This window comes from Furipterus horrens, unplaced genomic scaffold (assembly GCF_987537825.1).
Source record: "Furipterus horrens unplaced genomic scaffold, mFurHor1.1.pri manual_scaffold_3, whole genome shotgun sequence".
NCBI lineage: Eukaryota > Metazoa > Chordata > Mammalia > Chiroptera > Furipteridae > Furipterus > Furipterus horrens.
Genome location: NW_028327173.1, coordinates 120,251,535 through 120,323,623, shown reverse-complemented (window position 1 = coordinate 120,323,623; position 72,089 = coordinate 120,251,535).

The window sequence follows — 72,089 nt, the reverse complement described above, 5'->3', positions numbered from 1 at the left end:
GAAAAATTTTGCCTGAATCAATTATTACGTTGGTGTTTGTGAATGGTGACTTTCTAAATCTATTATTCTTTCTGTACTTATGATTAAGCACCCTAAAGAGCCTCCTTCTCCCTGATCTGTCTATATACTTTTCAGTTTTATTAGTGGATTAGTCATTTATTCAATTGGTTATAATATATTACTGTCATATTTATTTTGGCATTCAAATCATGCTTGGTTGGCCAGTAGTTGCCCCTTATGCACTATTCCCATATTCCTCTTACATGATCCTATCATTTTCCAGCATTTCCTTCTTGTTTAAGGCTTTTCAGCCTCTTACTGAATATTTATTACTCCAGCACTGGCATCATCAGTTTCTCTTAAGATTCCAAGAAGACTCAGTTTCATTTTCTTGTTAAGCAATACTTTCAGACAGATATCTGGGTTGCAGGTTGTTGCCATCGCTACTTGAGTGTTACTTCTGTGCCCATTAGGTGGACAAAGAGAAGAAAAATTAAAGCATCATTGTTCAACCCAATGTGTGTGGATACTTCTAATTCCAATCTAATGTAAAAGCCATCTTTGTATTTCTAAATCCCATGTTGTACCTCATTTCTCAACAGGAGGAACTAGATGCTCAACAGCTTCTCAAAATTTATTCATTTGCAATCCTACAAAACAAAATAGTTCCCAAATAGCTACACCATTACTAATTGAAATGTCACATATACCAATTAGAGTTATAGATTGACTCACAATTATTTTCACTTTTGAATAAGAATATATGATGAAATATTATTTCCTATGGTTTCTTAGATTATCATTATTTTCTTTAGTGTGGTTATTTTAATCTTTTTAAATATAGCTGTTTTGTTTTATTTTTTTCCCTTTCTTGTAGATATAACTGATTTTTTGATATGTAAAATATTAGCATAATTCCCCAAATCAATACTACACAACATAGATGCTAAACATGATCTCACTCTCTTATCCTTTATACTCCAGTTTCACACAACCCATGTAAATAAGCACATTTATTAGTTTCTTATTTACCCTTCTTGTGTTTCCATTTGTAAAAACAAGTAAATTATGTATATTTTCTAATTTTTTTCTTCATAAAAACTCACCATATATAGCTGACCCCCATAGTGCATGGATAGAGTGTGTGAGGCCGCCAAAGGAGAAGCTATTCCCTCACTAGTTGTGACTTTCCCACCTAGACCTCTCAGGTCTCCTGGAATCAGCTACTGAGCCCCACTGGCTTTGTATCCATGTGCTTACCACCACACTTTTAATTTCTCCATCACTATCTGATCTCCAGTAGCCAAGCCCCATATATTCCCCTTGGGATCCCTGTGAGATGAGACCCATGCTGACTTTTCTGTAACGACCCTCCATACCTGAGGAGCTGCTTGTTCACTTTGGTCTCTTTTTGTTTCAGGAGAAACCAGCCCAGGGGTACTTCTCAGTGCATTGCCCTGTGAGTGCAGAGTGGGGCGATGCAGTCAAACTGTAGCTCTCCTCTTACCCTTCCAACATGGTTTTTTGATCTCTGTGTCCATTGCGTTGCTTTTACCTCACACCTCTGTTCTTGCATCTTCACAATAAAGCCTGATTTATGAACATGAGTTGGTCTTCTTCTGAGGAGGACTGAAGTCAAGAATGACCGTTGTCACCATTTTGATGATCCATGTGTTTTAAACACATACTGAAGGAAGTCAAACAACCCAGCATGTCTATAAGCACTCAGTTTTCAATGTCAGATGCAATAGGCACTTTGCTAGATAATTCACGTAGTTATGCAAATCCTCATCATCACAAAATATCTGCTAGAGTTTTATGGCTTATAAAGTAAGCACAGAATTTTAACACTGGTAATTTTGTAAAATAAATAATCCAAATATCTTCTCTTGCAAAATATCTGGAACTGCAGAATAAATTTAATTTTTTAAAAATCTGATCCCAGGATTCTCAAGAAAAATAAATCCCAACAGGCAGCAACAAACAGCAAAACTGAAACAAATGAGGGTAATTAAAAATTGAAACTGATTGTTTTGAGTTATTGTTGCTTACCATAATATCAAAAGGGCAATGATTTTCCATGGTCTCATAATAAGAGGAGAGAAAACCTTCAGTACAAGCTAGCCAGAGAATAGGAAATGAGACTTCTGAATTAATCCATTATCCTAGAAGGCCTGCATGTTTAGTAAAAGGGTCTAACAGAGACAAACAGGTATATTTCTTTGTGAAAAAGACAAATCAGACTGTCTGTCTTGATCTGGTTTTGATTAAAAACAACAACAAAAAAAGCTTCCTTTGAAAGTTTGTAACCACTGATATTCCCTAAGGTGTGTTTGGGGTTTGGATTGAAAATCAAAGATAATGAATTAACATGAAATATTACCCTGAATAATAATATCCCTGAGGTAATAGAAAGAAAGAAACACAAAGTTATTGGTGAGAGCCAAACTCTTAAATCTCAAGGAAATATTTGATTTCCATAGTAAAATAAATGTCAGCTCTAAAAATCACAAGTTACACAATTAAAATCAGTAACCATGAGATAGGATTAGCAGAAACAAAACATCAGAACTGGGTGTTTAAATATAATTTACTTATGGTAGAATTATTATATAGAGAATATAGGAAAGTGATAAGGATCATTTTTAATAAAATGTTCAATTCTTCAGGAAGATACAGCAATTCCAAAAATGTAAACAAAAGTGTGGCTTCGAAACATATTAAGGAATGATGACAACCAGAAAAATTATACAAATCTGTAAACATAGTGTGAGATTATAACAAACACTACTCTAGAACAGTGAGAAGAAAATAAGAGAAAGAAAACACACCTTCATACCACACTGCAGCAGTAACATGAGATATCACTAAAAAACTATAGTCATCAGAAAATTAAGAGGGTATTATTTAAAACTTTAGTCCAATATATTTGAAACTTAGATGCATTGGGATAATTCTTAAAAAGATAAGTCATCAAAAACTGATTTGAAGAAACATAAGAAACCAAATTATTCCTGCAACCATTGAAGGGATGACAGTAGTAGTTAGTATTTAATATTTTACCATGAAGGAACTCTAGGACTCCAGGCAAGGTTTTGCTCATAATTGTTTGACAACCATGAAGGAAAAAAGGTGTTACTCATATTCAAACTAATTCAGAAAATTGAAATGTGAAGTTTTTTTTTTCTATTTCACAAAGAAAACTATGTTTGACACCAAAATTCAAAGAGATGTTGATAATAACATTATAGATGTAATATTTGTAAACAACCTAACAAAAATTTCACAACTTAAATTAGTAAAAAGACAAAAAAAAAAAAAAAAAAAAAAAAAACAGAGCAGGCTTTTAATGCATAATACAGAAAAACAAAAAACAAACAAACAAAAAACCCAACCATCTAATGAAATAATATATTGCTTCATAATGAGCTATTTGTAAACTAAAAACAATTTGAAAGATAGTTTAAAGATAGTGATAATTGTAAAGTATGAAGAAATGCTTAACAAAATTGCTTGTAACCAATATATAAGTATAAAAATAAAGTTTTATTTTTGTTCTAGGTGTGGCTATAGCACTATGCTTCTTTAAAGAAGAGTTAGGTTTTTAGGAAAAAGGTGGTGGTGGAGTAGGTAGCAATGTTGTCTGCTTGCTCCCATAGTGGAAGGACTTGGAGTACAAACATGGAGTGGAGTGAGTGTGGATTTCAGATAGCATGAACAGGGACAGGAGAGTGGGAGCTGTGTGAAAGAGGGCAGAAAAGTTGGCCCACGCTCTCCAAACAGAGTTGCTTGGCTTCTCATCCCAGTGCCTCTGCCACACTGCACCTGAAAGGGGCAGATGCTGATAGGCTCATTAGCCAGGATCTGCTTGGAAACTTCCCCTTGCCATAGGCACCTGACCAGCAAAGTCCCAGAGGGAGTTAGCAAGAAGGTTTGGATGAAACAGCCGGAGGTGTGGGAACAAAGTGAACAGCCTGGACTGTGAGAAACTGTATGAACTGAGTCTAGATGGGGACTCCCTGGGCTGGGAACCCTGGGCTGGAAATCCTGTGCCCCGGGTGCTCGCACCAAGGCTCCACCAAACAAAAAAGCAGAACTGAGCTGTAGAGAAAGGCCCATACAGGGAAGCTACGGCAGAACCCCATACTCGGTAGGGACCTCAGGCAGGCAGGCAAACGGTACACACAGGCGCAGAACAAGGCTCTGCCAGACAGGGATGCAGGCTGGTGCTGCAGCTTGGAGGCAACACAGAGACTTTTTTGGAGAAGCAGAGATAGGACCTGAGGCTGGGCAGGAGCTATTGGCATGCGCACTGGCTCGCCAGCAAAACAGCATTGCTAGACAAGCCTAAGGAAGGCTGGAGGGTGCTGCAGCACTGGGGGTGAGATGGGGGGACTAAACTAAGTGTGGCTCACAGCAGAGAGCTACGGCAGGCCCACAAGTGAGAGAATAGCAGCCCCAGTATCCAGCTAGATCTCCTCACAGCCAGCCAGCCAGAAAAGAAGATTTGAAACCCATGGAATTTTGACCAGGGGCAGATCCAGAAAAAGAAGACAGATCTTTGAAGCAAAGAAACACCGAGGATATTGAGGCATTGAACAATACACTAGATCAAATGGACTTAATTGATATATATATAGAACTTTTCAGCCCAAAGAAGCAAAATATACATTCTTTTCAAATGCACATGGGACATTTTCAAATATAGACAACAAGATAGGGCACAAAAAAAGCCTCAACAAATTCAAGAAAATTGAAATTATATTAAACATCTTCTCAGATCACAATGCTTTGAAACTAGAAATTAACCTCAAGGAAAAAACTCAAAGACATTCAAACTCACAGAGAATGAATAACATGCTTTTAAATAATGAATGGGTTAACAATAACATCAAGGAAGATATCAAGAAGTTTCTGGAAACAAATGATAATGAACACAAAACAGCCCAAAACTTTTGGGACACAGCAAAAGCAGTCCTGAGAGGAAAGTTCATAGCAATACAGGCCTACCTGAAAAGGATAGAAGAACCTCAAATAAAAAAATATAACCCTACAGCTATAAAGCTAGAAGGACAAAAACAAACAAAGTACAGGGAGAATAGAAGGAAGGACAGCATCACTATCAGATCACAAATAAATGACATAGAGACTAAACAAACAATTCAAAAGATCAACAAAAGTAGGAGCTGGTTCTTTGAAAAGATAAATAAAATCAACAAGTCTTCAGCCAGGCTCATCAAGAAAAAAAGAGAGAACCCAAATAAACAAATCAGAAATGACAGAGGTGAAATCATGACAGATATCACAGAAATACAAAGGATTGTAAGAAATTACTACAAACAACTGTATGGCAAGAAGCTTAACAACCTAGATGAAATGGACAAATTTCTAGAAACATATAATCTTCCAAAACTGAATCAAGAAGTAGAAAGCCTGAACAGACTGATAACAAAGAGTGAAATTGAAACAGTAATCAAAAAACTCCCTGCACACGAAAGCTCTGGACCAGATGGCTTCACAGGTGAATGTTACAAAACATTTAGGGAAAAACTAATGCCTACCCTTCTCAAACTATTCCAAAAAATCTAAGAAGAGGGAAGACTCGCAAACTCTTTCTATGAAAGAAGTATTATACTAATTCCAAAACCAGGTCAAGACAAACAAAGAAAGAAAACTACAGGCCAATATTACTGATGAAAATAGATGCTAATTTCCTCAACAAAATATTGGCAAACTGGATCCAGCAACACATTAAAAAGATCATACACCACGATCAAGTGGGATTAATATTCGCAAGTCAATAAATGTAATATACCACATAATCAAAATGAAAGACAAAAATTATGTGATCATATTAATAGACGCTTTAAAAGCATTTGATAAAGTAAAACACTCATTTATGATGAAAACACTCAGCAAAATGGGATTACAGGGAGCATATATCAACATAATAAAGGCTCTACAAAGGAAATCTGAAGCCAACATTATACTCAATGGACAAAAACTGAAAGCATTCCTCCTGAGATCAGGAACAAGACAAGGATGTCCACTCTCTCCACTCCTATTCAACATAGTGTTGGAAGTTCTAGCCACAGCAATCAGAATAAAAAAAGAAATAAAAGGCAAGTAAATCTGTCATTATTTGCAGATGACATGATAGTGTACATAGAAAACCCTATAGATTCCACTAATAAAGTACTCAACATAATAAGTGAATTTGGCAAAATAGCAGAGTACAAAGTCAATATTCAGAAATTGAAGGCATTTCTGTACACCAAAAATAAAATCTCATAGATAGAAACTAAAAGAAAAATCCCATTTACCATAGTAACAAGAAAAATAAAGTACCTAGGAATAAACTTAACCAAGGAGGTAAAATAACTGTACTCAGAAAACTATATAACACTGAAGAAAGAAATTAAGGAAGATACAAATAAATGGAAGCATATACCATGCTCATGGATGGGAAGAATCATCATCATTAAAATGTCCATACTACCCAATGCAATCCCTATTAAAATACCAATTACATTTTTCACACACCTGGATTAAATACTTCAAAAATTAATATGGAACCAAAAAAGAGCCCAAATAGCCACAGCAATTTTGAGGAAGAAGAACACAGTAGGAGGAATCACAATACCTGATATCAAACTATACTACAAGGCCACAGTAATCAAAACAGTCTGGTACTGGCATAAGAACGGACATATAGATCAATGGAATAGAATAGAGATCCCAGAAATAAACCCAGGTCTATATGGTCAACTAATATTTGACAAAGGGGGAAGGAACATAAAATGGAGTGAGAAGAGCCTCTTCAACAAATCGTGTTGGGAGAACTGGACAGGGACATGTAAAAAAATGAAACTAGACCACCAACTTACACCTTATACCAGAATAAACTCAAAATGGATCAAAGACATAAATGTAAGCCGTGGCACCATAAAAGTCTTAGAGGAAAACGTAGTCAGGAAAATCTCAGATATACCACGTAGCAACATTTTCACTGATATATCTCCTAAGACAAGGGAAATAAAGGAAAGAATAAACAAATGGGACTACATCAAACTAAAAAGCTTCTGCACAGCTAAAGAAAACATCAGCAAGATGAAAAGGAAACCAACCATATGCGAAAATATATTTGCGAATGATAACTCAGACAAGGGTTTGATCTCCAAAATATGTAAAGAACTCATACGACTCAACACCAAGAAGACAGACAACCCAATTAAAAAATGGGCAAAAGACCTGAACAAACACTTCTCCAAAGAGGACATACAGAGGGTCCATAGACATATGGAAGAATGCTCAACATCACTAGCCATCAGAGAAATGCAAATAAAAAACACAATGAGATACCACCTCACACCAGTCAGAATGGCCATCATCAACAAATCAATAAACAACTTGTGCTGGAGAGGATGTGGAGGAATGGGAACCCTGGTGCATTGCTGGTGGGAATGCAAACTGGTGCAGCCACTATGGAAAACAGTTTGGAATTTCCTCAAAAAACTAAAAATGGAACTGCCTTTTGAACCAGCAATTCCATTGCCTGGATTATATCCGAAAAATCCTGAAACAATAATTCAAAAGAACCTATGCACCCTTATGTTCATAGCAGCTCTATTTACAAGAGCCAAGTGCTGGAAAAAACCTAAATGCCCATCTGTATACGAGTGGATCAAAAAACTGTGGTACATTTACACAATGGAGTACTATGTAGCAGAAAGAAAGAAGGAACTTCTACCATTTGCAACAACATGGATGGAACTAGAGATAATTATGCTTAGCGAAATAAGCCAGGCAATGATAGAAAAATATCTTATGCTGTCACTTATTACAGAAAACTAATGAACAACATGAACAAATGTGCAAAATTCAACCAGAGGTATGTAAACAGGGAGTAGACTAATAGTAACAAGGGGGGAGGCAGGAGGGAGAGAAGAGGGTAAGAAGGGGAAGGCTTTATTAAAAGAATATATATAAATGACCCACAGACATGGATAACTGAGTGGGGACTGACTGTGGGAGAAAGGGGGCAGGGTGCAGGGAAGCAAGAAGGGGAAAAAAAAGTGGAACAACTGTAATGGAAAAACAAACAGTTTTAGTGGGGGAAAAAATGAAAATATGAAGAATGGAAATGCCAGTTCAGTGAATATTAGAAGGACAAGGATTTTCTTTCACACTGTATATTTTTCTCCTTATCTGATCCCTCTAGAGTTTGGCATTCTAAAGAAGTAAGTAATGACATAAGTTTCTTTGCATAAAACTAATAAGACCAGTTGTTAATAGAGGGGTTTTTTTTGTTTGTTTTTTTTTTACCAAGATGTTGACTGGAATGTCATGCCTAACGAAGACATGCTTGGGCTCTGGTTGTTACCAAAATGCCCTGAGGAACTGGGAATGACTTTTGAAGGTAATAAAAGCCCACGAGATAAAAGGCCTGGTACTGTGGTTGGTTGTGCGGTCCACAGCAATATTTCCAGGGAAGGAATGAAGGTTGTTTTCCTGAAAGATGGCTAGAAGGGACCTTAAGGCACAATGGAAAACCAGAAGGACCTGGAAAAGACAGGTGTGTACAGGCAAGGCTGAATGCCAGGTATGTGGCCCAGCTTCTGTTTCCTGAAGGGCAGACTGAAGGTCACCTTAAATGTTCCTTGCATAAGTTCCAGCAAAGCAGAACTAAAGATTATAAGTGATCATTTATTAAAAGAAGAAGAATATATTAAAGGGTGAAGTGGGAGAGCTTGTATGTACGACCAATGGGCATGGACTTGTGGGGGGTGCTTGCTGGGGGAGGGGGGTGGGTGGGTGGAGGGGAGCAAAGGGGAAAAAATTGGAACTATTGTAACAATATAATCAATAAAATATATTTTTAAAAAATCATTACTTTTGAATGATTAAGTATGAAAATGATCTTTAATCATGCCATATTTTAATTCCTGTATTTATTTATTTAACCTCATTGCTATAGTCAGACTTGCTTTGAATTTTCACCTTATCATCATTTTAACATTTATATAAGAGCAAAATCTTCCTAGACCTAAAATGCTTTTGAATTATTGTGTAGGGAAAGAATGATGATTGGTGCACCTTACAATAAAAGACAACAAACAAAAGAAAAAAAATAAAAAAAATTATTTTACACTCTGAAATTAACTCCCCAAACAAAAGTTGTAACAAACAAAACATTAATTATCATGGTTGGAGATATGCTCACAATTTACATATGTTTTCACCCTTACTTGCTATTCAGTTTAGTCTTAGACAAATATTATAAATTGTAGCAATATTAAGAAGGTAGGAAATAGTAGTTCACTTTATGTCTAACAACTGTATCGATTGGTGTTCATACTAAATTAAGTAAAATTTCCTTGAAAGTATAGTATTTTTTCTAATTTTGTTCTTATGTCTTATACATAGAAGTAGTCAGTATTAATTAATATAAGTAAACAACTTTATAAATTTTTAAATTATATATAATCTTTGATGTTGTAATTTGTGACTATATAATATAATTTGAAGATGTTTCTAACTTTCTTAATCCTGCATAAAATATATTGCAGTAAGAAAAGCAAAATTAAATAAATAAATAAAAATAAAAAAGTGTTAGAAGTATGTAACTTTAATTTTTAAAATTTTTAAAATTTTTATTGTATTTTTAATTACAATTTAACTCCCTTACAATCTCCTTTCCTAGCAACCACCACACTGTTGTCCATGTCCGTGAGTCCTTTTTCCTTTTTGCTCCATCCCTCTACCCCTTAACCTCCCCCAACCAATAGTTGCCATCTGCTCTATATCTACGAGTCTGTTCCTATTTTGCTTGTTAGTTCAGTTTGTTCATTAAATTCCACATATAAGTGAACTTACATGAGAATGAAAACTATGTATTGTAAGTATATGTGTATGTTCAGGTTTAAGTTCTGTGCAGGCCAGATTTTACATCTTATAAAGCAAGAAGAGCTCAAGTTTACAATCATATTCTGGTAAACTTGGGAAAAAATAACCTAGGAAATAATTTTAGACTTTATTCCTACTCTTTCTCTTAGAACAAAAAGAGAAAAATATCTGATTTGCATTACTGTTTTTCTGAATAAATTGAAAGATATAATTCACAATGTTATTAACATAATATGAAAACATTCTGGACTTTATTACATTTATGGCTATACATATACTTTTGTTTTAAATTATTTAAATTTTTATTACAAAATGATGACTGGATTTTAATAATACATTATAATTTTGATTTTTAGTTGCAGAATTTGTCATAAGAATAAAATAATATAATGTTTCACATACTCTGAAATTGTAAGATAGTATATTTTATTGACATTTTAAATTATAGCTGTTTGATTTTTGTGCAAAGTTGCACCTGCCATTTGAAATACGATATCCTAAAAATTAGCAGTCATCAGAAAATACTTTAAAATAATATAAAAATTATGTATACTCTTTGTCAATCTTCTTGATTGGTAGCCACTATATATGTTTAAATGCAGCCAGTATACATAATAAAGAAAGGAAAGGGTCTAGTCAAGGAACTATTATAAATGACCCATGGACATGCACAGCAGGGTGGGGACTGACTGTAGGAGAGCGGGGGGAGGGTGGGGTAGGGGAGAGCAATGGAAATAAAAAGAGGAGCCAGGAATAGCTGTACCAGAAATACAATCCAAGTCCAATTCCTTTTATGTTTAATATAAAATGAAATAAAATAAAATAATAAAATAAAACAAAAAAAGAAAACAAAATGCAGCTCTATAAAAAACCTGCCAGGGGCCCTCTTCAGGTAGCTCAGTTAGTTAGAACATCCTCCTGATACACCAAGGTTGTGAGTTCACTTGCAGGTCAGGGCACTTACTGGAATCAACCAATGAGTGCATCAATAAGTGGAACAAAAAAATCAGTTTCTCTCTCTCTTTCTCTCTCTCATCTTTTTCTCTCTCCCTCTTCTTTATCAATAATTAAAAAAAAACTGCCGGATTTTGAACAAATATGTAGAAGTTTTGAAATTAGTCTTTAATTTGGTCAAAAAAATCTATATTTCTAATACTGGGTTCAGTCACAGTGACTCACTGTGAACAATACTGGGTGACTGTGCATGTGTGATCAATCAAAAATCAATGGCATCAATTATTTATAGTCAGTAAATATGTTTAATTTACACCTTTTAATTGATTGATTCTATTTTGCCATATAAGCAAAAGATATTTAAACTTGATCTTTAAAAATTTTTAATTAAGTATATTGTTTGCAATCTGGCCAAACAGCACAAAAGTATATATAATGAATATAAATTATTAAGTCTACCCGAAAGCACAAGTTTCCAGAGAAGTGCTTCCTTATATTCTTTCATGTACATGTAAACTATGTGACTATAAATTGAAATCTTTAAAATTCTTTGAAAAACATCTTAACTAATATTGACATAAGAGGAGACAGATCATAACAAAGAAACTAAATCTATGGTTAACACATATCACCCTACATCCCCCAAAAGTGGCTTCAGCTAGAAAAATCTTCCAAACATTTAAAAATAAATAAATACCAACCTGACACAATATAATTTGACAAGTTTTATAAGACTTTTTTGTGTCTTATAACAATTGCCTCACCCAATTTGTTAAAATTATAACACACGTAACTATATAAGATTATGCATTTTTATGTGAATAGCAGAAAAAAATAAGAATGCTTGGCAAAAATAACTTTGCTTTATTTTATCTTCCTTGTATAATATGCATGGTGTTTAATCAAGACATTTTTACCTTTAGCAATTTGTGAATACATGGTTGGATACTCATTATAAATATATGTTCTCTGAACATTTCAACACCTGGAGTGAATTATGATAATTAAATACTATATCTTCATGTTCTTCTTTTCCTTTCCATCCCCTGCTGTGAAAATTCAATTTCCAGATGCTTTTGATGTTACAGTTTAAAAGAGTAAAAGAAATCTAGCTTTTTAATCTCTCAGGTTCTTCATATTGGAAATTAATTTTACAGCACTATTTCAGTATTATCTAACCAAAATGGGACATGCATTTTTCAGGGGAAAGAATGATTCTGCATGTATAGGCTTGGTTTCATTGAGTTGATTTTAATATTTCAAATTATTATAATAGTATTTATTTAAGAAAAAAACAAGAAAATGAAGCATAATTAAAATAACATTGTATTTGTTGTCTGAAGACATATAAACAAATTCTAGATCAGCTATGTAATCTTGAGCGAGTCAGTTAATAATCTGGCCGTGTTTTTCTTATTTGATCTTATAATATAACCTCTTTTTATGTAAATGACAGAAAATTAAATAAGATAACATATATAATACATGATATAGAATATATAATATAAAATACAATGCCATACACCATTGTTTAAAAAACTGATAAACTAGAAATATTAAAAGAGAGATTTAAGAAGTGGGTAATTTGATGCAAGTATCATATTCAAATTTGTCTTAAGATACTGAAAATGTGATTCATTGCAAGGAATCATGACACTAATGTATTTCATTTTAATTTGTTATATGTAATTATGCCATTATTGTGTTACTTGGTTTCTATAATTTTAGAAATTATAAACATAAACAGAAAAATATTGTAAACATAAACCATAAAATTATATTAAAACATGGGTTGTCTATTCTTAATAATGCCCTTTTATCAATTATTTATAATTTGTTTTTAAGTTGAAGTGCTTGAGATAGCTGTTAATTTTTTTATAACTTTGGGAGATAATTTGGGAGTTCATGACAAAAGGGAATAGAGTGTTGAGTCATAGAAATGAAGATTTAGAATTATATTTAGTTTGGGAGCTAAGTAAAAGTCAGAGAATAAAAAAGAAAAGCGCTCTAAAAAAAGTATTAATAAGTCAGTCTTCCAGCTAATTGTTTATACTAGAAAGGTAGTACAACATAATGGTTATGACTCTGCAACTTCATTATTTCCTATTGTGTGGCCTAGGAGAATAACTCTGTGTACTAGCTATTAATTAGGAAATGGGTTAATTTAAACAAATTCAGATAGGCCCTGTACAAGATAAATTAGGTTTTCAATCTTTTAGATTCAAATCCATTTTAATTCAAGTGGAAATAAAGAGGATCTTAATCTTTGGTTTGGTATAGTAAAATGGCTTGCTCAGAGAAGTATCATCTGAAAACTCTTTCTGTGGACTACAGATAAACACTGGGGTGAAACTGATGTGTGGATTAAATCTCTAATATCAGAAATTTGGTTTTTGATAAGTCTTTAGAGGGTTGACATAGGAGAGAAGGTAGAAAAGACAAAGCCTGAACTTCAGAGAAATCCACACTTTAATGTAACTGGGGCATTTTAGGATGAAATAGAAACACCAATACTGTTACCACCACCACCACAACCACCACCACCATCACCAAAAACCTGAATTGTAGTTGCTGCATTCTCTCTAGTTCAACCTTAGGGCTAGTTTTGGTCCAGAATTTAGCATTACTGAGGGGGCAATGTTCCCAAGATTAAATTACATTTTAATGTTGTTTGTTTGACTCATTTAGTGATGCTAAGATTGACCAGTGAATTCAGGATGTAAAAATCTGATCCTTGTATTTTACAGTTTTGTTTTCCTTCATGATGAGGACATAATCAATGAGAAGAATTTAGCAGCCTATACCCATACAATTTCCCATTAACTTTAAGCTAAACTTTTTATTCTCTTTCAATGATTATTGCCTTATAAATTAGAATATATTGCAAAAACAGTAATACTGTCAAATCAATAGAATAAAATTTCAATTAATGTAAAGATATATTGAATTTAAACTGCATGCTGCTAATAATGTGGTCTCAAGACATACATTAAAAGAACTATAAGAAAATTGAAAAATGTGTATCATATTTATAGAATTTTGTATTCTTTCTTGGCAATTGATAGAGCATGAAAACAACAAACAAAAAACAACTTTTAAAGATCTACAGAGCAGAATCCCAAGCTCATACAAAGGCATTAAAGAACCATTCTATTAAATAACTGAAAAATGTCCATTTTTTTCCAAGCACATATGGCCTACTTACAGTCCCTTTGGACCTAGAAGGTGTAACAAATTCACCCAGTAGAGCTGATCTAGATCACATTGAAACAGAACCCATGGGCTGCCCCGATTGAAGTAGAACCCACGGGATCCTCAGATTGAATCAGAACCCACAGGCTGTTCAGTTATGAGGGGCCTGATTGCCTGCTGCTAAGAAGCATAACTCTTAATACCAGAGTTTAGTGAAAAGAAAAGAAATTGTTTATTTAAAGGTTATACAGATTTAGATTAATGGCAGAGATTCAGGAAGATGGCAGAGGAGTGAGGGGAGGCTGCGCTTTCACGCTCCTGAAACCTGTCTGTAGTTTGGACTAATTGCAGACAGAACATCTCAGTGAGCAGCTGGACACTGGGAACAACCTGTTCAGTGAGGATAGCGGAGGAAAAAGGGACGCGATGGGATTCCTGACTAGGGGGGCTGCTCGAGCTCCAGCTGGAAGTACACAAAGGCTTTTTGGCGACCACAGGCTACCCCAGAGAGGAGTCAGAAGGAGAGCGGATCTCTGTCCGCTGGCAGAGACAGGACTCAACCAGGTGGCATTGGCGCTGAAGGACAGGAGACAGCGTGCTGCTGTGCAATTGAGAACGTAATTCCTCTTCATACTTTTCTCTTGTGGGCTGCAAGAGGGGTGAAAAACCTGGGGGTGGTAGGACATTCTTGAGGAGCGCAGGCGCAGAGGCATACTTGTCCACTCCCCAACCCTCCCCTTGGGTTGCTAGGGTGTGCGTAGGGAAGTGCCCTCATTCACTGGCCCAGGTGTGCGGGCCGCAAGTCCAGGTGCCCCTTGGACACGCCCCAACAGACATAAGATCAGTGCCCCTACGGGCACAGAGAGGGCCCAATGGACATGCAAAAGACAGTGTGCAGACACACTTGTCCAGATCCAGTGGGCGCCAGGCCGGAACGCGGACCACTTGCTCCGGCTCTGCTCGTGCCCGCCCAGGCGGGTGCCAGAACACTGTGAGGCTGCGGCCTGAGAACAGTGGGCAGCAGCGACTCAAAGACATGCTCCCTTCCACTGCACACAAGTATCTGGGGTCCCGCCCTAAGAGGCGAGAGACCAGCTCCCGGAACGCGGCTCGGCAGGCCTGAGGCAAGCTCTCGGGCAGCCTTGTGCGTGCAGGGGAGCGCGTGTGCAAAGGCACCTCGGCCGGCTCCAACAGGTGCCAAAGGAACACGCCGTGCCAGCCACCGCGGGCTCACACCGCTGCTGCAAGGAACAGGAACCTCTGACCCACCTCATTAGACCAGCTGTGGACGCAGCAACACACAAAGGCTGAACTGAGTAAAAACATTCCTTTTTTTTTTTTTTTTCCTTAAAGGGAAAAGAGAGGAAGGGGAAAAAAACAAACAAAAAAACAACAACAAAAACTATATCTCTAATCTGTTTTATATAATCTCTCCCTATCATTCTTTCTCTTTAATTGTTGTTTATTTGTTTGTGTGTCTAGTTTAGCCTCTCTTTCACTCTAAGTAAATAGACTATAACTACTATATAAATCCAATACTATACAATCCCACTTTCTTACTATATTCTGCATTCTTCCCTCCTTTTCTTCTATTCTTATTAACATACAATGTAAATATTACCTACTGTCTTGCATAGTCTCAACTATTATTAATCTATCATTCCCTCTCTCAAAAATCATATTTTTCCTCCCTAAAAACAACTCTTATCTATTCTCCCTATAGTATAAAAGCTCTAATCTCTCTACATTTATATTAATATTGGCTCGTTGGCTGACGATAGCGGGATAGAGGGTGGGGGATATTTTTGAGGGTGTGGGTCTCCTGCCTGGGCTATGTGTTTATGTTTTTAACAGCATCTCCACAAAAGAACTCAAGACAAAGTGGATAGAGTGACTAACAATCAACTAGCCAGAAGGAAGATCCTACCAAAGAGCATCTGAAATATAACCAGACGACATAAACAAATGACATAAAGGGTAACTCAAGAACATCAGGCTCAGTAGATCAAAAAGACTGCAGCACTGAAACCTCCAGATCTTCTATAAAAAATCTCATACCACAAAGGTGGGAAGTCAAAGCAGACAAATCCAAAAAACAAAAACAAGAAGAATTCAACATGATAAGATGCAGAAACAAATTCTCAATGAAAAGAAAAGAGGAATCCTCAGAAAGAGAGATAGATGAAATAGACATAGCCCAAATGTCAGACACAGAATTCAAAACAATGGTGGTGAAGAAGCTCAATATACTCGACAACTTCAAAAAACTATGACAACCTCCAAGGAAGTTACCAACAGCTCCAAGAAAATTACAGGGAACTTGCAGAGAACTACACCAGCATAAAAAAAGACACAGAAACTATTAACAACAACCAGAAAGAAATGAAGAATTCAATCTCTGAACTGAAAAACACAGTAGAATCAGTCAAAAGCAGACTAAAAGAAGCAGAGGATCAGATTAGTGAGTTAGAAGATAATGTAGAGAAAAATTCCCAGACAATACAGCAAAATGAAAAAAGATTGAAAAAGTACGAAGAAGAAATAAGAAAATTACAGGATAGCATAAGGAAAAACAATATCAGAATCATTGGAACAAAAGAGGGATCAGAAGAACAAGGAATAGAAAAACTGATAGGAGAAATAGTGACAGAAAATTTTCCCAACCTGATGAGAGAAAAAGTTATACAAGTTCAGGAAGCACAGACAGTACCAATGAAGAGGAACCACCAAAAACCCACTCCAAGGCATAACATAATTAAAATGGCAACATTCCAAGACAAAGAGAGAATCCTAAAAGCAGCAAGAGAAAAACAGCAAATAACATAAAAGGGAGTTCCGATAAGGCTATCGACCGATTTCTCAACAGAAACACTACAAGCCAGAAAAGAATGGTCAAAAATATTTCAAGCAATGAAAAACAAAGGCCTACAACCAAGAATACTCTACCCAGCAAAGCTCTCATTCAAAATGGATGGTGAAATAAGGAGTTTCTCAGACAAAGGAAGACTAAAAGAATACATCTCTGCCAAACCAGCATTGCAAGAGATGCTAAAGGGAATGTTCTAAGAAAAAAAAAAGAAAAAAAGAAAAAGAAAAGAGGAGAGGAACAGAGGTCCAAAGGAAATGAATAAATACACGTCAATAATAACCTTAAATGTAAATGGATTACATGCTCCAATTAAAAGACATAGGGTAATGAAATGGATAAGAAAACAGGACCCACATATTTGCTGTCTACAAGAAACACACCTCAAAACAAAAGATTTACATAGACTGAGAGTAAAGGGATATAAAAAAATATTCCAAGCAAAAGGACCTGAAAAAATAGCTGGGGTAACAGTCCTCATATCAGACAAAATGGATTTCAAAGCAAGAGCAATAAAAAGAGACAAAGGAGGACATTTCATAATACTTAAAGGAACAATCCATCAAGAAGATATAACACTGATAAACATATATGTACCCAACATAGGAGCACCCAAATTCATAAAGCAAATACTAGAAGACCACAAGAAGGATATTAACAACAACACACCCATAGTAGGGGACTTCAACACTCCATTATCAACAATAGAGAGATCATCGAAGCAAAGAAACACCAAGGATACACAGGCATTGAACAACACATTAAATCACATGGACTTAACTGATATATATAGAACTTTCCACCTCAAAGAAGCAAAATATACATTCTTTTCAAATGTACATTGGACATTTTCAAAGATAGACCACATGATAGGACACAAAACTAGCCTCAACAAATTCAAGAAAATTGAAATTATGTCAAGCATCTTTTCAGACCACAATGCCTTGAAACTAAAAATCAACCTCAGAGGAAAAAATCAAAGACGCCCGAACTCATGGAGAGTGAATAACATGCTATTAAATAATTAATGGGTTAACAATGACATCAAAGAAGAAATCAAGAAATTTCTAGAAACTAATGATAATGAACACACAATAGCCCAAAACCTATGAGACACAGCAAAAGTAGTCCTAAGTGGGAGGTTCATAGCAATACAGGCATATCTGAAAAGGATAGAAGAATCTCAAATAAAAAATCTAACCCTAAAGCTACAAGAACTAGAACAACAACAACAAACAAAGCCTAGGGCAAGAAGAAGGAAGGAAATCATCAAGATCAGAGCAGAATTAAATGACATAGAGACTAAACAAACAATCCAAAAGATCAACAAAACTAGGAGTTGGTTCTTCGAAAAAATAAACAAAATTGACAAGCCTCTAACCAGGCTCATCAAGAAAGAAAGAGAGAAGACCCAAATAAACAAAATCAGAAATGAAAGAGGAGAAATCACGACTGATACCACAGTAATACAAACGATAGTAAGAAATTACTACAAACAACTGTATGGCAAGAAATTTGACAACCTAGAAGAAATGGACAAATTTCTAGAAACATATAACCTTCCAAAACTGAATCAAGGAGAAGTAGAAAGTCTCCACAGACCAATAACAAAGAAGGAAATTGAAACAGTAATCAAGGTCTCCCTGCACAGAAAAGCCCTGGACCAGATGGCTTCAAAGGCGAATTTTACAAAACATTTAGGGAAGAACTAACTCCTATCCTCCTCAAACTATTCCAAAAAATCAAAAAGAGGGAAAAATCCCAAACTTTTTCTATGAAGCCAGTATTACCCTAATCCCAAAACCAGGTCAAGACACAACAAAGAAAGAAAACTACAGGCCAATATCACCGATGAACATAGATGCTAAAATCCTCAATAAAATATTGGCAAACAGGATCCAGCAATACATCAAAAAGATCATACACCATGATCAAGTGGGACTCATCCCAGGGATGCAAGGATGGGTTAATATTCACAAATCAATAAATATAATACATCACCTAAACAAAATAAAAGACAAAAATCACATGATCATATCAATAGATGCAGAAAAAGCATTTGATAAAGTACGACACCCATTTATGATGAAAACACTCAGCAAAATGGGAATAGAGGGAGCATACTTTAACATAATTAAGGCTATATATGAGAAGCCTGAGGCCAACATCATACTCAATGGACAAAAACTGAAAGCATTCCCCCTGAAATCAGGAACAAGACAAGGATGTCCACTCTCTCCACTCCTATTCAACAGTGTTGGAAGTCCTAGCCACAGCAATCAGACAAGAAAAAGAAGTAAAAAGCATCCAAATTGGGAAGGAGGAAGTAAAACTTTCATTATATGCAGATGGCATGATAGTATACCTAGAAAATCCTATAAACTCCACTAAAAGACTACTCAATATAATAAGTGAATTTGGCAAAATAGCAGGGTACAAAATACACATACAGAAATCTAAGGCATTTCTGTGCACCGACAATAAAATATCAGAGACAGAGACAAAAAAGAAAATACCATTTACTATAGCAACAAGAAAAATAAAGTACCTAGGAGTAAACTTAACCAAAGAGATAAAAGACCTGTACTCTGAAAATTACATAACATTGAAGAAAGAAATTAAGGAAGATACAAATAAATGGAAGCTAATACCATTGTTCTTGGATGGAAAGAATCAACATCATCAAAATGGCCATACTACCCAAAGCAATTTACAGATTCAATGCAGTCCCTATTAAAATACCAATTACATTTTTCACAGACCTAGAACAAATACTCCAAAAATTCATATAGTACCAAAAAAGACCCTGAATAGCAAAAGCAATCTTGAAACAGAAGAACACAGCAGGAGGAATCACAACACCAGATATCAAACAATACTACAAAGCCACTGTGATCAAAACAGTCTGGTACTGGCATAAGAACAGACATATAGATCAGTGGAACAGAATAAAGAGTCCAGAAATAAACCCAGGCCTCTATTGTCAACTAATATTTGATAAAGGAGGAAGAAACATAAAATGGAGTGAGAAGAGCCTCTTTAACAAATGGTGTTGGGAGAACTGGACAGGGACTTGCAAAAAAATGAAACTAGAGCACCAACTTACACCACACACGAGAATAAACTCAAGATGGATCAAAGACTTAAATGTAAGCCATGACTCCATAAAAGTCCTAGAGGAAAACATAGGCAGAAAAATTTCAGATATCTCACATAACAATATCTTCATGGATACATCTCCTAAGGCAAGAGAAATAAAGGAAAAAATAAACAATGGGACTACATCAAACTAAAGAGTTTCTGCTCAGCAAAAGAAAACATCAGCATGATGAAAAGGAAACCAACCATATGGGAAAACATATTTGCCAATGACATCACAGACAGGGGACTGATCTCCAAAAGACATAAAGGGCTTATACGACTCAATATCAAGAAAACAAACAACCCAATTAAAAAATGGGCAAAGGATCTGAACAAAAACTTCTCTGAAAAGGACATACAGAAGGTCCATAGACACATGAAAAAATGCTCAAAATCATTAGCCATCAGGGAGGTGCAAATAAAAACCACAATGAGATACAGTTTTACACCAGTCAGAATGGCCATCATCAACAAATCAACAAACAAAAAGTGCTGGCGAGTATGTAGAGAAACGGGAACCCTACTGCACTGTTGGTGGAATGCAGACTGGTGCATCCACTATGGAAAACAGTATGGAATTACCTCAAAAAAACTAAAAATGGAACTGCCTTTTGAATCAGCAATTCCACTGCTAGGACTATACCCGAAAAATCCTAAAACACTAATTCAAAAGAACTTATGCACCCCTATGTTCATAGCAGCCCTGTTTACAATAGCTAAGTGCTGGAAACAGCTTGAATGCCAATCTGTAAATGAGTGGATCAAAAAACTGTGGTACATTTACACAATGGAATACTATGCAGCAGAAAGAAAGAAGAAACTCCTGCCATTTGTGACAACATGGATGGAACTAGAGAGAATTGTGCTTAGTGAAATAAGCCAGGCAAAGAAAGAAAAATACCATATGATATCACCTAATACAAAAAACTAAAGAACACAAACAAACGAACTAAATAGGACAAAGAACAGAATAGCAGTCAATAGGGGGAAGTGGGGAGGGAGAGAAGGGGGATAAGTAAGGGAAGGGTTTAGTCAAAGAACATGTATAAATGACTCATGGACATGGACAATGGGGAGGGATATGATTGTGGGAGAAGGGGTGGGCTGGGGGGAGAGAAATGGGGGAAAAATGGGACAACTGTAATTGAAAAACCAAAAAAGAAAAAAAAGAAAAAAAATAGATTAATGGCAGATTTCTGCTGTTAAGTCTTACTTTCCTTATAACACCCACAAACACATAATTCTGCCTTCCCCTGACAGACTAGGCTAGTTTTAGAATAGAAAAGTCAGAAATACCATTTTCCATACTTCCCAGGTGCAGTTCAGCTTTATGGGCAGCTTCCAATCATTCATGCTTGACTGGGGAGGTTTTGCCTGTGTTGTGGTCTATTCCAGCTTTTAATCTATAATCACGTGGTTCTTCTCTCCTACCTCCTTGCAAACCGAGTGGAGTTCCCAGCCTCCTTGCAAACTGAGCAGCCTTCCTCCCGTAAATGCCTGTCTGCAGCCTGTGATGCAGGCCCCATAGATTTTTGTCACCGTTCTATGGTCAAAGCCCTCCCAATCTCCTTGGGGATCCCACTCTGAAACAACATGAACTATCGTAAATGGAATTAGAGAACCTCTCTGGTGGCCTGAGAAAGGCAAAATAAATTAATGTGTATTTTTTTATGTCACTGAAATATTTTTTATATATATAGTATTATTTTACCAATAGTTCACCAATATAAAATTGATACCTACTTTTTAAAAAGCAGTGCATATAAAAATATCTGAGATCTGAAAAAATAGTACTAAGAAACAATTTTATAAGCATACATGATTGAACTAGACAGGAAAAAAAAAGTTCTACATAAATGAGCCAAGTATTCAGCATAAGAAATTAGAATTAGAAAAGCAGAACTGCATAAAGAAAAGATGCAATTAATAAAAAATACTTGCAGAAATTAAGAAATTAGAGACTAAATATAGAGTTGTGATGGCTAATTTGACTGGGCCATAAGGTGCACAGACATTTGCTCAAACATTCTGGGTGTGTCTGTGTGGATGTTTCAGGATGAGATTAGCATTTGAACCTGTGGACTGAGTAAAGTAGATTGCCCTCCTTAATGTGGTGACCCTCCTTAATGTGGTGACTCTCCTCCAACCCACTGAAGACCTGATGAGAATAAAAAAGCTGACCTTCCCAGGAGTCAGAGGGAAAGTCTCCTGTGTAAGTGCTTCTCAGCTGTGACTGGTTTTCTGGCTTTTCTATGGGAACTATACCACTGGCTCTCCTGCTTCTCAGGCTTTCAGACTTGGAAGGTCTGAAATTATACTATCAATTCTTCCGAGTCTCCAGCTTGCTTGTGGCTAATCTTGGGACTTGTTGGCTTCAATAACTGTATGAGAAAATTCCTTATAATAAATCTCTTTATATGTGCATATGTATATAACACACACCTATATACACACACATGCACATGTGTTATTGGTTCTGTTTCTCTAAAGCACCTTAATACAAGAGTATAGCAATACAAATAAAATGTTTTCTCTCTAAAATAAAATCAACAACAAAAAGACACATCTCTGGCAGAAATAATAAAAGAGAAAGAAGGTACACATAATTATAGTAATAAAAGATATGTAGGCTATATAAACATAGAGATATATAGTATTACATCAAATGCATCCAGGAGACACTAAAAATAGAGGGTGAATTTCAGAAAAATCTCTTGCAAATAATTTTAATTAGTTAAAGTTCGCAATTTCCTAGAAAAATAGGAATAATAAAACTAACAGGGTAAAGCAGAAAACTAAGCAGTACTATAATAATTACACTTTTCATGAGTAATTAAATATCTTCCAAACAGAAAAAAAAAAACAGTCCAGCATGGATAAACAAACTAATTCTACCAAATCTAGAAAAAAAGATAAATCTTATAGTAATTAATTCAGAGATAAGAAAAAGAAGCCTTACCTCTCAAATTATTTTATGAGTTTGATATTAGATATCAAAACAAAATAAGAACAAAATGTAAAACTAAAATGTGTCAAGTGTTTTTGTCAACTCGAGTAAAAAAAAAAAATATATATATATATATCACTATATTCTACATGTGGAAGTTAACAGATCTTTACTGTTAGGTTTGTGCCTGGAAGAAGGGAGGAGTCGGGTGGACCAGTTCAAAGCCTTGACTGGGGGATGTTCAAGCAGGTGGGCTGAGCCCAAATGGACTACAGCACCAAGGGAAGGGGTAGAGGGATTTTTAAGGGCATGGGGCAGACCCTCAGGGGGGTGAGTCACCCTGCTGGTTGGCTCCAGAGTCTAGGGTATAGCTATTTGTGAAAGAACAATGTCTCCTGATTAGGGAGGGCTGTCAGGAGACTTATGGTCCTTGTTTCCAGGAAATGATTAAGAGAGAGGAGAAGGAGCAATGGCGGCGTAAGAAGTCCTCATCAGGATGCTGGCAGCTGTGCTTTAGTCGCCTCTGTTAATGGGGAACCTCATGATCGGGTGCATGGCCGATGACACATACTCTTTTGTTTTAGCACAGGTGTTGGCTCAGGTCTTGCATGACGGCAGGTCACAGTCCCCAAGAACACAGTGACCACTGGCCATAGTCTGTTTTGCAAGGCCTGACACAGGTGGCAGGTTATGGGGCAGGCAACACAGGGTCTATGGCCCTAACATTTACCACATTCATTTTATTTCAAGAATTTGAAATAATTTTATATTATTTTCATGTTAGCTGATTTATCATATCAACTGATTAAAATAAATGCAAATGATCACCTTGATGGGTATAACAAAATATTATTTAGGAAATTCAAAACATTTATGAAAAAAAATTCAGTAAATTAAGGATTAAAGAAAACTTGCTTACTCTGAAGAAAATGGTATTAAGAGTGATTAACAAAAAACAAACATTTAGAGTATACTTTCAAAATAATAACAAATTATTAAGAATGTTCAAAATTACCATATTACATTTTTCTGAAGTCTGTCCAGGCTACAAAATATGAAGTACACAATTTTTTAAGTACTAGGGAGTAAGAATTAAACAGTAAGTGCATTTGCTAAAAAGGCTAACACACACATGCACGTGCACACACACAGAAACAAATTACAAACAAAACATACCTATCACTTCACTTACTACTAGGATTATCAACTGGTTGGCAAGGTGTTCAAATAAAAAAATCAATACTTGAAATTGTTCTTTTTTAACAAGTAATAGAAAATATAAGTTAAAAAAGATGTATTTAAATAGCAAGGGAAAACGCAAAGGATCTAGAAGTACATCATATGAAATACACATAAGTGCTACATCTCTGAAAAAAAAAACAAAGTTTTTAATTTTATAATAAAATGTAATATTTTAAAAATATTGACCAATAAGTCAAATGAAATTTGATTAAAATCTCTACCATTTTGTGTTTTCCAAGGAATTTAACAAAATTGTTAAAATATTTCCAATCCCAAATAACCAGGAATTTCCAAGTCATTACTTTCAGAAAGGTCCCCTTTCATTTAATACTCAAATTTATTATAAATATAGACCAATTTAAAGGAAATATTTGACAATAATGTTCTAAGTAGTTTAAAACAATGAAAATATTTTGCATTTTAATATTATTTTATGTCAAATGAAGTGTTATCTAATTATTATATTACAATTTAAGTTTCAAAATTTATTTATGTTGTATGTAGCTTTAAAAAGGGTTTCTTATGATTTGAGTCCCATTAAGCTTCACAGGTAAACATGATGATGGAAGCTGCTTGCACAGATATTAATTGTGAAGAAAATACCTAAATGCCTCAAGCTTATAAAATTACAATTTGTGTTGAAATACCATTAAATGTTTTTTGACAGTCTATCATTAACTTAAAGTAGAAAATGTATAAATATCTATGTTGACTAGCTTGACTTTAATACTATAACAGAATCCTTCAAAATGTGTTTTATATATTTCAGAGGCAAAACAGAAAGGATTGCTAATGGGTTCAACAAATTACCTGTAAGTTAACCACAAGCTTTATGGAATTGAGAAATATTACAGGATTAAAACTTTGATGAAAATTAATTTTCTTTTACTGTTTCCTCCACTAGTTACATTTAACTTCCATGAAGATTGAATTTATGTTTTAGTTTGAAAACATTCATTCTCATTTATTATAAGTAGCATGTTAATTCACATATACAATTACTATTCTGATAAATATCTTTTGTACATATACCTTTACAAAGGTTTTAATTGCAGCACAGTTTGATGAACATATTCATTTGCTGAAATTAGGACATTTTCATTCAAATATGCAAAAAATAATTGTAGAAGCATCTTTAAAACATGTGTCTTTATGAAGTGCCTTAAAAAAATAGCATGGCAATTACCAGAATGAAAAGGGGGTGGGGAGAGTTAACAGAGGCTTTAAGGGGATAAATGGTGACGGAAGGAGACTTGACTTGGGTTGTGAACATGCAATACTCATCTATTATAGAATTGTACACCTGAAATCTATATAATTTTATTTTATTTTTTAAAATATTTTATTTAGTTTGGAGAGAGGGGAAGGAAGGGAGGAAGAGAAGGAGAGAAACATCAATGCGTGGCTGCCTCTTGCACACCCCCAACTGGGGACCCGGCCCACAATGCAAGCATGTGTCCTGACTGGGAATTGAACCCGTGACCCTTTGGTTTGTAGACTGGCACTCAATCCACTGAGCCACACCATCCAGGGCTGAAACCTATATAATTTTATTAACCAATGTTACCCCATTAAATTCAATAAAATATTCACCATAGTGTTCTAAACACATTCATACACTTTTGTTACACTGTACTTAGTCACACGTAAAACTAGCTTTCTTGTAAACAACTCTATTCTTTACTTGAACTTTTAGAGTATATTATATAAAGCTCCTATGTTGAACATATTCTATCAGAAAAGAATTGATTTATTATTTTGGAAAGCATGTCACACAAAGAAAAAAGGAACTAGCTCTAATTTAGAAATTAGAGATCAAGGAAGGTCTCTCTTCAATAGTATGTGACAACATGCTACTTATGCAATAAATCAAATCTCTGTGAGTAATCAACTATAAAATAAAAATAACCCTAAGAGAGTACTTCCCTTGCTATACCTTTATTCATGCATAAAATGGAGATAATACAATAATGATATTACTATTATTGAACCTCACTAATTCAGGATTATTTTCTAAAAAGATTAGTATGAATACTGAACATAAAAGTGCATTTCTGATGCTAAGAAGCTCTAGAGAAAAGTCACTATTCACATATTATTCTACAAAGTCCACTCTGCAATCCTGCCTCTTTATTATATCATACGGAAAACATATAACTCTTTCTAAAATTTATTTATTTGGGGATTTGAGTTATAATTGACATAACATTGTGTAAGTTTAAGATATACAACATATCAGTTTGATACATTTACATATGGCCCCTTGGCTGGTTTGGCTCAGTGGATTGAGCGTCGGCCTGCGAGCTAAGTGTCGCTGGTTCGATCTTCCAGTCAGGGCACATCAGAGAAGGAAAACTCTGACTCCAAAAAACCTCCGCTGCCTTGCGGCATACCTCTTCAGGGGAAAGGCTAAGGGAGTAAACCCCGACAGAAAATCCGGAGCCGGAGTCCCTAAGGCGGTTTGACGTTGTAGTCAACACCGGCAACTCCTGCGGCGCACCTGAAGTCAAGCTGTATTGACTCCGTTTTTCCCTTGGACCCTTCAGCTGCGAAGAGAGGGGGGGGTCTGCTGCATGGGCAACAGCAGACCCTCCATATCACCCTGCCCAGGCTCTGTAGCTTCAGCTTCACTGGAGAGGACACTCCAGCGTCATCACAAGATGTCGATTCAACACGGGAGGAGACAGATACCGTGTCACTCCCAAGTTGGACTGCACAGCCATTCTCGGCGGTGCAGATAGACTCTTAAGAAGCTACACCATCGTCTCTCGAGACAGACGGCTGCCGACGACATTTACATATGGCAAGATTATTGCCACCCCAGTATTAAATATCACCTCTGTTATGTCACACAATTATTATTTGTGTGCGTGATGAGAACAATTAAGATCTCTTCTCTGGGTAACTTAGACGTTTTTAATACAGTATTGTTGACTACACTCACTAATGCTGTGCATTAGAGCTCTAGAATTTATTTATCAGTTTTCTAGCCCCTGCCCACCAGGTCTTGGGTAACCACCATTCTATTCAGTTTTTATGATCTTGGCTGTTTTAGATTCCACATATAAGTAATATCATACAGTGTTTGAATTTCTCTCTCTTACTTATTTCTAAGACTCTATCTACTGATGAATATATAAAGAAAATGTGTTATATATACACAGCAGAATATTATTCAGCTATGAAAAAGAAGAAAATCCTACTATTTGCAATAACCTGGACATTGTTATGCTAAGTGACATGTGACTTTAAAATTTGGTTATGTACAGTTTGCAAGTTTACTTACAATTTGAATGTGAAGCTTTTTTCTTTCAATGCCAAAAAACTGAAAATTAGTCCTTTAATTAACAATACATATGCAGTACATATTTTAATGAATTTGAATTTGTACAAATTGATTTTTCATATATAGTGCCATTTTATTTCTTGTGTGAGTGTGGAAACCATTTTGTTAACCAGTCTGAGTAAATTAGAAGTCATGTAAATGCACAGCATTACAATAAAAAGGCTTCATCATCAGATACACTTTCCTCCATCCCCACTGTTGCTTTGTTCAGAGCAATTATATAAACATTTGTAGTTAAATTATTGCATTAAGTAATTTAGTAATCAAAACACTAATTTTTGTTATCACAATATAAATATAAAATTGATTATAAATAATCAAAGTAGAGCTATTTGCAATGGAAATGTAATAGAGATGATGAGGAAATTAATGTTGAGGTAAATGACATTATTTAAAACACCTTAAGTTGTGATTGTATTATTTAAAATTTCACTTTCATTTTGTGATTTTAAGTATGCAACCCAATGATAGTGAAGATATGTGATTTTCCTTTTTGTGTGTGATATTTCTACAGTTTTAAATAACGCTCATCCCTAATCAATTTCTTTTTAAGAGACATATCCACATCAGAATTTGTAAAGAAAACAAGGATTTCAAGGACTGGTGGCTATCATGGTCCTCATCTCTGGTGGCCTGCATCCTGCCTGGCAGACAGCCTGAGGAGAGTGCAAGCACTCCCGTGACCTTGCTGCAGAGCTAAACCAAAGTATCTGAGTGTGGTCTGCAAGGAACTTTATAAATGAACATTTCCTTACCTTTTCACTTGATTTAACCTTCTCCCCAATTTATATTGATTTTTGTACTCACCTATTCATTCATTATACACTTATTTGCTAAAGGTCTACTCATTGCTTGAAACTGCTTTCTTGCCATGGATACTAGAACCAATATCTCTATTTTTTTTTTTTGTTTGAAGCACACATTACATAATTACTAAACTCCAAATCCCCTGTATATACAATGTTGTTCCATGCATTAATGCATTTATTCAAGTTTTCCTTATTTCTAGAAGCACAATGTTCTTGAAGCCTATGTTCACTTGGTAAAAATTATATAAATTATTCAGAACACTAACCAGGCATAATTACCATAAGGCTGTGGGTTTTTTTTCAAACAAAGTTCATCAAAAAAAATGCATAATTTAAAATTTTATATATGTGTTTTGTACAAGTGGCTCCATTTGCAAACAAAGTTTTAAAAGAAAATTAAAACTATTATAAAGCTGCATTTCTCCCACTTAATGGAAATGTAGAATCCAAACAAAGCCTCAAACTTTTAGAGAAAAGGGAGGAAAGCTGTATTGCCTACGATTCTATTACAGTCGCTGCTACTCTTGTCCATCACTGACACAGAATAGTGCTTTTTTTGTGTGATCTCCCAAATCAGAGCCAGGCAAGAGCTAAATCCTATAGAGCCAACTGTCAGAAAGAGCAGTGTGTTTTTAAGGAGAAAAACACCAGTACAAGTGCTTCTGTTTTAGTATTAGACTTAACATAGTGTATCTAACCTGGGTTTCTGACTATAACTCTTAAAATCTATACAAGCTTTGATGAAACTCTTGTAGACATTGTCCTTTGAGGCCTCAACACCAGAGTAGTCTTCAACGTTATTTAGAAGTCAATTTCTATTAGAGGCAACAAGAATTTTTTCTGGTTCCAGGCCCTGGCTCCCACCAGAATTTTGGTTAGCTTCCATTTCAGCCCATGAGCACAATAGGAATCTCCACCATTTTTCTTCTTGACAGAAGTGCTTAAGTACTGCACTGGGGCAAAACTTAGGAACACCGAAGTGTTGTTTTTGTATCATCGTGGGTATCTAAATTTACTTAATGTCAGAGTCTAAAGGCAGTCAGGGTGGAAGATTACTGACCCACATGAGCAATGAAAAAATTGCTGACCCCAAGGCCAGAAGAACGAAACGTGGCGGTTACAGTTCCCTAATCAGGAGTTAAGCAGGAACTCCTGCAGAGTGTCTGGCGCCACGGCTGTTTCGGTTTGCTATTTTAAAAGTGCGCCTCAGCAGAGGCCAAGTGTGACTCCTATGGGGTCCAATGGAGGTCCGGGAGTAGATTCCCTCTCACCCAGTCCCCGCTTGCTCAATAAACTGCTTATCCATACCTTACTCAGGGTCTCCAGGCTCTCCGTCCAATGACTGCGCCTGACACTTTACAGTTTTCCTTTTGCAGTCAGTGCAGATAGTTCATTACTCCTTGCCTTTCATGTAGTTTACCTACTTTATCCCTGTATTTCCACCGTCTATAAATCTATATTACATAACCTCTTACAGGTGACCACGTTGACAGTTTTGATAGGTTAGAGAACAAAGAAAGGAAAGTCCATGGATGTTTATCTAGAAAGGCCCATTGTACTAAACATATTTCTGGTTGTACTTAAACAATACTTGGAAATAATGTCTTTATGTGCCTGACAATCTTTGTATGTGAACTCTTTCAAGCCAGGGGACATGTTTATGTATTATTATATCCCAATTTACAGTGAATTGGTTTATGGGGGCTTAAAATTTCCTCTATTAGTATTTAAATCAATTTATGGGCAGTCTATTATTATAGAGAAATTGAAAATAAAGTTCTGTGAATCATGATAGATGCTTACTTTGGAAATATACACTCCAGACTCATAATAAGACATATGTTACTTAGGCATATGACTGCTGATGAGAACATACACGGGGATATGTGGTGCAAAAAGCAGAGCAAATGTAGACCTCTGAAAAAATGACATTGGTGGAATGGCAGGCGAAGGCTCTTATGAACCAATAGATGTGGAAAGATTTTAAACATCAGGACAAAATACCGACAAGTAATTTTGTAAAATATCAAAATCAACAATGTTTTGATAGTGGAAAATATTGCAGATTGTTAAATAAGATCAAAGATGCTAGAATGAGCACTTCGGATGTCATTTTAAATGCTCAGAAGTATATGAGGGAAGCATTGGAAAATAAAGTAGGGTGGGTAAAGAGTTCCTGAAAATAGTGAACTAGAACATGCAACAAGAAAAACCAGAAAAAATAATTTTAAGTAAAGTTAGCAGGAAAACAAGTGTTCTCAGAATACCCATACAACCCAGTTCCCAACCATGGAAGCTCTCCAAATCAAAATCCTTACTAATACGGAACAGTGTTTTATATGTTTCCCTACCCATTTTCAGGATGTACCTAATTTTATTTCAAGTAAGTATCTGACAAAGAGAAAGTCAGCTCTTTTTAATGTGCAGGATATTTGCACTTGTCCAGATTCACAAAAGGGTTCAAACAGTTAAATTGTTACTTTCCAGATTTTGAATTAAGATAATGAGAGACTGAGACAACACTTGGGAAGACAATTTTCGTTGAGTTAGATCTGACACTTGTTTTTGACTAATTTTTTGGCATCTGAATCAAAAAATTACCCCAGGCTTTCTCTATCACATCAACTTTTTAAGGTACAGGATATCCTCCCTTTGTTCCCCAAATCATACAAAATGTACATACAAAGGAAAATAAAGAAAACATTACCTGAATAGACTGTTTATTTAGAGTTATTTTATTCATATAAAGGCTATATATTGTTACTGTAAGTCAAATTGTGTGTAAGTAGTGAAGTTCTGCTACCAAACATACATATTAAGGTATTTTATCTCTTCAGATGACAGACTAGGAAATGCCAAAATGAGATACTTAAAACAGTCTCCTTCAGTTGGCAAAGCTTTAACAAATTGTTTCATGAGACCCAGTTTTATGTGCAGAGGTAGGAATATAATGATCTTTCAGTCAACAAGTGGCTCATGTAGAATGTTTGGATCACCAAATTTGAGGTCAGATCTTGGAGGCCAATTCAACTTCACCCAGTGCTTCTCATGACCTCTGCTGTCCCACATACAGAAAACAGGGATACTTTATGTATCCACGTTCCTGATCAAGAAGGAAGCAGACCATTTGAAGGTCAACACAGTTGATCCAATTGTGCTTGTGATATTGCAACAGATCAATGACTCTCTTTAAGTCTTCATATTCTTCACAAAAACTAAATGAATGGCTAGTTGAGACAGCACCAAATAAATTTCCATTGTGGAGGAGGACACACTTCAAGCTCCGCTTTGAGCTATTTACAAACAATCACCATTCAGTTGCATTATAGATTGGAATCCCCAATTCCTCCATTAAACCACATTATGGCAATACACAAAGCCACCATCACTTCGGAAGTACTGCAGAAATGTACTTTCTCTTGATTGAAAGTAGGATGCCTTTGCTCCTTTTTCAAGCAAGTTTTTCTCATTCACTCTTGATGCTAGGACTTCTGAAGCCACTTTGGATAGTCTCAAATCTTGTGCCAAATCATTCAACTTGTGCTGATCAAATACCTTACAAACTGAGTCATCTTCAATTTCAAAATCTTCATTGTTGCTGTCACTTAGTTATTCACCATACTCTTATTTTTTGAAAGAGGGTAGTTCAATGAAAACTGGCACTAAGCTTTCAGCTGAATGAGGCACTGGGCATATAGCTGATGGTAGACTAGGATACTCTATTTTACATTTATTTCTTGTTATATTCTGCCATTTTTACTATACAAAAGTAACTGTCACTTGAATGATCTCTGGGCTCTCACCAACTCATAGGTATACCAAATGGCAATTTATCACATATTCCCTTCATCCACATCCATAAACTCTCAACACACTGCTTACACACCTTGTGAGGGGCCCAAAACTTATCTTGATCACCAAGTATTACTTTAAAATACGCAAAATAGGCTTGCCTGACAAATGCACTGATGTTTGTCTTTTGACTAGGAATGGTGAAACTGCCACAGATATAACAAAATGAATCAGGGTTGTTTAGGCACTTATGATGAGAAATAGCAGAGGCAGACATGATCTGAAGGAAAGGAAATAAGTACAATGTAAATAAAAAAAATAAATTCTGCTAACTCCTTGTATACAGACAAGAACTCAGACACATTTCAGAATATGATTCACTATATAGAGTGGCACACAACCTCTCACCACACTGTCTCCTGTGTAACTGAATAGCCTAGGCAAGTGTGAACCTGTCGCTGGTCTCCAAGGTCATCCCCCACCCCTCCCTACTCAAGGGAGGTTTGCTCTCAGCCAATAGGAGAGCACTAGTGCTTCCCTTGATGCAGACTCAATCCAGCCTAGAGTGGTTGCATTAAGATAAGCTGTAGAGAAAAAACTTGACATGACAGAAGAAAACTAACTGCACTTTTGCAATCAGCATGCATATTTAAGTCTAAAACAGTTGAAAAGTTGAACTCAACAGGAATTATGTTAAAAATTGTTCCCCTGACCAATTGCAGTTGGTCAGAAGCTGAAAAGATGACAGGTGAAAAAAAAGAAAAACCTGAGATCGCAAGCTGAAACATGATGCATGATGGAGATATAAGGGGACAGAAACTATGAGGAAGTAGTGGATACATCTGGGCAGGAAGAATGAAAGGAAGAAATGTAAACCAGAGTGAAAATAATTCATGAGAGCATGCTGCGGAAAGAGGGGCTGCCCATAGCCATGAGATTTCCTTGAGAAATTTTTGTTCCAACTAAACCCAATCCTTAATAATAAATTTGTTTGAAGGGTTTAAGCTAGTGTTATTTTTGTGTAGTTGTGTTTGTTTTGTGTAGCTATTTTTTGAGGTTTTCATTTTGTTTTATTTATATCATAGGGCCTATGCAAAATGCACAATGTTTTCAATGTGGTCAACATTTCTTTTACTTGCTGACAACAGATATTCCTCTTGTGAATGCATTTCTTTTCCTTATTTCTAAGACTAGGAGAAAGTGGAACACTAAAAATATTATCAAAGGTGAGTTATACATAGGAAGAAACAAGATATGCACTGAGTTTCCAAGAATTGAGACTTTATCCTATAATAGAGCACAAATGGTATAAACAAAACTTTAAAGAATAATGAAGAAAGATTGGGAACAGAACAAGGCTACAATAAAGTTTGATTTCCATGCCCATTTAATCAAGGCTACATTTTATTTTGGATTTGAAACTACATTAATCCTAGTCTGAGGCCTCAGCTAGACAATGGGAGATTTTTTTTAAATTTGAGAACTGACCTCATTGCTAAGTATTAGAAGGATGAAAATGAAATAGCGTGCCCAGTCGATCACTGTATCCGTCTTTTCAATTTATTTAGGTTAGTTAGTACAAGTGTGGTACACACAGAAAGGAAACTGATTATATGTCTTAAAGTCTTTTGAAATGAATGTTTTCTTTGTTTTTGTTTTTAATTTTTTTAAACAAGGTTACTTTACTTTATTTTAATTTTAGTTTATTTATCTGTTTTTAGAGAGAGGGGAAAGGAGAAAAAGAGGCAGAGAAACATCAATGTGCGGTTGCCTCTCACGTGGCCCCAACTGGGGACCTGGCGTGCAACCTAGTCACGTGCCCTGACTGGGAATCAAACCAGCGACACTTGGTTCACAGGCCGACGCTCAGTTGAAATGAATGTCAATGTTAGATATGTTAATATATTAAGAAATTGGTGTCATTTTATTCCCTTTCTGAAAATACCTTATAAATATGTATATTTCCATGTAAAATAGTGCACTTATTTTATGTAAAGGAGTAGGCAAACATTCCAAAACCACTTGACAGATATCATACATGAAGATTTTAAAATATTCAAACTAAAATTTAAAGTGTTGTAAGATTGCTTGAATGCTGATGTGTTCTCAACTGTAGGGTTTTAATGTGCAACTAGCAATCAAATAAAATCAAAATATTTTATGATTACAACCATAAATGTACTTATTTAATATGTATTACTTCATTAAAAACAGTAAAAAGATACAAAGTATGGCAATTTAGAATCTGTTATTTTAAGTAAGTTTATATTGAATGAAACAGTATTTTTTTTAACAAAAAAAAGCACAATTGCATAATTTTGGAGAAAACAATAAAACAGCAAGTTATAGATACTTCTCTTTGTATATTTGGCTCAACCTAGTTGTACATTCATTGGATTGGCCAAAAAGTTCATTTACGTTTTTCATACAATGGCTCTAAGTAGAGGTTAGTTATCTTTGACTTCATTCAAAATGATTTTTGTTTGATTGTCTTGTGACAGCTGCCATGTCAGCATACATTTAAATAAAATGTATAAAAATTGGTGAATTTTTGTGCAGCCATTTTAATACTGAAAATGGAAGAAAATACACAACATTTTTGGCATAATATGCCTTATTTTTTTAAGACAAGTAAAAACACAACTGAAACACAAAAGAAGATTTGTGCAGTGAATGGAGAAGCCACTAATCAAATGAGTCAAAGGTGGTTATCAGAGTTCCTTGGTATTATTGACATTGTGGCCAAATAATTCTTTGCAGCAGGGCTGTCTTATGCATTGGAAGATGTTCATCAGCATCCCTGACCTGCACCTCTAGAAGCTAATAATAGGAGATAGTCAATACACTCAAAATATCCAAATCAATAAAGTTATTGGTGAAAACAAATAATGTGTCTTATTTTATGGAAAAACTAACTGAACTTTTTGACCAATCCAATATATCTTAGCTTAAAATTTTATTTTCCAAGACTTTTTCTGGAGTCATCTGATCTTGGGCAGGTAATTATATATTTTATTTACATGTTGATTTCACTGAAAATGAGTAAGCAATAAAGAATGTCCGTTTTTTACACCATGGAATCCATAGTACCTCAAATCATGCCTGGAACCAAGTAGAAAATCAATAAATTATTGTCTAATTTACAAATTAATTGTTTAAGTTTATTTACCCCTTTTCCTAAGTTAAAAATAAATCCTAGGCAAAGCAAACAACTTGGGCAAGAACTGTTATATTGAAAAGAGTTTGACATGTTAAGTGAAATCCTATCCAAGGTAATAAAACCAGTTAAAGAAATCAGTAACAAATATTCTGAAGATATTCTATGCAGTTAATTTAAAAATTAGTTGGTGCCTGTAAGGTCAAGGTAGAAAAGCAATTGTTTTTTTTCTACATGTAATAATAAAAATTATATATTAAAAATAACATTTATAATATCAATCAAAGCCATTAGCTATTACGGAAAAAAATAAAGCAAATCATCAACAAGTCCTCTAAAATAAAACAATAAAATGTTGAGGAAAATTAAAGAAAAAACAATTAGAGAGCTATAATATTTATTTTGATTAAAAATGTTAATCTCCTGGAAGTGACTCTATTAATTTAATAAAATCAATAAAAACAACAGTAATTTTTCTTCATTTTTTAGTAGAAAAATAATATAATTTGAGGGAATTAGAATTTTTTTTTTTGTAAAATAAATATACTTCTTCTGTAATATATGTAGAAAAGCAGAGTAAAAAATAGCCAAATTAAAGTAGGAGTGTTGAGGAGAAAAGGAAAGTATGGAATTGTCATGTGAGAGAATGGAAAAGCAGACTCATAGAGAAATGTGACATGGTTCTTCTTTTACCCCCTGACACCATTAATTTACAGCAATACTATGACAGTTTTGTTTTGCCTCTCGCCAACACTCATACCTGCTTAGCTGAGTCAAAAAGAGAGCTGATGATTGGACTTAACCTCGGTTTCTGTCATGCTAGGAGAACAGCACAATTTATGGGTTCTGAAAGGGACTAGTAATAATTGTTTTTATGCATTCTAATATAAACAGGTTAGGAAGTGAAAATGGTAGGGTCAGTGTATTGCAAAACTTGATGAAATTGAAGATTTTAAACACCAGATTAGATAAGCTATATAGTAAGAGATTTATTTGTTAGAATTTAGGATATTTAAAATTCACTTTTTGACATGATGCAGTTACTGATAATAAAAAACTCAAAGATGTAACATGAGTGGTTAGAAAAGATACATGTCAGAAAATTTTTTTGAGATGAGGAATTAAGATTCTAATGAGGTTAGACTAAAACAATGCTGTTCAATAGAAAGATTATGCAAGCTTCAAATGTGAGGCATACACCTACTTTAAAATGTTAATTAGCCCCATGAAGAGAAAAAAAGGAAGACAAAATTTATTTTAATTTAATAAAAATATTTACACTTTGGTTATGTATAATTTTTGCATAGCAACTCTTTGCAATGTTATGAACTTATATTTTAATTCAAGTTTGAATGTTAGGGTTTTAACAGCTACCTGTGCCTGGCAACTAATGTATTGGACAACAAATAATGTAAAATCAGTAAAATAAATGTAGCAAGAAAACAAAAGCCTAAATCCAAAAATGATACACCATACTTTTCATAATCCATAAATAAAATCACTAGTGAAATTAGAGAATATTTTGAATTGAATAGCATTGAAAATATCAAACTTTGCAGACTGTAGCTAAAGTAGTGCTTAGAAAGAAACATAGTTTTAAATTCTTAGAAAACAAAGGTAAGTGTATGAGATTCTTATTGTTTCTATAACAGATTACCACAAATTTAGTGGTTAAAGCAACACAAATATACTATCTTACAATGGAGAGGTCAGAAATGTAAAAATGGGTGAATCTAAACTGAAGGTGTCAGCAGGGCTGTATGCCTCATCCAGGTTCTGCAAGACAGTACATTCTCAGTCTTTTCTCGCTTCTAGCAGCTGCTTGTATATCCTGGCTCATGATCCCTACCAACAATGGCATTATTCTTACATCTGCTTCTATGATCTTCAATTCTGATTAACTATTGCCCACGACTTAAACAGACTCTTACGATGACATTAATTCCACCAAAATAACCCAGGAAAAATTCCCCATTTAAAAATTCTTAATTTAATTGCATCTTCAAATCCCTTTGTCATCTAAGGTAACATATTCATAGGTTTTGGGGATTACAATGTAGATATCTGGGGGAGGCATTAATTTGCCTACCACATTAATGACCAAACATTGAGAAACTGTGGGAAAAAAGTACAAAGGAAACATAAAATAAGTAAAAATGAATAGATAATGAAAATGATAGCAGAAGTCCAACTGATACAATTAAACAAAAGAAAAACTGACTTTTTGAAATAATCAACAAAATCAATAAAACTTTAACTGTACTGATCAGTAAAATCAATAGAGAAACAATTTATCAATGTCAGGAATAAAAATAGAAATTTCAATCACAGATCATACTAATATTAAAATGATTATGAATAATAAAAAAGATTCAACAAATTCAACTACTTAGATGAATGAAAAATTTTCTAAAACGCAACTTGCTTAAGAAAAAGAAAGGAAAATTAGAATGAATTTTTATTAAATAAAAATTATTGTTAAAAGAGCTTTTCTTAAAGAAATACTTCCAGGCTTAAACAATTTGCAGTTTTGCTAAATTCTATCAAATATTTTATTTAAGGAAATACAACACTAATATTTCATGTTATTTTTTTTTTTAGAAAATAAAAAAGATCTCTGTCCAATCTATTTTATGCGGCTGGCATAACACTAATACCAAATCTGACAAAAACATAACATGCTGAAAATGTTTACTGTAATAGAAGCAAATTTATACAAAGAATAAACAACAGAAATGAGTAACCAAATAGAAATTAAAAATGTTTTGGTAGCAGGGCTATGAACAATTATGTTTTCTTTGTGAATTCCCATATATAGTCATTTGATTTAATGAACTCTTTATTTATTGACCATATGCAAATTTTAAGGGAAAATGGTACATTAAATCATAAGTTGACATCTGATGTTTTGTCAAGTACTCTTGGTGCTTATAGCTGGTCTGACATTCTGAGATAGCTCTTTAAAACCTGAATATGATGATGGTATACAGGAGTGAATCTTAAACTTGAGCATACATAAGAATCACTTGGAGGTATTGTTACTGGGCCTCCACCCAAAGGTTCTGATTTGGCCAGCATGAGTTGGGGCCAAAAATGTACATTTCTAACAAGATCCCATATCCTGCTGTTGCTGCTGGTTCTGGCATTATATCTTGAGAACCACAGGCCTACAGTAAATTATATAGATAGTTCTAGAATTCCACTGGCAAATTTTGTGGAAAATTTCTGGAAAATCAGGTAAGTGGGTCTATTTAGTGAATTGATTATTTGTAACCTGAGAACTCACTCCACGCATATGTTTCCCAGACAGCCTAGGGGACAACTTCTTTAATAATAATGTTTTTAAAAAATATATAAATGTTCCAATGATTAGAGCACCAGCATATTTGAGAAGCTCAAAGTGGCTGTCCTTAATAGTGACCAGGGCTGGCATTAGGAGCACGTCATGGAAAGTGAGCCCTCTGATACCTGGTACGGTGCAATCCCAGAACCACTGAGGCAGCGCTGTCACACTTTGACATAAAAGTCAAAGTTGAGATCAGAGTAGCAACCAGAATGACATCTGGTTTTCAAAAACCCTTTGTTTGGCACTTAACTGTGCCCATCCTGGAATGTGTATCCATATATCTTCCATATAATTTTTTGTTAGCAACTTTCCAATGTTCTTCTAAGTCCTTGGTCATCCAACCAAGCTATTACCGTATCCTGCTTCAGACCAAGTAAACACCCAAAAATAACAATCAAAGTAAGAGTATTTTTTGTCATCATTTTTTTTTTCATATTTACTCTGATGGAAACTGTAATACTGGAGCTGTCTAACCTATTGAAATTAAGCCAGCGTACAATGGAGAGTAATCTATAATACACACTTAAACTTCTTTCTCCACTGCTATCCAGCCCTAAGGAACATGTTTCTGCACAGTCTCCCTGGTAGCTTCCCAGGTGTGATCTGAGAACAACCCTTGTACATGGAGGGTGGGGAGAGTCCAAAGAACAAGGCAGACCATTCCAGATTGGTAGGTGACAGGTTTAATAAATGAGGAGGGTTACGAGGCTTATCTTGGGTGACCACAGACAAGTAATTTACTACACCCACTGGCCAAATCTTAAAAGTTTATATAGAGGCCTTAACTGGGTTCATTTACATACACTGGGAACCTTAACAGAGTTTAGTTATCCAGTCCAGATAGTGTCACCACATTACTCTCTGAAGGCTGCATCCTTGGGAAACTTCTAGCTTGGGGAAAGCAGGTGGAATGCACATTCTAAGCACATTGGAGTGAGTGGGGACCTTTCAATTTCCAGGGTCCAGTTTGAAGGGCAAACCACTCGTCACGTGTTATTGATGATGTCCCACAACAGAACTTCTCAAGCTGCCATAAGCATGAAATGAAGGAGAAGAAGCAAAGCAATAGGAATACATTTCAATAATCCGAGCTACCTGCTCGTTCAACTCTCACTTCTAGGTCTGCCTGAGTTCATTGTCTTGTATGTCATTCTCCTTGGATGACACATTGCTGCTGCTCATGCTCCACCTTATGACAAATTAGATCAGACAATGCCCATCTCATGATGGGAAGCTTAGGCCTCATGAATACTTGATTTTTATGGTTAGGCATTCTATCCCTGTCTAAGTCAATTAGTAAGCCAGAGCTATTTGTCAAAGGAGAATAGACATTTGCAAAAGAAGGAAGATATACCAGTGTTCTGTGCTATGATTTTCCTGTTGATGTTTCTAGTGACTTCATGTCACACTGACATTTCAAGTATCAATAGTTCTGCTAAACCATGAGGCTCTAGAGCTAGAGGAGCTTATATATCAGCCTGACTTTGCTGCAGAGCTTTCTCATGCTTTGACCAAGTAGAACCTGGCAGCCAGACAGGTGAATGTGGAGATGGATTGATGTAGGCCACACAGCTATGCATATTTAGCCTCCAAACCCCAAAACGATATATATTTTTATCATTCTTTTTTTAGGGTCAATGATCTGAGGCTCAGAAGCTTGTCATTCACCTTGGTGGGGCTATCTCAATATGTTCAAAATTCCAGTATTCCTGGAAACTTTATTCAGGTAAAAACACTGTTAAATGTTGCCAGGTTGATATCCCATTTTTTTTTCACATATATCTTACTAAGTCATCAAAGGGTTTCCTGTTTTCTGTTCACCAGGCAAATCAGCATAATATTTTTAAGCCAGGGGGCTCTTGTGATGCTTTGTGAAATTTCAAGATGATAGACATTGCTGGAGGCCATTTCTGCCTCAGGACAAGATGGAGTAACATTAATCTGATATACCCTCTCCAAATGAACAACTAAAAACCCCAAATATAGAAGCACCTGCTTTCAGACATTGAATGTCAAAATTCCCAGATTAGGGAGTCCTGAAGAAAAGAAACAAGTGAGTTTGTTCTCATATTGCCACAGTGACAGCCTGGTGAGAATGTCCTGGATATAGCAAAGGAAGGGGGAAAGCAGGCAAGGCACACTGATGGCCTTGAATTGAGGATTTAGTTAGAATCCTTGGAGGTTTGAGAAAACTCAAGTTTGCAGAAGAGAGTACCAGAGAATTGAGGTACGCACTGAGAGAGTTCAAACAGCCTATTCATCCATCATAGCTGGAAGAAATGTAGTGATGGGTAATTTTGTATCTATACAAATATAATTAAGCTTTGTTTGAGATATGTTTAAACTTCTTGGAAACAATTTGATCTCTTCACAGTTTATTAGGTGGAACCAGAGTTGCCTTAATCTAGGGCTTATTTTCCTTCCTGTAAAACAACCAAAACCTGGATGAAATATATGAAAAAACACACTGAACATCATGCAAAAGACAGTGATCTCTGGGAGATATGGAAAAAAAAGTAAAATTGCCCTTACTGTTTGGATGGTTGGGAATAATCCCTGTCTTTACTAGCTAGAATGAAAAACTTCATAATTCAAGGAATATTGGTTAAGTACTCAAAAGAATTTTGCCTCAGTAGAGAAGAAAATTATCTCTTGACTAAATACTACACTAATCCATTCTAACAAAGATTTCTTATGGTGTATTTCAAATCCATGGACAAAGAACCATTCACGTGAATTTTATAAAATCATTTAAAAAGTTGTCTGGTTCTACTGAATATGCAAATATGGTCATAGTTGATAAATGGTTTCCCATTTACATTATAAAACTATTTCCTTTTCACAAACTAAAACAGGAATTCTTGTTCAAACACCTTATGTACACTTACTTGCTTAGTATATAAATCCACAAGAACAACATAAGTTTTCCATTCAAATATTACCTAAACTTTTATTCATATACATTAGTTAAAGATTATTATTTTCTGCCACAGTTTAGTATAGCTAATCATTATAATTAGGTCATGTTGCTTTATTTGGATGAGCTGCTCAAGTATTTTACTGATGATAACATGGATATTGAATTAAAATGCTCTGTCCAAATTTGTTAATACTCAACTCCATTGTTCCATAGTATTTGAAATCTGCTGCCATAGATTCTATATAGGCAGCCAAGTGAAAAAATATATATATTTAACTAATTATTGAAAACATAAAAAGCATCTTCTTCTTGAAATTCTAATTTAATTTGTGTTTACATTTATTTGGCTTATTTCCTAGAACAAGCTGATAATATTTGCTTTGTATTATTTTCTGTCTCTATAAAAGTATTTTAATTAAATATAATAAATATTTTTACATTTTTCTCTATTGTAAGGAACTATTGCTTTCTTTATATCTCCTATTATACATTATCCCCAGATTACATTCATTTTAATGCTGTAAAAAATCACACAGAATTCATACAATGGTTAAATTAACTCTTTGGAAATATACTTACTGGTTTTCAATTGGAATTAGTAAGTGAGCTCCCATTATTTACAAATCATTATTAGTTACTACAAATATTCAACTAAGGAAAAAGTATGGCATGTTCACTGCCAGAGAGGACTTCTAAGTTGAGTAAAAATAATGAAAACAAAGTTGATGACTACAAAAGAAGATAAAATACTATAGAAGAATTATTAACAGTGATTTGAAAGACAGAATGGATCAGTATTGCATGTAGCTAAGGAATTATGAGCTATCTTCCTAAAGGCTCTGTGTTATTTTGGCATCTCGAAAACTGAGGGGAACAGTAGAAAATTTCATTTCTATCAAATTTAAAGCTCAGTGGTGTGGTGTTAGGTCATGCGAAAGGTGGAAATGACATCCAAGAATAGTGATGGCTCAGTGCAGACTGAAGAGCGTGTTCACACAGCGTTTTAATCCACAGTAAGATGGTAGATCGAGTAAGGCTTCTGACAGGAAGGCTAACCTGTTCTGGAGTATCAGAGTGTGCATGGAAAAAATGGTCTTGTGCCTGGTACTGCAGCCCACTGAACGATGAGGGGGTCTGTCTGGGGAGAGGGTGTTTGTGTAGGAAATGAGGGCCAGAGTGGAGGTAGGAGATTGGTTACATGTGGAGAATTGATTAAGTGAGAAACATATTAATTTAAAGTAGATAAGGTGACTCACTGACAGAGAGGGTGGTTAAAACTATGGAAACTCAGGATCAAATGCACCCTGTTGTCTTGGATTAGAATTGGGAATCAGTTTGAAATTGTGATTTTCAAATAATAAATGTGTTCATTGATAAATAATAGGTGGGTAGACAGACAAATAGATAAATATAAACCTAGAGGTGTGTGTTTCTACTTACTTATATAAGAAAACACCTTAGCTCTGTCCGCTAAGGAATTTTTTTTCTTTCTTCCTTCCTTTCTTTTTTTTTTTTTGAACACTCTCTTACTTTCTGGAAGAACAAGGTACTCCAGACTCATCTTGTACTTTCACCACCCAGCCCTCAAATCAGGCGTTTTTCCAAGGTGCCTGGCCTCATATCTAAGAACTATCGCACTGGCAATAGTAATGAGCACATCGGCACACCTAGCATGTAACTCTTGGTTTCTTCCATAATAATTTTCACGAAACTAACCAGGGAACCTTGGAAAAATGCCTGGTTTGAGGACTGGGATAGTGAATGTACAAGGTGCGTTTGCTGCACCCTCACCTGCCAGAAAGTAAGAAAGTGCTCAAAAAAAAAAAAAAAAAAAAAGAAATAGTGCTCAAAGAATGATACCATATCAAAAGGTCAGAAAAGCCAGCTACCATTAGTTCAACCTGAGACAGTTTAAGCTAAAAAATAGTCACCTTAATAAATTATAATTCATTGAATACAATATATAAGCAAATCTATTTTGATATAAATAACAAATGAAACTTTTATAAAGAACAAAAGACTAGATAATTGCACGGTGTCTTCCCACAGATTAATTATTCACATAACAGAGCTAAGAATAACTTTATAAAGGAAAAGTATGTTAAGCTCTACCTTAATGAAGTAATCAAAGTGAACTTCATTGGTACTGGGACAAATGGAAACTGTTCACCATCTGTTAGGATGCAGTAAGACTACAGCATAACTGCTGTAATATTTCTGCCCAAAACACACACCTTGAATCAAATCAGAAAACATCAAGCACATTTAGATTGATTAGCATTCTACAAAATAAATGGCCTATCTGCTTTAAAAAGGTCATGGAAGTCTAGGAGAGAATGCGATCCAAATTACTTTAGTACTCTCTCTTTTTATAATCATGTGATATTATAGCTAAGGATGTTCAGAATAGTCCCTCTATATTATCCCTCTCCCTTCCAAAATTTGTAATTTTATGAAATCAATCTGGCAAAAGCATAGCTCTTTTCATTTGAATAAAATAACTCTAAAACTTCACCATTATTATGTTCCCTCCTGTCTAGAATCTGTCTCACTATCTCATCGAGCTTCTATTTCTTACAAGATTATTATTTCAAATTAAATTACTTGCTAATCCTCAAACGAAACTCTATTTCATCTTGTTCATGCTTTTCTGTCCAAATTTTATTATTCTTAAATTTAGTTCATCTTTCATCTTCCTGATGGAAGTTTTTGAATTCTTTCAGGTGAATATGTTTTCTTTCTCCAAACTCATATTGTTCATAACTAAATAAATCAGCCTGATACTTTAGATACGTGTTATCAGGTAATTTTCCCATTTTATGTATATTGCTCAGGAGTAAGGATTCTGTTTTTGTCCTCCACAGTATATAGCAAAAATAGGTGCTTGCAAAAGTTTTGAAATTTTGAATTATTGCTTTCCATGTATCTGACTGAGAAAAGTCACAGGGCATGCAAACATAGTTATATATGAAACTGACATATGATACTTTGTGTAAAAAGATGACAGTGAAATACACATGAATAATTTTTTCTTGGAATGATGAATGAAAGTTATTGCAAATGTTTTAAAATACATGTCTAAATAAAAAACTTATTTATAAATTAATTTTAAAAGTTGAATCTACTTGTTCCATACCTTCTAACACAAAAGAGTTAACACCCTATGCTATCCTATTTTAAGCCTAATGAATACTTCATTTCTTCACATTTCATCTTTGAAGGTTATTTTGATAAAAAATTCAAAATAGTCTCTAGAAACCACAGAATCTGCCTATCTAAAAAATGAATTTTATGTTTCTTGTAAATCCATGGACCTCTTAGTTAATGTGAATGGAGGCAGTGTGTTATGCAAAATTAGGAGGGGAGAGATAACCACTATTTTCCTTGTTAAAACAACTCCTTTATCACCGCTCCTTGATATTCTACCATTATTTGTGCTGATATTGTAGATGTTTTGAACTACCTTAAATTATGTTAACATGTTATGAGATATTATGCCTCTAGTATTTGACATAGGATGTTTGCCTTCCTGAAATGCCCACTTAATCCCTAGTTTAACCCAAAAAGCTCATATTCAATCTTAAACATAGACATCCATGCAAACAGCATCTAGATAAAAAGTGAACAGGTGGCCCAGTGCAGTCACCACCACACCACAGTTACCATGATCTTGACTTCCTACCCCATGATTCATTTTGCATTTTATAGAGCTCACATGAATGAAATCATCCAGCACCTCTTTATTGTGCCTGTAGTTTTCTTTTCCTTTTCTTTTCTTTTTTCTTTTTTCTTTTTTTTTGCTAATTATTATATATCTGAGATTCATCTATGTTGCTATGTGTGGTGTTAGTGTATTCTTTCTCATTTCCATTTGGTCTTAAACATGAATTTTAATTAGGCTTTATGTATCAGAGAGTTATGTTCATAAGAGAGAATATATCATGGTTATCTTCTCTTGTCTATTTCTGCTTAATTTTAGTATTAGAGTTAAAACAGCCTTCTAAAATAATGTGAGTCACTTCCTTTCCTTCTTTTGGAGATTTTACTTATTTATTTTTAGAGAGAGGGGAAGGGAGGGAAAAGGACAGTGTGAGAAACATTGATGTGAGAGAGAAACATTGATGTTACCTCTAGTATAGACCAAACCTGCAACCCAGGCATGTGCTCTGACCAGAAATTGAACCACTAACTGTTCACTTTGCAGGACAATGCCCAACCAACTCAGCCACACTGGCCAAAGCTTCCGTTCTTTTTCTGTTCTCCAGAACACTTGTATAGCATGAGGATCTGCTAGGTTTGAATGGTGAAGGTGACTGAGTAACAGAAATCTATTGCTGAAACACGTATTTTACTTAGAGATAATTATATTTTTTATTTGGCACACTGCAGTGGACCATTTGATTCAACTTTTGAAAATGCTCATTTTGCATGAAGCAGTCAGTGTCAAAACTATTACCTACAAAATAAACGGTCAAATGACAGATACTTAGGTTTTGCTTGACATGTGGCACACTATTTTTAAGTAATTTAATTTTTATAAATTTTATGAATTTGTGACATAGTGACTATATCTTTTATCTTCGTGGTTGTTCAATTGTAAGACTTCAAGATTTTTTAAGCTTTTTATTTTACAACTTTATTATATATTTAAAAAATTACTTTCTCTTCATTAAAAAGCTAGTATTTAATGTTGATAAACCAATAATCAATTTTAATTCAGGAAGTTATTGTGCCACTAATTAACATGTATTTCAAACACTGCTAAATATCAAAGTTTTACACCTCCCTTAAAACATCACTAGAGTCTGAGTCATAATCCACATGCTATGATTTGTTATAACACGTATCAACATAAGTAAAAGCATAATGAAAATTGTGGTACAATACTCGTAAGAACACATTTTAAATAACTTGATATCATTATTATAAAAAAGATACTATAGCATTTACATAAAATTGGAAATTAATAGTTTGACACTATGAGTTAACTTCAAAAAATTACTTGCTTTTTCCAAATACATTGCTTAATAGTTGATAAAAGTTGGCAAATATATGATACATTTTAAAATAGCATTGAAATAAGAACACAAATAGTGAAACTAAAGTGAAAAGTTCATGTAGAACATATAAGAGAACTGTGAAACAGAAAATAAAGCAAGCCAGATTTGCAATTATAAATTATATAGAGCCACAGTTTTAAAAAAGTAAAAATTTAAATAAATAAAATTAGTTAATATTATATTTTATTTAACCAACTGAACCCCAAATATTTTTATTTCCACATTTAATCAAAATAAAATTATCATTAAGATTTGTTTTCCTTAAGACAGCATCAAAATCTGGTGTGTATTGTACAATTACAGTACATCTCAACTTGAACTAGCTCTATTCAAGCATTCAATAGTCAATTTGATCAGTACCACCTTTTGGAGAATGCAAATATAAAACATGTTCCATAAAGTGTCAGCTTAAGGCCTTGAACATCCTATTTCTAAAGAAGGAAAATTTAGATCCAATGCTTTTTAATTTTATAGAAAATGGATAAGAATTTATTGGATTAAACCATATGTTTCTTAAGGTTGCCAGTCATTCATGGTAGCTAAGCTGTGACTAGAGAACATAAACATTTAAGGCAGGTCTTAGCTTTATGAAGGTAAATGCAAAAGAATATGTGTGTAAGTATATACATATACCTACATGCACACGTACGTGAATAGAAAGGACCAAAAATTAAAAAAAAAAAAACCTGATTTACTTTCTAGAGAGTGGGCCCCTTGTAGTACAGGCTTGCCCTGTTAAGTGAGTGTTTTTGAAACCCATTTGTATCAGTGTACCAGCTGGTGTTGCTGTGAGAGGCTGTGTTTGGCTTCAGTGAAATTTATTTGAAGACTTTTTTAATGTATTTGCTCATTTCATGATGGGTGATTTACAAGCGCACCTGCTCATACTACGCTGAGTGTTCAGCAGTTTTTGACCAAAAATGGCATGAGCCTCATGCTCCACCCTCCCTATTGATCTGATCTCTCCCAAAGCAACATTTTTTTGTTTCCTCAGATGAAAAAAGTCCTCAAGGAAAAACATTTTGCTGATGTGGAAAAGGTGAAACAGGAAAAAGCAGAAGTACTAAAAAGCATCAAAATCTACAAGTTCAAAAAACTGTTTTGAACAGTGGGAAGAATGTTTAGATAGGTGTATTGCATCAAATGGAGAGCACTTTGAAGGTGACTGAAGTTTATATACGTAAGAATAAATATACAATTTTTTATAAATACATTTCATTTTCCCCCCTTGTACATATATCTTCATATATATTCATAAGTAATGTAATGTTTTATTATCACTTCCAATTAAATATGAGGGTTCTAAGGCTTAAAGTAAACAAAAATTACCCAATCTCACACTTTTAATGAATTTCAGATCCTCCTATGCCATTTTCTATATACTTTCTTCAGAAGCAGCATTCTTAACCACTGCAATACATTATCATTAAATTATCATGTCTTCTTTAAGACAGAAATGATGGGTAGTAGTCACGTCCATAACTAAACTTTATCAATCCTTTTTTGTCAAAGTAAAGAATGTTATATAAAACATATTGATTATGCTAAGTGATTTTCTGATAAATACATGTTTTCTTTCAATTTCTGGTTGACATATTTATAATATTTATTTCAGTATTCATAGTGTCATGTAATCTAAAACAATTTTATTAATCATACTGTTAATAGTTGTAAGGTGTTATTACAGCCCTGCATGTTTGATTCCACTCCCTAATGATTTGTTAATTTTATTTTAAGTTTAATGACATAAAGATAACATCAGAAATATTGTGTATATGTATGTGCATTTACATATACACGTTGGCTTTATACTCCTTAAAATAAAGTAGCATATAAATAATATACATACAAATAAGTTGAAATAATTTAAACTAGCAATTAATTTAAGTCAACTCAAAAAGAGCAATGCCACTATCAGTACCAAAAAAATTAAGGTATTAGGCTCCTGTTCTGTTATTATATTGAATGGTAGGACTGTGACAAATCAGGCATTTGATAAACACATGAGCAAATCTAAAAACAAGTCATATTTGTAAGATTCTCTTGTTTAATTTGAAAAATAATTTTTAAGGTTAAACTATCTGGAATTTGATATATTTTTTAAAAAGGAATTCTTAAATAGATATGAAAATATTAAAATATTTATGCTAATATAAGCTTAGTAAATATATCTCTTATGATGAGTTATATTAGCTTTTAAAATGATGTTGAATTATTAATGTATTTTTAATATCTCTAGTAAGTCATAGCACAATAATTTTTTCATAAGTTTAGTTATCACAATGTTAGAATTTTAAGGTTTTAAACTCTGTATTTTTACTTTGAAGGAGAATAAAATCACTCTTCAGCTCATATAAATCTTATTTCCCTAAATTGATGGAGACAGGCAATGAGGACTGTGATGACTGATGTCTTCTGTATAAGTATGAAGTTATGATAGGTTCAATATAAAATTTAGATATTTTTTGTTCTCTGTTTCTTCCACTGCATTAGAACTCAAAAGAAGTTGACGTGATGGGTGGCTGGGAAGTAGGAAGAGGGTATGAACTGCTAGGGGGTTTGTGTTTAACTAGACAATCATCTCAAAATAGCCTAATGATTTGCAGCCCATTGCAAACCTCAAAACATTACAAAGGTAGTCTAAGGAATTGATATAGGACTTAGTAATGGGAAATTCTTTGTATACCAGTGGCTTTGGTTATTGTTCTTTCTCTCTTTTATCTCTCAAGTTACATGTAAAGATTTTAATGATTTTTTTAAAATTCAGAAATCCTAGCATGTGGTTACTGTAAGTTGGGAAAGAATGAAAACACAGGGACTAATACCTGAGTCCCTAGTGATTTAAATATACCCAGAATGTTAGATTATACTCAAAAATTAAATAAGAAAATCTTATAAATATGACTTGTTTTTAGATTTGTTCATGTATTTATCAAATTCCTGATTTGTTGCAATCCTACCATTCAATATATAACAGCAGCCATAATAATTTAGCCTATTTTTTAAAATTCCTTTTTTACCTTGTGTACAATTTTAAAGTCATACTTAGTGAGTGAAAGAAGGGAATTCTACAATTCCTCCAGTCAAGACTAAGGTGAACTTGGTGATGGCAGAGTAGCAGATTGAAGCAACAAACCAAAAATTAAAGAAATAAGTCTTAATTACTTCCTGAGAGGGTATAAGCAATAGCTTAAAACTCAAGGAAGCTCTAACTACTCCTGTTCTATTTAGCCCCATGGAAGAGAGCAGGGGTGGAAGTTCCGGTGGATCAGCACAGACACGGGGTGGTTGTCCTACTGTCGAGGGAGCCTGAGCAAAAGGTTTCAGCAGTTTTTTGTTTTTTGTTCTTCAATTATTTATTTATTTATTTCCAGAAAGAGGGGAAAGGAGGGAGAAAGAAGGAGAGAAACATTGATGTGGGAGAGAAACATCCATCAGCTGCCTCTCACATGCCTCCCAACCCCCAACCAGGGACCTCATCCACAAGCCAGGCATGTGTCCTGACCAGAAATTGAACCAGCGACCTTTCCCTTTGCAGGAAGAACACCCAAGCAACTAAGCCATTCAGGTCAGGGCAAAAACTTCAGAGCATTTTTCTGGATCCTGGGCTTGGGGGAAGAATGAAAGGATGGGCTAGGAGTGAAAAGGTACTGGGTTCTGAATGAAAATGAAGAAAAGTGTCTTTAACTCTTCTTCCCCTATGAGACATCCTTAGTACAGCAGTCTGAAAATCTCTACTTAAATATAAAAATTTTAAACTATTTTTAAAATTGGATGAAAAACGAAAGCCAAACTATACCATAAAAAAAAAAAAAAAAAAGCTCTCTGCTGAAGGTTTCGGAGTGCAGGTGCCTGCACTAGGAATTTACATCTGCAGAGGGAACTACTGGCCAGAGCGACTGTGTCCATTTCTCCAGTCCTCTCCCAGACTGCAGTGCACTGGCTGCGATCCTGTCTGCAGTGCAGCGTGCGTTCTCCCCCAGTGGCCCGCCAGAGACAGTTTTGTTATTGTCCGATATCCGGCATGAAAAGTCCCATAAGTTTTTAACTGGAAGTCAGACTCCTCACCTCTTTCCAAATTGAAGGTTTATACATCCAAAATAGATATCAAATAGAAGAGACGAATAGTCTTATTTGGATGAGACATTGATGCTTTATCATTAAAATGAACTGGAATTTTGTTTCTAAATATTTCTGTAAAAACTATGAAATAGGTTTGGGTCTTAGGTCTGGGAAGAAAGGACATCAATAAGAATATATAAAGTTTCTATCTTTTTGAATGTTACCAACCCTACTTGGTCAATAAACAAATTACACACACACACACGCACACACACACATATATATTTATGTATATATAAAATTACATATATATGTAGTTCCACAGTTAAAGCTTTTCTTAATGTTATAAAAGCAATATATGTTTGTATAAGGAGCTACCTAATAAAAAATTTTAATTGAATTGTCAGGCTTCTCATTGTTTCGGGAATGTGTCCTTAGGTAATTTTCTTTTGCTCACATGAACTTGCATAAGTCTGTATAAAAGTGAGTTTTAGCTTATAGGTATATTTTTCTGCTTTTTAATTTATCAAAGAGACTCATACAACTTTTTCTAATAATCTACTTCCTTAGTGCCTGCTGTTTCTTTAAAATTAAATAAACTTATCATGAGAATAAACCATGTAAGTTTTTGTCAATTGTAAGCATAGGAACAACTGAGGTTAAATTTTTGTCCAAATTTCGGTATTAGCATTTGGTAAAAATCAGTGAAAGAATTTTGTGAGAATTAATTAGCTACATGAAATTTACAATATGAATGAAGCATTATTTAGTTTATTATATGTAAAGTGTTACACGTTCCTTATGTCAATAAACTTTATAATAAATATTTAAAAATTAGTGTCCACAAAGCACATAATGATATCTTAATGCTATTATTATTAATTTATTTTTTTTTTAAGTATCTACCTGGTTTAGAATAAAGCATGAAGAAACAAATCATCTAGTGTTTTGGCAAAGTATAGCTGAGCAACCAGGTGCTGAATCCTGTGAGAAACAGGGGATCACAATAGATCAGGAAAAAAAATGGTTCATTATAAAGATAGAAGACTGAGTCAGAAATATCATTTAAGTTCTTCTGTAGGGCAGATAGAAAAACAGAGACCAATTCAACCGCTACTGTGGGACTATGTAAACTTCCTACTATATCCAGTCATATGTTGGATTAGAAAACACAGAGAAATCCTTTTTAAATGGGATAGAGGGAGACTTAATGACAACTTGAATTTCTAATGCACTGAACATATCCCAAGATGAAATGCATTAAGCTTAAAAAACTGATTTGTATTCCTGAGCAATTTATGCTTTGTTATAAATAATAAAGAAAGCTATATATTTTATATATATTCAAATGAAATTATGAACATTTCAACTTGGCTATAGAACTGAGATAAACAACTCAAGGAATTGTCATTGAATCAAAATAAAAATTATATAAACCATGAGAATAGATAAATAACAGAAGACACAAAATTAAAGAGTGTAATGGCATAGAATCTGGATAGAATTATTTCCGCTTCTTTCATTATAGATAATTTATCTCCATAGTTTAAATAAAAATATAGTTTAATATAAGGGAAACAACATAAATTCAAAATTTTAATAGTATTCCAATTTCTTCTCTTTGCCTTAGAGAAGGATTTAAGAAACCAACATTACATTCCACATAAAAGTGAAATCGTATGGTATTTGTCTTTCTCTGACTGGCACTTCACTTAGTGTAATGTTCTCCAGGTTCATCTATGCTGTCACAGAAAAACTAAGGTTTCCTTCTCTGTTACAGCTGAGTAATAATACACTGCGGAAACGTACCATGGCTTTTTCTTTTTTTAATCTATTCTTACAGTGATGGGCACTTGGGCTGCCCCCAGATCTTGGCTATTGTAAATAATGCTACAATGAACAAAATAAGCTAACACACAAAATAGAAACAGACTCATAGATACAGAGAAGAGACTGACAGCTGTCAGAGGAAGGGGGTAGAGGGATGGGTGAAAAAGGTGAAGAGATTAAGACAAGAAAAAAAAAAAAACCTCATAGACATACAACAGTATTGTGATTACTAGAGGGAAAGGAGGTGGGGATGTAGAAGAGGATAAATGAGGGAAAGTGGTGGTGGAAGGCAACTTGACTTTGGGTGGTGAATACACTAGAACTGTATAATTGAAATCTATATAATTGTATTAACCAATGTCACCTCAATAAATTCAATAAAAATAAAACACATTGAAAAAAAGAAACCAACAATACTTGGGGGGGGGGTAGTTATTGGTTTCAGAAATTCCTTTTATTCAGTTCTTTATCATTAAATGAAAGTAAATTATAGTGTATAATTCTTTATTAATGTGAACATGGATGTGGTGTTAACACACAGTTACACACACATATATATGTACTATATAAATACAAGGGGGAACCCTCCCAAACCAGAATTTATTGATAAAAAAACTCTGTGTTCATTCTAACATGTTTAAATTTCATTTATCTTCAAAGTACTCTCCATTTGATGCAACACACCTATCAAAACTGCTCAAAACAGGTTTTAAACTCATCAGTTTTGATGCCTTTTAGTCCTTCTGCTGTTTTCTGTTTCACCTCTTTAACATTGACAAAACATTTCCCTTTTAGGGCTTAATCTGGGGAAACAAGAAAAAGTTACTCAGGGCAAGATTGGTGAATAGGGAGGGTGGGGCATGGGGGTCATGCAGTTTTTGGTCAAAAACTGTTGAACATTCAGCACAGTGTAGACAGGTGCATTACCATGAAATGGGCCAACATGTTGAAAGTCATCAAAAAAATTTCACTGAAGCCAAATGCAGCCTCTCACGACAATGCCAGGAGGTACACTGATACAGATGGGTTTTTAGAACACTAATATAGAAGGGAAAGCCTGTACTACAAGGGCCCCATCTCCAGAAGATAATTTTGGTTTGTTTGGGGTCCCCCCTCATATGTTTTCTCTCTGTATATGTAATCATGCATACAATCACAATTCTCTAAGGGACCAAGTGCATATTAAGAGTTTTATCATTTGGTCCAGTCAGGTAGCATCAGACTTGATTAAACTTGACACAGGAACTTTTTAAATTCACTACATATTAACAGTTGAATTTAAGAACATCTCTTTTTCAGGAAAAAGAAAATTAAGAATCTTCAGTAAGTGCTAACTTGGCTGGCATGTATATGATAATCCTGTATGTAACTCTGGAGCTATTTCAGCACTATAAATGTTAACTAAAAAGCAGATCAAGTCAGCAGAAGTGTCAATAATGACAATTTTCCTGGAGTGTTTGGATTCTCAGCAATCATCAATATGCCTCCAATTAATTAAATATGGACTAATAGGAGTAACAGGAAAGATAGAATCTCTATGTAGAGCAGAAATAAAACATACATAATATTGCAGTTATAAGAAATGGACATTTCAAAAATAAGTCAGCAAGCTAGTGAATAAATTATATACTTATAAATGGCTTACTAGAGTGTTTTTTAATGACACCTTTTAATTTTATGCTAAATAAGTTACTAGAATGAAAATTAGCACTTACACAAGCCCAGTGTTTCTGAAGTGAAAAATTAAAGTGTATATCAAGAGAACTTGTTCCACCAAACAAAATAAATCTTCATACCATACAGAATAGGACAAATGTGACCTACTACTGCTGAGCAAATAACTTTTCCAAGGCTGTTGGTCCCAGCCAAAGAGGGTACTGGCAGTAAAACAGATGCAGCTTTTCCCTAAAGGACTAACTAATCCACCTCTGCCCAGGTGCCACCCTCACTGAGCAGAACCTCGTCACAGACTCTCTTGGAAATCTCAGCCTTCTTAGCAGGTGTTGGACTTCCAGGTATTCTTCATTAAACAGGCAGGGTTGTCTCACAATGCTTTGCATTTCAGTGTTTCACTGATTGATTTGATTGATGGAAAGGGAGTAACAAGAGAAATGTGGTTGAAACTGGCCACACAGGCCAGTAACTTTTAAGGAATTTCTTTCTCTCAATAGTGAAAAAGAAAATGTTAAGGATGAAAGTAGCTTTCCTTTGGAAAATGTCTTGAATTTTGTCTCTAATCCTTTTATGTCTAGTAGCTGTAAGTCTTACTGTGTTCTTCTTCCTCCAAGATTGTTGTGGCTATTCGGGGTCTTTTTGGTTCCATATACATTCTTGAAGTATTTGTTCTAGGTTTGTGAAATATGGCATTGGTATTTTAATAGGGATTGCATTGAATTTATAAATTGCTTTGGATAATATGGACATTTAAATGATGTTGATTCTGCCAATCCATGAACATGGTATATGCTTCCATTTATTTGTTTCTTCCTTAATTTGTTTCCTCAGTGTTATATAGTTTTCTGAGTACAGGTCTTTTGCTTCCTTGGTTAAGTTTATTGTAAAGTACTTTATTTTTCTTGTTGCTATAGTCAGTCAGAGAAGGAAAACTCTGATTCCAAAAAACCTCCGCTGCCTTGCGGCATACCTCTTCAGGGGAAAGGCTAAGGGAGTAAACCCCGACAGAAAATCCGGAGCCGGAGTCCCTAAGGCGGTTTGACGTTGTAGTCAACACCGGCAACTCCTGCGGCGCATCTGAAGCCAAGCTGTATTGACTCCGTCTTTCCCTTGGACCCTTCAGCTGCGAAGAGAGGGGGGGTCTGCTGCATGGGCAACAGCAGACCCTCCATATCACCCTGCCCAGGCTCTGTAGCTTCAGCTTCACTGGAGAGGACACTCCAGCGTCATCGCAAGATGTCGATTCAACACGGGAGGAGACAGATACCATGTCACTCCCGAGTCGGACTGCACAGCCATTCTCGGCGGTGCAGATAGACTCTTAGGAAGCTACACCATCGTCTCTCGAGACGGACGGCTGCCGACGACGATATAGTCAGTGGGTTTTTTTTCCTCTAGTTTCTTTTTTCTTTTTTTAAATCTTTACTAATATATGATAAACTACAGATATTTAAAGTATACAATTTCATGAGTTTTTTAAAAAATAATTTATTTATTTGTTTGTTTATTTTATTTTATTTTTTTTAGAGAGAGGGGAAAGGAGAAAGAGAGGGAGAGAAACATAACTGTGTGGTTGCCTCTCACTTGCGCCCCCAACTGGGGACCTGATGTGCAACCTAGTCATGTGCCCTGACTGGTAATCGAACCAGTGACACTTGGCTCGCAGGCCAACACTCAATCCACTGAGCCACAGCAGCCAAGTTTTTTTTTCTCTAGTTTCTATCTCTGATATTTTATTGTTGGTGTACAGAAATGCCTTTGATTTCTGAATATTGACTTTGTACCCTGCTATTTTGCCAAATTCACTTATTATGTTGAGTAGTTTTTTCATGGAGTGTATAGGGTTTTCTATGTACACTATCATGTCATCTGCAAATAATGACAGTTTTACGTCCTTTTTTCCAATTTGGATGCTTTCTTATCTCTTTTTCTTGTTTGATTGCTGTGGCTAGAACTTCCAAGACTATGTTGAACAGGAGTAGAAAGAGTGGACATCCCTGTCTTGTTCCTAATGTCAGGGGAACTGCTTTCAGTTTTTGTCCATTGAGTTATGATGTCAGCTTCAGGTTTCTTGTATATGACCTTTACTAGATTGAGGTATGCTCCTTCTGTTCCCATTTTGCTGAGTATTTCATCATAAGTGGGTGTTGTACTTTATCAAATGGTTTTTCTGCATCTATTGATATCATCATGTGATTTTTGTCTTTCACTTTGTTTATGTGATGTATTAAATTTATTCATTTGTGAATATTAAACCATCCTTGCATCCCTGGGATGAATCACACTTGATCTTGGTGTATAACCTTTTTAATGTGTTGCTGGATCTGGTTTGCCAATATTTTGTTGAGGATTTTAGCATCTATGATTATCAGTAATATTGGCCTGTAATTTTCTTTCTTTGTTATATCTTGACCTGGTTTTGTAATTAGGGTAACACTGGTTTCATAGAACGAATTTGGGAGTCTTCTCTCTTCTTGGATTTGTTGGAATAATTTGAGAAGAATAGGAGTTAGTTCTTCCATAAATGTTTTTTAAAATTTACCTGTGAAGTCATCTGGTTCAGGGCTTTTATGTGCAAGGAGTATTTTGATTACTGCTTCAATTCCACTAGTTGTTATTGGCCTATTCAGGCTTTCTGCTTCCTGATTCAGATTTGGAAGATTATATGTTTCCAGAATTTTTTTCCATTTCATCCAGGTTGTCAAATTTCTTCTTATACAGTTGTTTATAGTAATTTCTTATACTCGTTTGTATTTCTGTGGTATTGGTTGTGATTTCTCCTTTTTCATTTCTGATTTTGTTTATTTGGGTCCCCTTTTTTTCTTGATTAGCCTGGTTAAAGGCTTATCGATTTCGTTTATATTTTCAAAGAACAGTCTCCTGGTTTTATTGATTTTTTGAGTTGTTTGTTTAGTCTCTATGTCATTTAATTCTGCTCTGATGTTGATGATTTTCTTCCTTCTTATTGCTCTGGGCTTTGTTTGTTGTTGTTCCTCTAGTTCTTGTAGCTGTCAGGTTAGATATTTTACTTGATATTCTTCTATGCTTTTTAGGTAAACCTGAATTACTATGAACTTTCCTTTCAGGATGGCTTTCACTGTGTTCCATAGGTTTAAGGCTATTGTGTGTTCATTATCACTTGTTTCCAGAAACTTTTTGATTTCTTCCTTGATGTCATTGTTAATCCATTCATTATTTAATAGCATGTTATTCATCCTCTGTGAGATAGAATGTTTTTGAATTTTTTCCTTGAGATTGATTTCCAGTTTCAAGCCCTTATAATATGAGAAGATGCTTGATATAATTTTAATTTTCCTGAATTTGTTGTAACTTGTTTTGTACCCTCCCCCATGGTCTATCCTTGAAACTGTTCCATCTACACTTGAAAAGAATGTATGTTTTGCTTCTTTGGGGTGAAAAGTTCTGTATATGTCAATTAAGTCCATTTGATCTAGAATGTTGTTCAATGACTCAATATCTTTGTTGTTTCTTTGCTTTGAAGATCTGTCCATTTTTGACAATGGGGTGTTAAAGTCCCCTGCTATTAGCGTGTTGCTGTCAATATGCTTTTGAAGTCCTTTACGATTTTCCTTACATAATTGGATGCTACTATGTTGGGTGTATATACGTTTACAAGGGATATATCTTCTTGATGGATTGTTCCCTTAAGTATTATGAAATGTCCTTTTTCTGTCTGTTTTTATTGTTTTTGCTGTGAAATTTATTTTGTATTGCTACCACCAATTTTTTTCATGTTTGTTTATTTGAAATATGCATTCCCATCCCTCCACTTTCTGTCTATGTAAATCTTTTGTGCTGAGGTCAGTCTCTTATAGACAGCATATATGTGGGTCACACTTTAGAACTCATTCAGCTACCCTATATGTCTTTTGATTGGTGCATTTAATCCATTTACATTTAAGGTAATTATTGATAGGTACTTATTCATTGTCATTTTTACCCTTTGTACCTTTGTTCCACTCTGTGTCTCTCAGTTTCTTCATCTTCTTAAAACAGACCCTTTAGCATCTCTTGCAATGCTGGTTTGGTGGAGATGTATTCTTTTAGCCCTCTTTTGTCTGGGAAACTTCTTATTTCTCCTTCAATTTCGAATGAGAGCCTTGTTGGGTAGACTAATCTTGGTTGCAGAACTTTGTTTTTCATTGCTTGAAATATTTTCTGTCATTGCCTCTGGCTTGTAGTGTTTCTGTTGAGGAATCTGATGATAGTCTTATTGAAGCTCCTTTGTATGTTATTAGCTGTTTCTCTCTTGCTGTTTTTAGGATTCTCTCTTTGTCTTTCAATGTTGACATTTTAATTATAATGTGTCTTGGAGTGGGCCTGTTGGGTTTCATCTTCACTGGGACCCTCTGTGCTTCCTTGAGTTGTACAGATTTTTCTCTCACTAAGTTAGGGAAGTTTTCTGTCATTACTTCTTCAAACGGGTTTTTTATTCCTTGCTCCTCATCTTCTCCTTCTGGTATTCCTATGACACAGATATTATTACATTTCATGTTGTCCTGCAGCTCCCTTATAACCTCTTCCTTCTTTTTCCTTTTGTTGCACTGTCTGGGAATTTTTTTTTCCACATTGTACTCCAGCTCACTGATCCAGTCTTCTGCTTTCTCTAGCCTTCTTTTGATTCCTTTTTCTATGTTCTTCAATTAGTAAGTTGTATTCTTCATACCTTCTATGTCCTTTTTAATGCCGGTGTAATTCTCAGTAAGTTCTTTGTAGTTTCCCTGGAGTTCTTTGTAGCTGTCTTTGAGCTCCTGAGTTCATCGAGCTTCCCTGTAACCCATATTTTGAATTCTATGTCTGATAGTTTGCTTTTCTGTATTTCATTTACCACTCTTTCTCAGGATTCCTCCTTTCCTTTTGATGGGGTGTTGTTTCTCTCTCTTCCCATTTTTGTTGCTCTTCTTGTTTGTTTCTGCTTCTCAGCTTGATCTGCTCTTCCTGGATCTGTCCCTGGTGGCATCAAGATTGTTTCCCATTCTAGGCCTAGGTAGCCTGTTGGAGATGACCAGAGATCTACAGCCTTTGTTTGTCTCCTTTAGTTGTTAATCTATTCTATCTTTGATCAGCCATCAGACTTAAACACTGAGGGTGGGGCTGATTAATTCCTACAGGTGGGGCTATTTCTTACCCTCAGGCTGATGTCACTCAGAGGAGAGTGGTCTGCCTGCAGTATTAGGAATGAGGAGGCACTGGGACCTGGTCTGCTGTTCCCTCAGTCCTCTCCTCAAAGCCACTTTCCTGACACGTCTCTAGTCCTCTCTGCCTTCCCTGTACTGGATCTCAGGTTAAGGGGTGCCAATATATTTTCAAACATGACCACTTTAAGAGCTCTTTGTCTCCAGCTATTTCTTTCAGTCCAGCAAAAAACAAACAAAAATGAACAAACAAAAAACTGCGACTTTTCACTTGTCAAATCTGGTTGCTATCTTACTTTCTTCTCTGTCATTGAACACTGGGAAGCCCACCTGGGGGTTTAGATCCTGCCCTTCTCAGGGGGAAACATTGGCTGCTGACCTGTTTCTCAGTATCTTCAACTGCCACCTGTGGGAGCCCAGCCAGCCCTTTCACATCTCTGCACTTCTGATCAGTCATGTGATGAAGTGGCCTTTTCTGTCTCTCCGTGGTTATAAGACTTCTTTCCAGATAGTGTTCAGTTGGTTGTTACAGATGATTTCTCCAGTTTGGTCCTGGAAGGAGGTTAGTGTAGTTTTCACTTACTCTTCTGTCATCTTGGATCTCCTCAATATCGGTTTTTAAAAGAAAGTAGATAGCAAAGGACAACTTATTTTCTGATAGCCTTTACATATACTTAATTTTTAATTTTTATTATTCATTTATAGTTGACTACAATATTATATTATTTTCAGGCAATTTAAACCTCAAAATAATATAATACACCTACTAAGATTGAAACATATAAAATTGTTAGTGTTTGATATTTTTATTAAGAATAATAGCAATTTCACATGATTCAAATAATGACCTTAAAAATGGATGGTATTTTTACATGAAAATTATCCATATCAATTTAAGATAGTGTGCATCTCTAGGGAAAGAGAAGTTAAACAAAAAAGAAAACAGTTGGGGTTCCAGCTATTCTTAAAATTTTGTTTATTTAAAAAAATAAAGAAGATGATCCAAGATAGTGAAGGAGTAAGTGGAAGCTACACTTACTGTTAATTAGTTTAACAGCTAAGGCAGAAAATACAAAGAAGCAGCCAAAATGGGAAGACAGAGAAACAGACCTCAAATGAAATAACAAGAAAATTCTCCAGAAGAACTAGATGACATGGAGGTAAGCAATTTATCAGATAGAGAGCTTAGAATAATGATTATAAGGGTACTTGACAACAGGAAAAAAGTCATAGAAACCAAAAAGAAAAGGACCAGACATAAATAAAGAATGCGATATCTGAAATAAATAATACACTGGAAGGAATAAGCAGTAGGTTAGGTGAAGCAGAGAATTGAATCAGTGTTTTGGAAGATAAGATAGAAAAAAACACTCAGGCAGTGCAGCAGAAAGAAAAACGATTTGAAAAAAATGAGAGCTTAAGAAATCTTTTGGACAATATGAAGCATAACAACATTCGCATCATGGGAATACCAGGAGAAAAGAGTGAGCAAGGGTCAAGAACCTCTCGGAAGAAATAATAACAGAGAAATACTCTAATCTGGTGAAGGAAAAAGTCACACAAGTCCATGAAGCTCAGAGAGTCCCAAATAAGTTAGACTTAAAGAGGCCTATACAAAGACACATCTTAATTAAAATGACAAGGCTTAAGGACAAGGACAGAATCTTAAAAGCTGCAACTGAAAAGCTGGTAGTTACATACAAGGGAGCACCAATTAGACTGTCTGATTTCTCAGTAGAAGCATTTCAGACCAGAAGGGAGTGGCATGAACTATTCAAGGTGAAGAAAAGCAAGGACCTACAACCAAGTCTACTTTATCCATAAAGGCTGTCTACTTTATCCATAAAGGCTATCATTTAAAATCAAAGGCGAAATAATGAACTTCCCAGATAAGAAAAAGTTAACACAAACCAGTACTGCAACTAATGTTAAAGTGCTTGCTTTAAGAATGAAAAGAGAAAAAAGAGAAAGAAAAAAAAATACTCAGAAGGAAACAGTCTAACAATCAAATTGCACTACATACATATCTATCAATAATCACCTTAAATGTAAATGGCTTAAGTGTTCCTACTAAAATACATAGAGTAGCTGAATGGATAAGAAAATAACACACATACATATTCTGCTCCCAAGAGACCCATCTCAGATTGTTAGATATACACAGACTAAAAGTAAAGGGTTTGAAAAAGATATCTTATGCAAATGGAAAGAAAAAAAAAAGCTGGGGTAGCAGTACTTATATCCAACAAAGTAAATTTTAAAAACAAGGTTATAGTAACAGACAAAGAAAGGTTCTACATAATGATAAAGGGAACAATCCAAGAGGAGTATATAACCCTAGTAAACATTTATGCACCCAGTATAGGAGCACTTAAGTATGTGAAGCAAATATTGATAGCATAAAGAGAGAGATCGACAGAAATACAGTCATAGTTGGAGATTTTAACACCCCAGTGAATCAATGGATAAGTGTTCCGGATAGAAAATCAACAAGGAGACAATGGCCTTAAATGACACACTGGATCAAATGGATTGAATTGATATCTTCAGAGTATTTCACCCTAGAGCAAGAGAATATACACACTTTTCAAGTGCACATAGAACATTTTCTAGGGTAGACTGCATGTTATGACACAAAACAAGTCTCAATAAATTTAAGAAGATCGAAATCATAAACATCTTCTTGACTACAAAGCTAAGAAACTAAAAATCTATCACAAGAAGAACACTGAAAAACACACAAAGACATGAAAGTTAAATAACATGTTATTAAACAGTGAGTGGGTCATAAATGAGATGAAGGAAGAAATCAGAAGATATCTTGAAAAAAATGAAAACAAGGAGACAACAACCCAAAATCTGTGGGACTCTGAAAGCAGTCCTAAGAGGGAAATTCATAGCATTATAAGCATACCTTAAAAAACAAAAAAAGGCTCAAATAAATAGTCTAATTTTACACTTAAAAGAATTTGAAAAAGAACAACAAACAAAGCCCAAATTGAGTAGAAGGAAGGAAATAAGATAAGAGCAGGAAAAAATGAAATAGAATCTAAAAAATGATAGAAAAGATCAAGAAATGTAAAAGCTGGTTCTTTGAAAAGATAAACAAGACTGAAAAACCTTTGATGAAACTCATCAAGAAAAAAGGGAGAGGACACAAATAAATATAATCAGAAATTAAAGAGGAGAAATACCAACTGACATCAAAGAAATGCCAATGATTATAAGGAAACATTGTTAATAATCATGTACCAACAAACTGGACAACCTGGACATAATAGATAAATTCGTAGAATCATACAATCTTCCAAAACTAAATTAGTAAGAATCAGAAATCTGAATAGACAGATTACACCTAATGAAAATGAAGCATTAATCAAAAAAAGCTCCCAATAAAAAGAGCCCTGGACCAGATGGCTTTAAAGGTGAATTATGCCAAACATTATGAGAACTGACTCCTCTCCTTCTCAAACTACTTCATAAAATTTGAGAGGAGTTAAGTCTCCCATATTCATTTTACAGGGCCAGAATCATCTTAAATCCAAACCAGATAAAGACACTACAAAGAAAGAAAATTGTAGACCAATATCCCTGATCACCATAACTACTAAAATCCTCAACAAAATATTAGCAAAATAAAAGATTATATACCATCATCAAGTGGGATTTATTCTGGAAATAAAAGGTTGGTTCAACATTTGCAAATCAATAAATGTGATTCACCACATAAACAAAATGAAAGATAAAAACCACATGATCATATCAATAGATGCTACAAAAGCTTTTGATAAAATTCAGCACCCATTTATGATAAAAACTCTCAGCAAAATGGAAATAGAGGGAATATACCTTAACATTATAAGACAAATACCACGTGATTTCAATCATGTGTGGAAAGTAATGAACAAACTGAACTAATAACCAAAACAGAGACAGACTCATAGATGGAGAATATATGACAGCTAATGATGGGAGAAAGGTTAGTGGGTGGAGAAAGTGAGCAAAAAGGAAAAAGGACTCATGGATGCGGACACTAGTGTAGCGTTTGCTGGGGGATGGGTGTATAAGGGGACTAGATAGTAAAGAGAATATTTTTATTTGAAAATTGAGAAAAATTTTATTTATAAAAAAGTGAATATATAAACAAATTTTATAACTGAAGGAAGCTATTTTGATAGTATGTTTATCAGTCAGGGCTCTCCAGAAAACCAATAGAAAGCGTGTGTGTGTGTGTAGGCTTTTCTGAGTGTCCAGCTTAGCAATTCACTCTGAAGATGCTGGGACTTTCCAGTCTTCATAATCATGTGAGCCAATTCCTTTTCGTAATTATCTTTATAATAATTGTTATTATTATCACCAATTAATTGATAAGTAATAATTAAAACAATATATGTTAACATATGTGCTATTAATTATTATTAATAATAATTATTATAAATATGTATGTTATAAGGATTTAGTTCACATAAGTATGAGGCTGGAAAGTCCCAAGATCTGAAGGATGAGTTGGCAGCCTAGAAACCCAGGAAAGCAGATGACTGCGCTCCACTCTGAGTCTAAAGGCCTGAGAAGCAGGAGAGCCACTGATGTAGTCCTTTTCTGAAGGCTGACCGGCTCATGTCTTAAAAAGAGAAAATGTTTACATAATTAAATGATTTTTATAAGGGTAAAACTTTGAAATCTTCCTCTCCTAAATCAGGTGAGTAAATATTGAACCTGTACCACAGAGGATACAAGCCAAAAATGTTTTTGTAAGTCTGCTACTTATAGCACTGGGGAACAATTTTTAACATAATTCCTGTTGAGTACATTTTTTTAGCTCTTTTAGACTTAAATAGGCATGCCGATTTCAAAACTGCAGTTAGGGGGACTCCCAGCCAAGATGGCGGTGTGGACAGACACAATGCGTCTCCCTCCACAACTAAGAAGGAATGCAACTACCTCAAAGTTGGAAACAATCGGAAGTTCCAGGGAATCAAACTGCATGGAAGTCCAGCAGACAGGGATGTAAGAAGAGATGCTCATCCAGACAGGTGGGAGGGCGGAGCCAGGATGGAGAGGATGTGGTGGTGGTGGCAGCAGCAGTAGCTGTGGAAGGCCAGTGGAAAGCACAATTAAATGTTTTAAAAAGTCAGGAGGGATACATGGGGAGCATTCACACCTCTTCACCAGATCATGCAGCTCACGGTCCCAGCACCAGGGAAAATCAAGTCTCATTGCTTTTGACTGTGCAAACTAGTGGGGATTGGGGTGGAGGACTGCTGGTCTCTCAGCAGAGTTTTCTTATTTAGGGGGCTCCCACCGTTCTAGAACATCCGCAGACCCATCCACTCTGGGAACAATGGTCAGGGAGACAGCTGGAGAGGCATCAGTCCCATACAGAAGTGGGAGAAGTGCCTGGAAAAGGGGTGAACTGGGTAAGCGGCATTGTTCCTTCTTAGAATCCTCCCCCATGTACAGCATCACAACGTGGTAAAACAGGTCACCCTGTACTGATTAATCCCTAAGGCTCTGCCCCTTACAATGTAACAGGAGTGACAGCTCTACCTAGGACACAGAGGTAAACACACACAGGAGACTTCCAGCCAAGATGGAGGCCTAGGCTAACACACTCCATCTCCCTCCACCACTAAAAAGGAATACAAGTACCGCAAAATCAGAAAAAAACCAGAAGTTCCAGAAAATAAATGGAAGTTCAATGTATGAAGTTATAAAGAAGTGGTGCTTGTCTGGACTGGTAGGAGGGGTGAAGCAAGGGCCAAGAGGTAAAACTCTGCTGGCAGCAGCAGCAGCAGTGGTGACGTTGGCGGGATGGTGGTAAGCATAGATACCTGTATTTAAGGGGAGGCAATACGCACCTGGGGAGCACCCCCAGCTGCAGACCAGACCTGTCAGCTTGCGATTCCAACACTGGGGAAGGCAGACCCCCACTGCCTTGGACTCTGAGACCCCGAGGAAGTGCGGACAGAGGAGGAGACTCCCAGTCTCTCAGTGGAGAGGGAACAGCAGGAATCCATCCTGGACCCCCACGCCCACAGAACATGTCACAGAGTGGTGAGAAGGGTTGCCCAGTATGACAAGTGCATGGGGATCCACCCCCTACAACATAGGAAGTGTGATAGCCCCACTCAGGAAGCAAATAAACACAAAACTATCAGGATGGCACAGATTATGATAGAGATCCCAGTGATTTAGCTGACCAGACAGCAAATATCTAATAGGAAAATCTTTCTGTGGCACAGTTCAGAGCTTTGGTTATAAAAATGCTTACAGACCTAACAGCAAACCTTAAACAAGACAGGGAAGGAATGAAGGCTAGTCCTGCTGAAATGAACAAAAACATATAGAAACTAGTGGTGAGGAAAAGAAAACCAAGGATCAAATCAACAAATTGGAATATAGGGAATGAACAAACAGTCAACCAGTGCAGAAAGAGGAAACAAAAAGTGAGAAATATGAGGAGAGGCTCAGAAATCTGAGGGACAACAATTAGCAGGCCAACATTCGACTCATAGGGTTGCCAGAAGGTAAAGAAGAAGACCTAGAAATTGAAAAATTATGTGAAAAAATTGAAGCAGAACTTCCCTAACTTGGGGAAGAAAATAGGCTTACAGGTCCAGGAAGCACATAGCGTTCCAAATAAACTGGACCTGGGGAGAACCACACCAAGACACACTATAATCAAAATGTCAAAATTAGGGATAAAGAGTCTTAAAAGCAGCAAGAGAAGAAGAGAATTACATACAAAGGGGTCCCAATAAGACTATCAGCTGATTTCTCAAAAGAAACTCTGCAGGCAAGAAGGGACTGCCAAGAAATATTCAAAGTAATGAAAAGCAAATACTTACAACCACAATTACTCCAGGGAAACTGTCATTCAGAATAGAAGGGTAGAGAAAGTGCTTCCAGGACAAACTAAAACTCAAAGAGTTCATCAGATCCAAACCACTGTTATATGAAATGTTAAAGGGACTTGTTTATGAGAAAGAGGATCAAAACTATGAACATAAAATGAAAACTGTATCACAACAACCAACAACAGGAGCTAGGGAACCCAAACAAAGGCAAACTAAGTAGGCAACGAGAGTGGAAAAAGAATTATAGGTATGGTTAACATTATGGGGGGAGGTCAGCAGGGAGGGGGAAGGAGGGAAAGAGAGGAGTTGGTATGGGAATTAAGAAGCACAGTAGGGGGGAGTGGAGTAGACAGGAAGATGTTGAGAAGAACTATATGCATAACCAATTGGCATGGACTAAGGGGGGGGGATAACTGGAGGGAGGGGGTCACTGGGTGGAGGAGAAAAAAGGGAAAAGAAATTAAGACAAGTGTAACCACATACTCAATAAAGTATATTAAAAACAAAAACAAAAAAACTACAGTTAGTTTTCTTCCATCACATCGTTTTTCTCTACAGCTTATTTTAATGCGACCACTCTAGGCTAGATTGAGCCTGGATCCAGGGAAGAACTAGCGCTCTCCTACTGGCTGAGAGCAAATCTCCCTGGTGTGGGGAGGAGTGGGGTATGACCTTGGAGACCAGTGGCAGGTTCATATTTGTCTAGGTTATTCAGTTACACATGAGAGGTTGTGTGCCACTCTATATAGTGAATCGTATTCCGAAGTGTAGTCTGAGTTCTTGTCTGCATTCAAGGAGGTAGCAGAATTTATTTTTTTATTTCAATACATACTTATTTCCTTTCCTTCAGATTATGTCTGCCTCTGCTGTTTCTCATTGTAAGTGCCTAAACAACCCTGAATTGTTTTGAGTTTTTCCTGTTGAAACAATGGGTCTTTGAAGTCCTCTTCAGAACTTGATAATACCAATCAATATATCAGTGTATTCTTCCATAAAAGAAAAATTATTGTAGAAAGAACCAATTTCTTGGATCGACAAGTTAATACATATTTTACCAATAGGTGAGCTTTATGCTTTATGAATATACAGTTCACATATTGGACACATTTGCCAGGTGGATGGAAGAACTTTAACCTGTGGAGTGTTTTTAGATGTCATTCACAACTATTTTCACTTTTCCAATAGTTGGATTTTATTTTTACATGATTTTCTTCTAAACAAGGTACAAGTTGATAAATTAGTTTTCTGCTTTGCAAATTAAAATCATGTCTATTTTTGCTCATTGATTATACTCATGATATTATGATCAAAATTTTGGAATTTCTCATATTCTTTAGTGATAACTGTTTTGCAGTTATTTAATTTATTTTTTAATCACCTAAATTTATATGGAGATTTTATATTTTTAATTCTCATAATGCAAATTTAGTATTACCATTTTTAATCATTACATATTTTAGAGTAAGTCAACTGCCATTCTCAATTACTTAAAATAAAAATCCTTTTCTGCATCAAGAAGGCAAAAATCTGAGGACCAAGGGAAAGACATAATAATAATTGAGTGGCTTAATTTTTAAAATGTTCAACTAAAGCAGCCTCATCATTGTAAAGTCAGGGCTCTGGTTGGGAAATCTGTATTTTGATGCATGAGATGAAAATATATAGGTGAATTCCCCCAAATATTTTGACTATCCAGCCTCCTTTGTAATTTCTGAGCCTGCAGAAGTGACTTTTCCTTTCCTACAAGAACTAGAACTACAAATTTGCTGTAATAAAATTGCAAAGACCTTTTCCCTTGAAGTTAAGAGCAATATCCCTGGCCACTTCTTCTCCTGTCCATTAAGCCTAGAGAAAGGTTAATTCACTGTATAACACAGATAGAAATAAAAAACCTGATAAGGGAGGAAAGGACTGGACTCCGAAAGGAGCTAGAAAACCTAGACATTATGTACCAACAGAGGTCAGGGGAATACATATGTGAGAAAATTCTGGAGATGCTGACACCAAGATATAAATTAAGAAATGAAGAGTTAATTGACTTGAATCTCAATACAGGATATGGGATTTAACCCCAGGACATGGTGTGAATTCATTACTAGGATGGCTTTTTGCTCTGAAGACATATTATTCTTATAACCATAAGGTTACCATTGAGAAGAGGAGGCACCTGTACTACTAAGATCAGGGGTTGTTCTCCTCTGTAGGCAAGGGCTAATGACATTGACAAGTTGTTAGAGACCTTGGGTGGAAGATACTAAAAGTTATGATAAAACATGAAATAATAGAGATCATGTGGTAGTGCTTCCCCATGAGAAGGAAAATGGTTTAATGATCATAATAAGTGGCAAGGTCAGATGGCTGGCTTGCGGGCCTCACCACATGGACATGCTTAATTAAGCACAGTCACAGTAGGGAGAAAATAAATAGATACCAAAAAAATAATTTTAAATTTATTTTGAAATCTGTGGGCATCTTGAATATCAGAATAAAGATAAAGGACCTGGTTCTATAATGTAGGTATCCAAAATGTTTCTTGTTTTTATAATTGAGAATTGTATGACAAAGTTCATATATTTGTGATATGAAGGAGAAAAGAGTTATTGTTGTTTGAGAATTACAGTAGGAAAGGACTAGAGACATGGACGGAGGGCAGTGGGGCTCATAAATTAAATGAAAATAAGGGAAATGAGATTCAGTAAGGTTGGCAAGGGACTGCAAACAAATGAAAATATACTAAAACTTTATAAAGGAAAAGTAAATTTTGGATACTCCACACAATTTGAAAGTAAGGATAAGGGAAAAATAACAAGGAGTAATGAGAAGTCAATTATCAAGCCAGTTATTTCAAATTAGACTAAATGGGACAATAGGTCCTTAGTAAAAATTAGTCTTTATTGTATCCACTCAACACATATGTTGTATAATTTTATGTACCCGTCATTGTGCTAAAATTTCAATATTGAGATTTCACTCTTTAATAATGAAGAGAGAGGTAAAATAAAAAGTGCTAAGGAGAAATAGTAGGAAGGAGAACTCTTGTGCCTTATTTTGAGCAGTTAAGTAATTGCTCTTTTAGAATTAAACATACATATATATGATAGCACTGTCACAGTAAATGTCACAGAAGAAGACTAAATAACTGAGGATTAGAAATATTGCAAACTTTTTAAATAACAAAAAGCAAACAGGCAACTCAACTCCCTACCCATACCTCCCCTGCTTCATCTAGTATGTATTTTGAAAGGTCATCATGGTTTTAGGGAATACTACTTACTTTACTGCTTTATTAAATATTGGCCTGTATTGTCTTTTGTATCTTTCACATAAATTGATTTTTAAATATCAAATTATATGTATTTTTCATAAAAGGTTGAGGTATTTTATAATTTATATCCCACTCATAATTTTCCATGACTCAGAGCCTAATTAAAGTACACATTTAGTACATATAAAATAATAAATAATCTGGTTATAAGTTAATACATAAGAACTCATTAAAAAGGTTATCAAAAATTAGAAAAAAATACCAATGTGGTGCAAAATTGTGGCTCTTTAAAATTAGATATATGGGTTCCAAATTAATAAATATATAATATTTATATTATATATCGAAATAGTTTTATATAGAGGGTATGTAACACAATATACTAAAAAACTCAGTAAAATAATGTATAACAGGACAAAGAAGCAATTGTGAATGTCCATATCTAAAAAAATTATAACTATAATTGTAAGATAGATGAGGCTAATGATGTGGGTTTTTACAGTATCTATCAGATAAAAATAAAATAGAACAGCAATGAAATATCAGATTGAGTCATGCAGAGAATATCAAGGAAGTAGAAAAGGAAGAACATGCAATTACATTTTGTACCTCCAGAGTAAACCATCTCTGTATTCTTCTCAGCAATAATTCCTGTCAGTGAAATCAAAGATTAAGGCACCACTTGCTATTGGCCTGAGGCAAATAAAATACCAGATAGCTTTGAGTCAGTGACTATATTAAAAATAATTTGTACCTCATTATTTAAGTGTAATTTTAGCAAATTATATTGAGCTATAGCTTTTTAGATGCTTTCTCAAGTCTGGGATTGTGGATAGAATTATTTTTAATTTTTAATGTATGGTACTCATCAAAGATGTTTTGGGGACTTCAGAAATATCATATACAGGTAAATTTTTTAAATGGAGTAATTTTTAACTTCAAATACAGATTAAACTAAATTCAGTTAGGCATCTTATATAAATACTAATTTATTTTCTATTAAATTCTTAAATATTGATACTTTATAAGATAAGATTATATTGCATATTATATAACCCCTGTTTTTATTTGAGTAATTTGCCTCATAGTTACCTATGTGCATGGGAAAAATGGAGACTGGTTCCAAAGAATCAGGATCTCAGAAAGTAAGTTCATGGGGTTTATATTTTTACTTTAAACCTCAGATGCTTTAACTGGTCATTAAAGATTGAGAACCACTGGCAGTAGTAAAAATTGGGAGAAGATACATGCTCTATGAATAGTAGAATGGAGCATTGTTCTTTTATATTAAATTAAAATAAAACATCTTTGCAAGAACTCTGAACTCTATATATGGGTAATTTTGTTTGTTTATTTCCAGATGAAGAAATTGTCTAGAAAATCCAGATAATATTCTCAAAAACGATACAGTTTCTGGGAAGTTTGGATTTTGGTCTTAACTTTTGAGATGAATCGTCTTAAACATTTTCTAAAATAAAATAATTATTTAAGAAAAAGTTTCAATAGATATAGGTATTTTTGCCTATGTAAACGTTTTAAATAGAAAATGTTCTAGAAGTAAAATAACCATTTTTATTATGCTTGGCTGATTTTTTAGACTGTTGAAAAATTAATATCAACTGAATTTCATAAGAATTCAGTCATGAATAACTGGTGCAGAGAGCTGAGACAGGATATGAACTATCATTTTTCCATATAGGTTCTTTAGCTTTGAAGATTGTAAAGAGGCTGCTAATTTTTTAAAAGCATCCCTTTCCCCTTTTTCTGGGCACCACATTTTCTAACTTTATTTGTTATTGGTATGACCTTGAAACTGAGTTCTAAACAATGAAATAGGAGAGGCAAGGATGTTTGGCACCTGCAGACCGGGTCTCTGGAAACTTCCTGATGCCAGGCTCCTCCACACTCTTTTCCAAGAGGAAAACCCACAGAATTAAATTATAAGGCATGTGTTGAAGATAGCTTAGGTTGCCACCAGCTATTTTTATATTCTGTAAACTAAATAAAAGTTAAGACAAAAATATAAAAATAAAAGCAATCTTTTGTATTCAAGCCTTTACAATTTTAGGGATCTGTTTGTTAATGCAGTCTAACCTGTGGTAATACAAAGAAGAAAACTAATTTAAGTTTTGTAAGTACACCTAAATTAAACCCCAAATTAGAGGCAATAAAATGAGTAAAGGAGAGTTAACATATATTTACAAATTTTAAGAAAAACTGTAATGTTTTACTATTCTGAATCAGATGGTCTATTTATGCAAGAATGGCCAATATACTAAATAATTTTATAAAGACATTTTCTAGATCCAAATTCTCTTTTGCTGAGTTGTTTGGGCAATTTCACAATGATGGGATACTCTACAGTTTTGTGAAATCAGTCTACTTGGTTATAACTACTTCACTGAGTCTCAAAGAATCATGTAGGACTTGCCTGATAGGAATATTCACTGAAGCTGAATTTCTGTATGGAGCTCTCAGATGTCTGAACATGCTTTTCAAATATTCCTTGAGTCCCCTGACTAAAGGGTATTTTTATTTTTGTGTGTCACCTTTTCAAATCATATCCA